Source organism: Vulpes lagopus, chromosome 9 (assembly GCF_018345385.1).
Source record: "Vulpes lagopus strain Blue_001 chromosome 9, ASM1834538v1, whole genome shotgun sequence".
Lineage (NCBI taxonomy): Eukaryota > Metazoa > Chordata > Mammalia > Carnivora > Canidae > Vulpes > Vulpes lagopus.
In genome coordinates this window covers 66,313,932-66,386,020 of record NC_054832.1, presented here as the reverse complement: position 1 = coordinate 66,386,020, position 72,089 = coordinate 66,313,932, and the positions used below count along the sequence as shown (strand labels likewise).

The following is a 72,089-nucleotide window of genomic DNA, read 5'->3' as shown; positions in this document are numbered from 1 at the left end:
TTGTTCTAAATCTTAAAGAGGGATGGGTAGAAACAAATTGAATGTTTGTATCAATTTAGTATTTGATGTGGCATTAAATAATAACTAACATTCATATGTATTCATTTAGTTGGAGTTTGTGTGTGTGGTGGTAGTGAATATCACATGAGTGTATCATTGAATTACAGAAGTTCAGAGCTTTTCCAATAGAACTAAAGCACTTTTTATTTCTTTCCAAAATATGATTATGACATATGAAAGAGGCAAATATTTCACTCATTGTGCAATCATCAAAATGAAGAAAAGTTCAGTTAGCTGATGAAGATTGTTCGCTCAATACTGATAGATCCCAGATGAGAATACAACCTTTTGGAATTCATCTCTTAAAGGGATGGCATCCAAAAATTTCAAATACTAATTAAAATTTTCCAGCCTTTGAGTTTCATATTTTATGCATTTTTATGTGGTTTATTTGTTTCTTAGCATAATACTTTTTTCTGGATATGTCAGAATACATACATATATATATATATATATATATACACACACACATCAGAATATATATATAAATATCAGAATATCAGAATATATATACACACAAACATACATACACACATGCTATTTTAAACATAAACACAATTGTTGATTGATATAATAAGACTCAAGAGCTAAAATGTTACAGGACTTTAGCCTCTTCCCCCCCCCCCCCCCAAAAAAAGAAAAAGAGAGATTCTAGACTAAAGGCACAAATAGAAAAAAAAAAAAAAAGGCTACTAAAAAGCACTCAGAAAATGAGCGTGAGGCCACTATATTTAACATTTCCCTTTGGAGTGGCAAAAATATTTGGTAGGGTTATTTCTTCATTTCCAATGGCATACAAGGGTTGGGGCACCCAATCTTTAATATGCAATAAAATGAAATGGGCGATTTTCCAAGACCTGTGAGACTGCTGCTAATTAGCACATTAATTTATATAAATAAAATTCTCTTTGCTGTTCCCCAGTGTTCTGTCTGAGAAATGCAACAAGATGAATGAACATGACAAATCAAAGTGAAATTTACAGGCTTAAAAAAAGGGGGGGATACAGAAATAATCCCTTGACCTTATTTCAACTTTTCTGACCCTCCTTCATCAGTGTCATTTTTTCCACAGAGCCCCTAAATGTACACTCCCCATGCTGCCAGACTTACCTCTAAAGACAAGTTCACAAAGAAGGTAAACCTATCTTCTTACTCCCTGAGTTGGGCTCCTGGCTAAAGAAGCCAAGATCAGAACTCAAGAGAATGGCTTTGATTTATTCTTAGGTTTATGTTTAGGTTTTTGTCATGTACATTTTCTTAGCAAAAATACCAACATTTTTTCCTGTTTTTTTATAATTATTTTCCTTACATACAAAATATTTTGTGTAACTGTTGCTTGAACTAATTTTATAGTTAATTCAATTTTTTTAAAAAATGAATATTATCTCAAAGCTAAGTCAATATTTCAAAATAAATTTCTAGTTGAATAAAAAAGCAAGATCCTATTTTGCAGGAAAGACTTTACTAAATCTATATTTTCTTATAACTCTGTTATTCTGAAAATAAATTTAATATAATAAGTACTTTCAAATATGTGCCTATGTTGCACTCTTACTTTTATATAGATACAAACATATATACATAGATCTGGCTATAACCTCTTTGGCAGGATGCTGCCTACAAAGCCATAAGAAGTAACCCTGATTGTAATCCATAACTGAGAAGTAAAATCAATTTTATGAGAAATAGAACAGAACAGAAAATAGAGAATGCATTTCATATAGTAAAGATAAGTACTGTTTTGTGAAACACACTTATCAGTTTTGTGTATGTCTCTGAGTGTCTATATTGTGATGTATTACATATTTCTTACAGGGAATCATGTTCATAAAGTTGGGAAGATCTTCCAATAAAACAGCATATAAAAAGTATAGAAAAAGTAGAACCTAGACTTGGAATGCATCCTTAATTTATATGTTTGATAAATATTTATCACTAGTGCAACAAGACAAAGTCTGTGGAATCATGGAACTTATGTTATAGTGAAAAGTCAGCAAATAAACAAGTAACGTAAACAAAATGTATACATTGTGTAATCTCTAGTGATAAGTTGCTATGAAGAAAAAAAAAAAGGAAGATAAGAGGATTAGAGAATGAGACCACAGATAGGATGGGACCTATAGCAATACACTGATCTGGAACCTGAATGATATGAAGAAGAGCATTTCAGCCAAGGGCACAACAAATGCAAAGTCCCTGAGGTAAGATCAAGATCAGCATGTACTGAGGAACTTCAAAAAATCACTACAATTGGACGGGAATGATTGAGGTCTGGAGTGGCTGAAATGACCAGAGATGGAGAGGAGAGGCAATTGCTAATTACATAGGACCTTGTCAGCTTTACAGAGAACTATGGATTTCATCTGAAATATGGTGGTAAAACTGCTTGGATAACTACGGAATGATTTCCATTTCTAAAAACACTATATCCAGATATTATGTAAAGAATAGATAGACTATGGTGAAAATATTCGAGTTTGGGAAAAAAAGAGAGAGAGAGACAGGGAGATTAGTATGAAGCCAAGACTAGTTGACAATAGCTTGGTGTAGGCTGGAATGACAGAAGGATGAGAAATAGAATCATGCTACATTTTTCCCAACATGACCTGCTGATGGAGTAAGTTATGAGTATGGAAGACAGAGATATATCAAGGATGATTTTTTTTATTTTTGGCCCTAACAATTCTGAAAATAGTGACAGGTTGTCTTATTGATGTGTCAAAGGCTTGAGTAGAGAGGGTAGGGGGTAGATGATTAGGTAATTAGGCACTTTCACTTTTTTTCGGATTAATATATTACCATTATTATAGCATTCCAATAAATATTGAGTAAGAAATACCTAGGATCCAGGCTCTTTGCTAAATGCTGAGAATATAAAGTCAAAACAAAACTATTGCATATGGAAAAAAACAAAACAAAACTAGAAATTGTAGTATGGTACAATTGATACTAGGATAAGTGTATGAAAAGGATATTTGAGCAGCAGAGAGTAAAGAATCTATATTATTTTCAGGGATTATAAACTGTTTCTAATAAAGATGAACCTGGAGCTGTGTTTCAAAAGGGGAGTGCAAATTAACAAGAATAACAACGGCATGAGAGATGGAGGGAGGGTCGAAGCATTTAGTAGCGTATGGGTAAATGCTTAGAGAAACTAAACACATTTATTTGGGAAACTAGAAACTCACTGGATGAAGGGTTGACGTAGGGTATTGGCAAATGATGTTGCTAACATGGTAGGCAGGGACAAGATCATGAAGAGTCTTGTGTAGCAAGCTAGGAGTTTGATTTTTACTAAAATCTATAAAAAGACACTACAGGATTTAAATCAGAGAAAATACTATGATTAGATCAATTAGATGGAGACCGGGCCACTGCTGAAAAATGCAATAAGGATGCTGTTGCAATAATTAAAAATAGAAATAGTGAGATCCTAAAACAAGGCACTGAAAGCAAGGATTGGGAAAAGAGAGATGAAGTTTCCACTCAGTTAAGAAAAGTAAGCAATGCAAGGTGAGTGCTCTATAAGAGAAGTAGATGATATCAATCAGTGGGTATTGAGAGTGCAAGCAGATTACACTTAAGATCCATTTTATGCCTGACCCAGCAATCTTAAAAGAAGTCCATTCATTACACTTAATCAGATACTGTGCCTAGCCCTAGATTTCCTAACTTGGATTCTTCTTGAGTTGCTGACCTCTTACACTCTGGGATCTTAGACTCGGTTGTGATTTTTGCCATAATAAACTCCCTGATCTTTATTTTTAATTTGAATTATTTTAAGTGTACACTTCCAATTGCTTCATTACAAGTAGCATGTGGTAGAGTCAAGGGCAGAGGCAGAGGAAAGAACAGTGGTGTAGACCCCACAACTGATGCAGGATCAGCCACCAACCAGCTATGTGACCTTCAACAAGTTTCAACCTTTCCAGTATATAAGAGTTTTCATGACAGGGCTATTTGTCATTGTGAGAAATCTGAAACATTCAGAATGCCCAAACACTCAGAATGCCCAATATGTGATTGATTAAATATAAATTCTTTTTTTTTATAAATTCTTTAAAAAATCATAAAATATAATACTGCATTAAAAATCATGCTTTTAGAATATTTAATAATACAGAAAATGTGCATAATATAGTCCTACATAAATAGAAAGTAGTTTATAAAATTTCATGTTTTGTTTTAAACTATGAATAAATACATTTTACTGAAAAAAGTTGAAATGGTATATAACAAAATGGCATTAATGCTTAATATCTATGAGTAGTGACTATGGTTAATTTTTATTTTCCTCTTTGTGATTTTTCAGTATTTTTTGTATCCTCTATAACAAAAATAGGTTAATTTTATAATCAGGAAAAAAGTAATTAAAATGATTTTCTCATCCTGAAGAACAATTTCAAATATAGTATAGATCTGATTAGGATAAATTAGGCAGCAAGTACCAGAAAACTCAATTAAAAGTGCTTAAAGAGACTTCCACTTCCACTGAGGTTAGAGACAGAGGATAATGTCCTTCCATCCTAACAATGAGAATAACCCAGATAACCTGTACAGCCATAGATGCATATGGATTTTTTTAATCATCACAGACCTGATGATGCAAAGAAACTTAAATAACTGAAATCTAGAGAGTGACAAGCTCTTCCCACAACCACGTTCATTCTTGAAGGAACCGTGAGGGAAGGACGAAGGTAAAGAGAAGTCACTGTGATATTCAGAAACTTTTAGGGCCAATATGGACAGGCATGACAGGTTAGATAGAATTCAGGGGGCAGCAGCCATATGCAGAATCTGCACCTACCCACCAACTGTTTCCCTTGGGCCTTTCCTGGATACTCACATAGAAGACTGGGTAGAGCCAAGAGCCTGATGGAGGTTGAGGGCAGGGAAAACAATCCCATCCCCCACAAGTGGGAATAAGTGACTGTCCAAGGCTGGGGGAGAGCAGAAGAGCTGAAGAGGGACCATTTGGATGATCAGGTAGGCAGGGCCAGCCAAAGCTGGGGGTAGAGCCAAAGAACTGAGGAAAATTCCTGAAGGGTAATTTAGGCCTTCCCCAAATCTGCCCCTCTAGCTTTCCAAACCTGGGTACATGGCAGCAGCAGGGGATGAGGGGACAGTGTCCTAAAGCACAAAAACCTCAACACTGGAGAGTTGAGCATACAAACAAGAACTCAACCAAGTGGCAGCCTGCTGAGAGCATGATATGTCCCATGGCTTAAAAGCTGGTGGTGGATTATAAAGCACAAAAGATATCAAAAGTCTCCTTGTACTTAGATCTCCAGTCCTGCTGAAGGGAACATCTTGATTTCAATCTCTAATCATTTGAAGCCAATGGTGATTTGGATTAAACTATGGTAAGAACAGTCTCAGCTCACCTATAGATTGATTAAATTGATTCAACTCCTCACTCTAGAAGGCCTAAGAGAAAAATGAGCCTGTTCTCTTCTGAGTTTTATTATTATTTACTTATTATTTTTACTGTTTTTTTTAGATACAATTCCCTGCACACAATAAAAAGATGACACATATATAGAAGCAAGGAAATGTGCCCATCAATAGAAGCAGATCCAGAAATGGAATCGATTTTGGAATTATCGGACAAGGACTTTTAAATAATTATGATGAATATGTTAAAGGAAAATGGAAAAGTGGACAATATAAGTAAACAGAAAGGAAATTTTATCAGAGCCATGGAAATCATTTTTAAAGAGAGCCAAATGGAAAAAGTAGAAATAAAATCAACGATATCAGATAACAGAAGTTGGGGTTCATTTGGTTTTGTCAGTAGATGGAACAGAGAATAGAAAGAATAAGTGAAATTGAAGACAATTTCAGCAGAAATAATCCAAACTGAAACACAGAGAGGGAAAAAAAAAGTAAAACAGAGCATTTGAGGTCTGTGAGACAACAGCAATTAATGTAACATATGCATAATTGGAGTTGCAGAAGAGAAGAAAGAAAACCAGCTAGAAAGAGTATATGAAGAGATAATAGACAAGAATTTGCCGAAGTTGATAAAACACATCCACCATAATCTGCAAAAAATATATCCATATATCCACCTAGAAATCCCAACCAAGTTGGATAAATACCAGGAAAACCACACTGATGCACTTTATAATGGAACTACTACAAGGTAACAATAAAAAAAAAAAAAAAGTAACATATGCAGAAAAGAAAATGTATTACCACACATAAAATGTCTGGAAATGAAATAGTACGAGAATTGACCAGTTCAGCAACTAACCCAAGACAAAAACTCATACATATTCTTTCCACCTTTCCTTTTTTTTTGTCTTTTTTAGCAAAGAGTCTGTTCCTCTTGTGATCAAAGATGCTTACAGAAGGGCCAGGAAGCACAGTACTGCACACATCCAAATGCCAAAAGAGAGAGAAGGTTTGGTTTCTTTCTTATATATCCTCTTAAGAAACACTTCCCAGAAACTTCCTGGAAAACTAATTCTTCCAGCTAAAATGGTACCACATGCACATTCCTAAACTAATGACCAGCAAAGAAGAAATAATTGATCGGCTTAGATTAGTTAGTATTGACTCCTGACACCTCTCCAAAACTATGTAGTCCTTCACATCTTTCCCAAAAACAGACTTTTTTTTTTTTTTTAGCAAAGAAGTAAAGGCAAGGTATAATTGTTGGATAGAAAATCAGAAGTGGCATTTAATAAAATGAAACTACAGATGCAAGAGGAAACCAAGGATGAACATAATCTTAAATCTTACAATTTTATTACTAACGATTTCACTACATCTTTGAATTGTTTCTGTCACAATTTGATTATTGTTATATTCTTACATTTCACTCTACAATCTCTACTGGATGTGGGAGATATTGAAGAGGTATTGTTTCTATTCTCAGAGTTTGCTTTGTAGTATGAAAAGATCGACCTAAAACAAATGAATGTCATTGGAATACATGATAGCAGAGCAACTTCACGTACTTACCAAATTACCTTGAATAAACTACCAAACTCTCTAAGCCTTAGGATCTGCATCAGTGAGGGGAGCTAATATGTATCATTCTCATATAATTATGGTGAATTTTAAATTGATAATCCATAAAGTGATTAGCAAAAGTGTCCAATATACATTAGCTATCCTTATTATTTATCAATGTGATTATAAAGTTCAGTAGGTGTGCATAAAAACAATGGTTGAGTAAGTCAACACTGAAATGGCAAAGCATGAATATATTTGGATACATGAGCTGTTCACCTATTTAGGTGTGCATAAAAACAATGATTGAGAAAGTCAACACCAAAATGGTAAAATTTGAATATATACGGATACATGAGCTGGTTACCTATTTGTAGAAAAGACTAGGAGACTAATCCAAGGCATTTCTAGAAGAATAACCAGTTTGGAAAAAAAGATACAGAAGCATGAAAAGTGAAAGATTAGGGATCCGGGAAAAGCCAATAACCCCCCGAGTAAGCTCTGTGAATGGACTCTAGAGCTAGGAGATGAAGCTGTGAAAGAACACTTGGGTGAGGCATGGAACCTCAGGTATGACATGATTCTGGTTTCAGATTATTCTCTAAGCAATAGAAAATTTAAGAATTTTCTTAAGTTATTCTCTAAGCAATAGAAAATTTAAGAATTTTCTTAAAGGTGGCAATAATGGCTGCCATTTGCAAATATTATAATGGCAACAGTGTATTCAGATGAACACTGAGAGAGACCAGTGAGATAACAGTGTCTGTGCCAGAAGAACAATGACATAGAGAAGTCCTGCAGTAATCTGCTTGAGAAATCATGTGGCCTAAACTAAGACCATTAGGAAAAGTTGGAAGAAAAGGAAAGGGTATGAGACTTGTTACAGAAAAGCTTGATTCTCAGGTAACAGGTCAATTTGAACGCTAGAAAGCTTGAAGTTTATGATTAAAAACTGAAAGGCAGTTGAATGACTTTCAGTTACAGAGAGTAACATAAAAATAATAGTAGATAAAGAATTGAGAAGTAGACATTCTACAAAATATTTGGAATTGTTAGAATGAACATTTGAAAAAATATTTGTAGCCGGTAGATACAATTAAGCTACTTAAATCCAGCCTGAATGTTTAAGATAAATATTTCTTTTTAGAGGAACAGAACAATTTTGTTTATTAACTTAATTAGGAAGTCTTTTCTTTAAAAAAAAAAAAAGGGACAAGTGTTACATTAAAGCTCAATCCATTCCTGGTTGAGCTGTTACAAATGATAAATTAGCAGATTGTAAAGTAATGGGATTTAAAAATATCTAGTTGTAATCTCTATTGCTTAAATTTAACTTTCTTTCATATTTGTTTCTCTTAGGAGATAAAACTTGCTTTAACTTTATATTTAGGATGTGGTTCTAATGGGGAGCACACATTAAATGTCTTCTGGATTTACCACTCAAATTATAAATAAATTAACATTACCTCTTGGACACAATCTCTTTCCCCATTAATCCTAGTGTTTTGACAATACCCTGAATCCCTCTTTCAAGTCTTTTCCAATCATTTTGGAGCAGTCTGTCAGGGTTATTCATTAATCCTCATTCTATATAAAGCAAAGCAGTCATAGGCTTTATTCCCATTTCACAGATAATTTATTTATTTAGGCAAAATTCTCTAACACATAATGCCATTCAGAAGTAATTTTTATACAAAACATATTACATGCATTCTTGGCTGTCAGTTATAAAAGTGGAAAACTTTTCTGCTTTCTATGCTTTTCTTCAACTCAGTTAAAAACACTTGAGGCTATAACCTGAAATTTAGTATATTGTTGGTGATTTAGTTACATTTATCAAGAGTAGAGCAGCCTCTTATTACAATTTCTATGATATTGTAATAGTCCAGTCTGCTATGTTGAATGATTATATTCAAGTGACCATTTAGGCTTTAAGAATCTAAGGAGTATAAAGGAGAATGTGGGCCAGTTAGGAGGACATTTAAATCAGTAGCAGGGCTCTACTCTCCACGCTGCCACTGGTTGTACTGCTTTGGGCAGTTCATTGAGAGCTGCCTGCACCCATCTGCACATCTCTAAATTGGAGATCATGGTCCCTGGATCTACTTCATTCAAAGGAAGCTGTATGAATGTGTGCAATTATTTGTCTTCAGAAAATGAATGAAAGAAAACCACCTCCTATTTTATAATCATGATGCAGAGGATTTCTTCTACTGTAGATACTCCACGGGTTTTTAATAAGTGATTTCTGAATCTCTACTTTTTACAATAACTTACATCTCTAATTCATTGGATGAACCAGTTTCTGATTCTTGCAAAATGCTTAGGTAGCCACAGAAGCTTCTTTCATTCAGCTGCTGCAACTTCCCCTTTGTGTTCATATACAGCAAAAGTAATGCTGTCCATTAGAGGTAAAGTAATTAACTGTGTTGCTACATACTCTGATCTAAGGCACAAATAAGCTCCAAGTGACTTCCCTCTGCCAATTGCAATCTTTTATAGTGTTTCTTCAACTCCACCAGAAAGACTTCTCTCCTATACAAAAACAACTACAGAAAATACCAAAATAAATGATTTGGAGGTGGGATTACTTGCATTAAACACCATTAAAACAACCAAATCAAAATAAAACCAAACCACAAGTAGCATATACACATTTACATAGCCTACAAATAATGAATTAACCTTGGAACCTTGGTAGGAGCTCTTAGATATTTCAAGATTCTGCTACTTACATTCTGATCTGAGAATGCGCCTATACTGTCCATACTTTCAAGCTTCCACCCGGGCCACAACATGAGCCCTGTAGTTGTCTACTAGAACTTATATTGAAAGTTTAAAATTCTGGTTATTACCAGCGCTACAAACCCAAGGATATCTTTATTTGAAGAACACTTACAGCTTATTAATTTACAGTCTGCTCTTCTTTCATCTGTGAACACTGCATCTTCTTTCATTCAGGCTGGACCCCAGGAGCCTGGCACATTATTCACATGAGAGAGTAAATTCCCATTTGGCCATGCAGAACTGCCCTTGGAATCCACATCTCTGGCCACGGTTGTGTTTATCCTTCGTACCTAGTTTCAGTTACCTTTTTTTGTGCCATTTTTGGACTGTGGTCTGTTTGTTGTATTTTCTAAGGTTTCCATTATGGGATGGTGAGCGGGGCCACGAGAAGGTGGCATAATGTGGTAAGGCTCAGCACTTCTAGCCCTATGGCACTTAATTACTACTGTTTGCTTGCCAACTATTTCTTGGCATCTCATTTAATTTGGGGACTTGCCTAAGCATTTAATTGAACTTGGAGAACTCCTTTCAAATATTTATACCCACTTTCTCTTTCTTCTCCTGCCGTATCATCTATAATTCTGCACCACATTTCAGATCAGTCTCACTTTCATTTTTTCCAAAATGCTTGCCATTCCTCTTTTTCTATTAAATATATTGCTAATACCCCGAATCCAAATAAGGCTTCATTTTTTAAAAATAGTTTGTTCTCTTTTTCTCCTAAACCTTGCCTGCCTCATTACAGCAGAAGCATTCTGTACTTTCTCTGTCCATAAGGCTTTTATTCTCTCATTTTATCCAGCTCATATCTCACCTCTCTGATAAATTTCTTGTATAGAAACAGGCAGCACAAAGGAAAGAGCAATGGATTCCTTATGCTGGTCACAGTCACATAAGCTTCAACATTGTTGTCTCTGACTACAACTTTACCCACTCAGCTCTGTTACACTAAGTTACATTTCACATGTTCTTGCATTTCATTGACATCTACAATATCATGACGATTCCTACTTCATTTCTCAGTCTATCAGTGTTCTCCTGGTTTTATGTCCTTCTGCAACCAGCATCAGCCTCCTAGATCATCACTTTACTTAGCCTTTTGTTGGTGCCTTTGAGCCCATATTGGTGCTGGAACAATCCAATCATATCCCTTCTTCACTCTGATACAAACACACACTGCTATATGGGAGAGTATGAGTCAGTACTTCCATATACATACAATTCCCTTTGGAATGGCAATGCTATTCATCTATATTTTCCCTCACTCCCTCATCTTTTATTTCTCTTATTGCTCCCACCAATCTTTTCTAGACTTTATTCAAAGTTCTGAAATCACAGAAGCAACACTTCAAATCCTACTTTTATTTTATTTTTTTAAGATTTTATTTATTTATCCATGTGAGACACAGAGAGAGAGAGAGACAGAGAGAGACAGAGACAGAAACACAGGCAGAGGGAGAAGTAGGCTCCATACAGGGAGCCCAACGTGGGACTTGATCCTGGGTCTCCAGGATCACACCCTGGGCCGAAGGTGGTGCTAAACCGCTGAGCCACCCAGGCTGTCCCAAATCCCACTTTTAGCTGGGAATTTTCCCTACTAAATCTTTATGTTAATAATTGATAAATAATGATTTTTTTTCACAATACCCGTAGTATTTTGAAAAGCATCGAGACAGTGCAAACATTAGCAAACCAAATGAATATAATAGACAATCCAGAAATAAGTGCAATAATATATAAGAAAATACTCAAATTAATGAGGAAATAGATTATTTGGCAATAATATTGGAACACCTGGCTAGCCATTTGGAACAACTGGCTAGTCATTTGGAAAATAAATAAATAAATAGGATTTCTTCCTCATTTCTTCCACCAAACAATAATAGGAATATAAATAGTAATAATTCATCTTGCATCAATGAAATCACCAATTTGCTCACAGAAAGTGACTAAAATATTTATAAATTGGCTTTAGGAAAAGCCTTCTAACCATATCATAAAAACTGCAAACAAAAATTAAAATGTGGACAAGTTTGATTACATTAAAATTCTGTTTTGAAAAAGAAAAGACAAACATAAAACAAACAAAACACAAAACCAAGATGGTGCAATTATGTTATTGCAGAATTATTTGTAATAATGAAGAACTAAGAATAGTCTATATATTCCCCCATATGGGACTAATTAATTAAATTACAGTATATACCTATTATGAAATACTACACTAAAATTAAAATGGAATTGTAATATATATGATATTGAAAGATAGCCACAACGTATTATTGTCAATGAAAGAAAAGGAGGGTACAGTACAGTATTATAATATTAAATCAGTATGTATGTGTGTATGTATAGGTATATATAAAGATATATGTGAATTCCTACAATAGGAAGATTGAAAGAACCTGGATTATTGAGTTCATATACCATCTCACCCTCTACCTTTTTTTTTTTTTTTATTAATTTTTTTTTTAATTTTTATTTATTTATGATAGTCACAGAGAGAGAGAGAGAGAGAGAGGCAGAGACACAGGCAGAGGGAGAAGCAGGCTCCATGCACCGGAAGCCCGACGTGGGATTCGATCCCGGATCTCCAGGATCGCGCCCTGGGCCAAAGGCAGGCGCCAAACTGCTGCGCCACCCAGGGATCCCTCACCCTCTACCTTTAACATATTTTATGTGACAGGCAGTATTCTGGGCAATTAAAAAATACTATTTTAACCCAATTTATAGGCTGGGAACAGTCTCAGAAAATGTGAGCAACTTGCTTTTAAATAAGAAGGTAAGGCAGTGATAACATCAGAACCCAGGAACTTTATCCTAAGTCCAGTGTTAGATCCACCACATGATAGCTAATCCTAAAGAGAAGATAATCATATCAATCCAACCAATTTCTGTCTCTCTCTACTGAAGTGAAGAAAGAAAATAACTGGGATTGATCTACTAGTGTAGATACTATAAAAATTATTTCTTTCTTCCTTTTTTTTCCTGGTATAAAAACTAATAGTAAAGTACTAAAATAGGTACTAAATGAAGTACCTTCTACTGATTTATCTGCAGCCTTGCCTAGGAGTTAACGCTGCTAGTGTGCTTCCCGACGCTGACATCTGTTGGTTTAATATAGGTGTATAAGATGGATGGAGCATAGCTTAGGACGCATGAAACAGGCAACATCTACCTCAGCTCTTTGAGACAGCTACTACTGAAAAGATGTTTCTTTCCCAGTTTGTGATTTAATTCCATGAATCTCACCTCTGCCTCCTGCCCCTCTTCCCCAAAGATAAGCTTGGTTCATACAGAGGATCTAGGTATAGTGGGAGAAACATGCCGGAGGCAGGGGGTGCTGCTTATATCCAAAATGGCAAAGAAAAGCAGGATCACTCATTAGCTTCTATCCAGATGACTCTTCTTATTTAAGAAAGGGATAGCTTACAAAGAGGTTTAGTTCAGTTAGAAGCTTCATTAAAAGAAAAGGGGAATCTGCACAATCTAGAACTGTTGAATTAAATCCAAATATTACAGGTGTCACAATTACAAGATTCAAAATAAATCTAAAATGGTGAAGGGGGAAAGAACTTACTATTTTTTAAAAACTCACTGTGTTGTATGCAACTAGGTCCTTTGTATACATGATTTGACATTTTAATCCTCACAAGAGTTTATATGACCTGAAACCTGTGTAGGTAAGAAGACAGCTTGAAATATCTGAGAACAAAAATTACCAAACACAAAACTATCTACCTTTATTTCATTAGTTATTTCTCAGGTGATTATATAGAAAATCTCTGGAAAAGATATGGTATCCAGGCCAATCTTCTCGTCATCATGATATTTCATTCTGTTAAGTAACGACACTGATTCTATTTCTGATAAAAGTCTTTATTTGTGTGTACCACCTTTCTTCTTCTACTAAAGTGGTGTACAACTTCAAATTAAAGCTGATAAATGGCACTTTCATATGACAGCTCAGGTAAACAGTGAAAGTCAGAAGGTAAATGCAGCAGTTCCATTGGGCATGGATTCTCCTAGCACGTAAGCCGGCTGTGTTATTTTGCAGACTGTGATGACTTCAGTGCAGCTCAGCTAGTCAGGGCTGCTGTGCAGAAAGTCTCTCTGGAACACATTTTATATTATTGGAGTTGGTCTATTAAAGCAACATGCTTACTTTTTAGTGGATGATGTTTGGAATAAAAGTACATGATAGGTGACATAGTCAGGAGTCCAGTTTAAAGTCACCTTTGCAGATGCTTAAATCAATTATTTTAAGAAATTGATTATCAGTTGTTAAAAAAATACATATGCAGGTATCTCCAGAGCCTGGTCTTTCTTCAGATTTGACAGCTGGTTTTAATGTATGTGTTTAAAAACTATTGAAACTATTGTACTGATTATGAATACTTGAATGAATAGATTTAAATCTTTTAGATTAAACATCAAGTGGGTACTATCACAGTATTGTAAATATAAATATTCAACATATGTTTTGATCATCTAAGCTGGAATTATCCTCAGAAGAAATAGAACATGAAGGACCTTACGTCCTTATTCATAAGGCTAAATTCCTAAAATTGTAGTATATATATAACATATATATACACACACACACCAACACACACACATATACACACACACATATATGCACACAAGATAATATATATATGTGTGTATATATATATATATATGTTGTTGTCCAACTATCTCTTTGACAGTTCTCTAAATTCCTATTTCTATCTTTTTTCTTCTAGTTAGTGTGGGATCGTCTATAGCTCACACTAACTGTGTATAATGAAATTTGAAGACATTTCTTACTGCACTGTTAACTTGGGTCATTTCTTTTAAGAAGTGAGGGACAACATATGCTTGTCTAAGCATGTTATGCAAATTATTGGCATAAAAGGATTTTTAACATGTAGGTAGTGTAAAACATGTCATAGTGACAATTCTTACATTCAGTATTCATTTATCCCGACAATTACCATGGTTTTAATGCCTTTCTACCTGTAGCCATTTTATATGCATGTTGAAAGCAAGGCATACACATGTACCTGCAAGATATTGGAATTATATCCTCTGCACTTTATCTTCAAGTTGGGGCTTGGACTCTATAATTTTCCTCTGTTTATAAAATTGCATACATGAGATACTCCAGCAAGGTGAGTTTGTCTATGTCTATTCAGAATGTTTGAAGCGGAAATATGTTAACATGGAAGGAATTTTCCCTGGGCTCATTTTTTAGACTGAGTCACGTGGTCAGAGGCTGGAATTTATACCAGACATTCTCAGAAATCTTCTAGTAGCCATATTATTGCTTTCTTCAAAAGACAACTGTACATTGCCTATTTTCTAGCTGCCTTTGTAACATTGTTTGGCTCACGACACATAATTCCCATTTTTAAAATGTACTTTACTAAACAAGTTTTATGTTATAGAGCAGAACACTGTGAATACCACCTATGCAATCTGCTATTCTGTGTTGTCAGATATGTCTTTTAAAGGAAAACTCTATAGCAATCAATCACGTGACATAGTAAGGTCTCTCTCTCTCTCTCTCTTTATCTCTCTTTTTAAGAAAAGAATACCATATTTCATCTATGAAGGAGGCAATATAAAATGCTGCTAAAATATTAGTATGATTTTTTTTAGTCAGTCGCAAATGCACAATTTCCCACATTCGCTGAAATAAGGTCTCAGAATAAATGCTTGTCAGTTTGAACAATTGTGTGGGGATGGGACAGATGGGCAGCTGTTTCTTTTTTTAATCCCAGATTTTGTTCTTTTACTTTAAATAATGTTGAAAATGTTTTTTTTTTAATTGTGAAAAAATAAACGTAGGCTGCTTTTTAAAAAGAAAAAGTGGTAGATATTGAACTATAATGAAAGAAAGCTAGTTCTCATCATATGGATTAAAAATCTCTAGCTCTTTTAACTGAAAACAATAGATTTCATTGGCTGTACTGTGCTGATACTGATCATTATTTATACTACAATTGATATGATCAACTGTCTTTTTAGTTTTATAGGAACAGACAAAAGTTCTGATTAAGTCAAATTTGCATGATCAACTGGGCATCATAATTTCACTGTTAGTGCTTTTGAATTTTTCTCATTTTAAGACCAAATGTGAACTCCTTTCTTAGCTGTATCCTGCAATATGAATTAATCTAAACTAAAACTATTTTTAAAACCCTTTTGTTCATATTAAAAACACATAAGAATGCCTCTATTTTTAAATCAGCATTTCTTTCTTCTATCATAATTACTTCCTCATATTATGAAAGAATAAAGATTTAACTAATGCCCTAAATAAATTGGCCAAAGATTATAAATAATGACTTTTCACTAGGTACAAATCTTCTGTAATTAGAAAGGGAGGCAAATAATCTGTAATGAATGAACTGTATTTAATGTGTAAGTACTGAATATTGAACACAGATGCCTCTATACTAGTGCTCAAGTGAAAAATCAAAACAAAACAAAACAAAAAACTATATTTATCTCCTCTCCTGGGCAGATATTCCATGTTCTAGGAAGGTAAAGCACTCAACTCAGAAAAGTACCACCACCACCCACCACCCTACCCCACCCCTGCCAAAGAAAGGAGGAATTTTAACTAGCTGAAAATCAAAATGCCTTTAATAGAAAGATTTTTACTAGCAAAATGGTCATTATCTCATTATGCTACTTGAGATTATTCCAGGTACTATAGCTGACCAGAAACTATTTCTGTAGCCTCCTCAAAAATCTGAATTTTTTGACCTTCAATTAAGTAAAAGTCATCTCATTGGTCAGTTCCATACCATACAGTAATGCTGATGTGGGATAATTTTATGTAGGAAATATAGTTCTATTGAATGCTTTTAATGGATTGAATCTGTTAATATAACAGTGGTTGATTAAAAAACCTATTTTAATATCTTAACTTTAAACAGACTACAATGCTTTAGAACTGTAAATTGTTATAACCCATTTTTAATTTCTTTAAAACTGATAAGCCTCCCTGCCCTTCCCTAATTTCAAATTTAATTAAATCCACAACACAACCACACTGAAGAGAAAGGCCAGTTTTATTTACATAACATAACAATTGTAATAACAATGAATGAGTTGCACTAAACCAACATCAGTCTTAACCACAAAATATTACTCCTGACCCCTTCAAAGAGCATCCTTTTTTCCTACCCAGCCAGGAATAACATTCAATTTTGTATTAAAATAACTACTGCGACAGAACTCACAAATGAACAAATATATTTTTGGAAGTAAATCAGCACATTCAACATCACAATCATCACCGCTATTTTTTTCTTCATAAACTGAGTAATCTTCCATCTTAACCCACAACATCAGCAGTGCTTAAAGTTCATGTTTCTTAGATATTATAAAAATTGCATATTAAGCTCTTAGGATGGGCAATGAGGAAATTAAGGTACAGATTACAAAAACCTAGGGCATTGATAGGTTAAGGGGGCAAGATCAGAGAATGAAAAGTGGTGGAATCAGGGATTTCAAGCAGTTCCTCTCCACCCAGGTTATGTTCAGACCGGAGGCCTGCCTCGGGCAGAGTCAAAGGAGGAGATTGCCTGGAGCAGCTGGTCTGGAGGGAGAGTCCCATACTTTATTAACCAACCACTGATTGTGGTTGCCTCAGACTAACATCTACTCACAGCCTGAGAACTTTCAAAGTCTTTGGATTATGGTGTGTACCGAACACAAAATCATTCTCCATGCTTGCACAGTTAAGCACCTCTATAGGTTATTTCAGGGTCAGTTACTGTATTTTTGAGAGGCCTCCACCAAAGTTGAAAGGTAATCCACAATATCAGTTTAATATTAGATACTTAAAACTATGTTCCTCTAATAGTGAAATTTTTTTTTGGCTATTGGTTCACTATTTTCACTTTCACGCAGCAGTTCTCTTCCTGTAATGCCCCTTCGCGCGCGCACACACACACACACACACACACACACAAAATGTTCTCAAGTTAAAACCTGACCTTCTTTGTTTTGGATGAGATCCATCCTTCCAAAGAGATCACCATTCCTATACTAGTGCTCACTCTTTATACTTTAATTTTTTTTTCTTTAACTCTATTTCTCCTTGAAATATGTTTGAATTTCCAAAACCTTGAAAATTATTCCTCTTTGAAACCGCTGCTCCACTTTAATCACTGTCCTATTCTTTGACATGATTTTATAGCATTAAGATCCTCAAACAAGCAGCCTACCTCCAGACCCCACTACTTTCACTGCCAACCCTTACTTCCTTAATCTCCTCCCATATGATTTATGGATCCATCAATATCCTGAAACTGCTCAATTAAATCATTTTTCTAATGGAATTAAATTTCTTTATTCTGACCCTCTTCAAATTCTCCACTACACTTTACACAGCTTATCTCATTTTTTAGTTTCCATGATGCTGTGATTTCTTTTTTCTGTATCTCTGACCAACTGGGCTTTTTCTTCTTTCTACTCCTCAATTTAGAGATTCTCTTTTTTTTCTATCTGCTGACTTTCCTCTACACTTGCACATTTTTTTACATTCAAGTGTTTTAATTATCTCCTCTATACTAACATTTTACCTCCTGGTCATCTCATATTTTATCTTCCACTTTCCTTCTTGTCCCAATTACCAAAATTTATTATAGGCCTTTAGTTAGTTATTAAAAAAAGGGGGGGGGGGCTCTTCATGCTTCTACCTATATGTCAGGCATTTTTATAGACATCAAAAATAGAGTAGTAAAAAAAAATAAATAAAAAGTACCTGAACTCATGCAATGTACATGCTGTGGAGGGAGAAGGATAATAAACATGATAACAGTAAAATATTTACATCATGGAGATGAATGTTAAAGAGAAAACATAAAGCAAAGAAGGAATATGTGAAATATCAGGGGTGGATTTAAAATTTTAAATGGGCTGTCAAGTATAGACTACAGGGACAACAAATGCAGAAGCTAAGATATTACTTAAAAAGTACTGCAATAATCCAGGAGAGAGATGATAGTAACATGGACCATATATAAGAAGAAGGAACCAAGATTAACACTAAAGTTTTTGACCCAAGTAACTGGAAGAATGTAGCCTCATTAACCAATATAGGATAGCAAACAGAAGGTGAACACCAGCATCATAGTTTGAAGCAGTTTAAGTGGGAGTTGTCTGAGAGATAAATCTGTGTTGAATGGGCAGTTGGGTATACAGATCTGAAGTTAAGAGGAGGATCCTACCTGCACAATACAAATTTTGTTGTCATCAACATAAAAATGGTGCTTAAAACCATGAAAGGAAAACTACATGACCTTGGAAGTGAATATAGGTAAAAAAGAAGAAACATCTAAGGATTAGAATTCAGGGAAATAAGGAGGAAGCAGCAAAAGTAACTGAGAAGGAGGGGTCAGAGATGTCAGAGAAATGATGGCCATTAAGGGAAAAAAGCAATTCTAGAAGAGTATCAATTGGGTTCAATGCAACAGATAGTGCACGTATGAGAACTGGTAATTAAAATTATGAATATGAATGTCTTTGGTGACCTTGACAAAAGCAATTCCAATGGACCACGGAAGAAAAACCTGACTGCAGTAAATACAAGAGAGAATGGTAAGAAATTGGTAACAGTAGACAGAGAACTTCCTCAAGGAGTTTTGCTACAAAGGATAGAAAAACTTGGGAACACAGCTGTAGAACAAAGTGATATCAAGAGAGAGTTTTTGTGATGAGTGAATTAATAGCATGCTTATATGGAAATGAGATAGAAAAAATATGATGCTACTGAATGTATGGAGAAATGGAAAACAGGCAAAAATGGATGGGATTTATGCTACAGATGGGGACACTGCCTGGCTAGAGACATGAATGAACACAATAACAGGAGAGATTGTAGAATATAAGAGTATAGATACTCTTTGGCGGGTGATAGATTACTAGGAATTTAAAGAAGTTCTCTTTTAAATGCTTCAATCTTTTCAGTGAAAGAGGAAACTGAGACATCAACTGAGATTAAGGATCAAGGATGAGATACTGGGGGTTTGAAGAAATAGAAGAAATCATGAAAAATCATCCAGGAGGTTGGAAGGGAAAATAGATAAAGAAAATATACTATGCTTGCATTGAGACTCCCTTGATGCGATTGATAATGAATTTAAAGTAAGACCAGCACTGGGTATTATACTATATGTTGGCAAATTGAACTTAAATAAAAACAAATGTAAAATAAATACAGTAAGACCAGTTATCATAGCTGTGTATTTTCCTTTGTTTTGTTTTGTTTTGTTTTTTCAATTACATTGAACTGTATAGGTGCAGTTTTTTTAAATTTATTTTTTATTGGTGTTCAATTTGTCAATATACAGAATAACACCCAGTGCTCATCCCGTCAAGTGCCCACCTCAGTGCCCGCCACCCAGTCACCCCCACCCCCCGCCCACCTCCACTTCCACCACCCCTAGTTCGTTTCCCAGAGTTAGGAGTCTTTCATGTTCTGTCTCCCTTTCTGATATTTCCCACTCATTTTTTCTCCTTTCCCCTTTATTCCCTTTCACTGTTTTTTTTATATTCCCCAAATGAATGAGTGCATTGCAGAAAGAAAGTTTTACTTTACTTGAGTTATAGTCTCATCAGAGGCATGGGAGTTGATGATATATGTAAGGGAGTGATTATAGTGATTGAACACAAAATTTAAGTTGGGTATGGAGGAAATAAAAGACTATTAGAAGTTGAGGAGAAGTATAGAGCTGGTAGGATTGATGCTAAGTAGATCTGAGTGGAATTGAGGAATGTTGTAGTTGGAGTAGTAAAGGTAGCAACTCAAAAGATAGGCATTGAGAATCAGACTGTTGGATATTTGAAATTCAGTTTGAGGGCAGGGTCATTGCAATTGGGGGAAAAAAGCCAAAGAAATGAGGATGGAAGTAAGACTCAATTAGGGAGGGAAACACTGTCATATGGTGGAAAAAAAGGTCAAGGAACTGAGTAGCCATACTGTGCGAAAGTTTATGACAATTAGGAAGGAAGGAAGGAAAGTAAGCCATAAGCAGGAGTGATTAACAAGGAAGACACCTATTCCTTTGCAAATGTGTATTCATTCAGTTGCTCAACCACATTTTTGAGGTTTGTGGAGTGTGGCAGGCACTATGCTAAATGTTTACATTCTGTGTCTAACTTTGATGCATGTAATAACATTATGATGTAGGGATTATTATTGTCTGTATTTTTATAGTTGAGCAAACTGAGGTTAAATAATTTACTCAAGGTTATGCAGCTATTGTTTACTCTCTCTTATACTGTGTTTCTTTCATTCCAAAGTAATACCAGTGCAAGTTTCTTAACACAGAGGGATGAGCACTTTGGCCATGGAGGTGAGAGAAGCTCCGCAGACTCGCTCCCTAGGGAAACAACCGATGAAAATTATACACATACAAAAAAAGCTTTAAATATCTGGAAGTTGTTCCAGGGCTTACAACAAATTAAGAAACATTTCTTCTTTGAGAAAATTTCCTGAAACAGTATATTTGTAGATTTGGAAAACAAAAGACAAAAACAAAAAAATACTGAGAATCTGTAGCCATTGAGCCATGACCTGACCCCTTTCTGTCTCCTCCACCTCCCAGCTAAGCATGACAGAAGATCCACCCTGTGCAGGTATGTCTAAAAAGATAGGACTCCCACTCCCTCATGCTCCTAGTCAAGAGTTATGATTTCTCCAGTCCATTAGCATTTCCTATTTCTCCCAGGTCCATGTTGCAGAGACTAAATTCTAGATGGCTGCATCTAAGAGTTCAAGGACTCCCTTTCTCCACCAGCCCCTACCTGTAGTTCAGATGCTTTGCCACAGATACAGCAGACCAAGAATAATGTCCTTGTAACACTTCAGGTTGCTTATAGGGAGGAGATTCCACATGGGGAGAGGTGAGTGGGAAAGACAAGAGGCAACTTCCCCTCCTTAGTACCCGATTCATGAAGCAAAGATGTCATTCTGAAGATGTAGGCTACTGTGTCCATCCCCAGCTCTAGAGCAGTGGCTCAGAGATTTTTCCCAAGGGAAGAGGTAGGTTATGATGGAGACTCCAAGGACGTCTCTGAAAGGAACACAGTTCAAGTCTAAGGTTGCTCTCAAAAAAAAATGGAGATTTTGGTTGTAAGCAGTAAAAAGAGGCTCAGAAGTCCATGAGATCAACAAGCAAGATCTAACACCAGCTAGTTTACAAAAGAGAAGCAGGATACGAAAAAACTAAGAACTCTCTGAGATGAGAATAAACCTCAATGCCTGGTCTCAAAACTCTCCCTGTAAAGGGGATCGAATTAAGTTGGCCTGTGGGGGCACTATGTTCCAGAGTAAAAAACAGTAGTACAATTAGCTGGCAATTAGTAGCCTAGCAATGGATGACCAGAGAAAAGAAAGTCTAAGAGTGCCTGATAAAACCACTGTCATCTCAGGGTGACTGTGAACATCCCCAACTTTGTACCCATGAAGAGTGACTTCACACTGTGGGGAAACAAACTTCACTAAAGTAGTCCAGGGAGGTCAACAAACAAATAAGCAAGCAAACAACAATAGTAAAAAGCTCTTAAGAGGTGGGAGAGATAGTATCTGGAGCTGCTACAGAATATTACTGAAAATTATGAGACATGCAAAGAATTAGGGAAGTGTGACCCACACATGGAAACAAAAGCAGGCAATAGAAACTAATTGTGAGAGGGTCTAGTTATCAGACTTAACAAAGACTTCAAAGTAGTCATCATAAATATGTTCAAAGAACTTAAAAGAAATCACTCTTAAAGAAGTAAATGAAGACATAATTACAATGTCTCATCAAATGGAGAATATCAACAAAGAGAACGAAACTTAAAAAGAACTAAATGAAAATTCTGGAATAGACAAGATCATGGAAACAAAAAATTCTCAAAAGAGTCCAATGGTAGATTTAAACAGACAATCAATTAGCTTGAAGATGCTACCTCAAAGGGCATTATGCTAAGTGAAAGAAGTTAGACACACAAAAACAAATACTGTGTGATCTAACTTAAATGTGGAATCTGGAGAAAAAAGTTAAAATCTCATAGTTATAGAGATTAGTTCCTGGTTTCCAGAGGTGGGGTTTGGGAGTGGGGAAAAAAAAGGGAATGTGGTCAAAAGGTACAAAGTTTCAGTTACAAAATAAGTAAGTCCTGGGGACATATTGCATAGCATGGTAACTACAACTAATACTGTATTATGTATTTGAAAGTTGCTAAGAGAGTAGATCTTAAAGGTTCTCATCATCATAAGAAAAAGATTTTTTGCCTATGTATAGTGATGGACATTAACTAGACTTATTGTGGTGATTATTTCATAATATATACATATATAGAATCATTGATATACGCTTAATATATGTCAATTATATTTCCATTAAAAAATAGCATGGCTGGGACTGAATGTTGGTAACTGGTAAAAAAGTAATTTAAGGGATATTTCATTGCTGGTGTATAGAATTTGTCATCTGATAGGAATAGAAATATTAACTATAGGTATCCAATTATAGCATACAGAGGCCTTTTCACAATAAAAATAATTATAAAAGAAAGATCTCAAACCAGTAAGCTAACTGTCCACCTTAAAACACTAGAAAAAGAACAAATTAAACCTAAAGCAAGCAGAAGGGAAAAATAATAAAGATTAGAGTATAAATTAATGAAATGGAGAATAGACGTATAATAGAGAAATCAATGAAATAAAAAAGCGGCTCTTTGAAAAGATCAACAAAATTGACAAACCTTTAATTGGACTGAGCAGAGGCATCAAGGAGAAGAACATTTCCACTGACCTTCTAGAAATAAAGGGATTATAAAGGAATACTATGAATAATTACATGCCAACAAACTAGTTAACGCTGATGAAATTTAAAAAGATTATTGAAAAGAAACAAAGTTTTGAAATTTACTCAAGAAGAAATAGGAAATCTGAAAAGGACTTTAGTAGGTAAATAAATTGAATTAATATATTTGGGATCCCCAATGCCACCTGAGGATAAGTGACTCACTAGGGGGACTTACAGGACTTAGCATTTAGTTGTATTCATGGCTAGGAGGACACCATGGCTAGTGAGAGGATGCCAAACATAATCAGTGAAGGTAAAAGGTTCATGCGGCAAAGCCCAAGGAAAACAAGGCATAAGTTTCCAAAGGTCATCCTCACTGAAGTCATGGAGTGCACACTTAATTCCCCAACAAAAAGTTATGACAACACATATGAAATGTTGATTAATGAGAGTTCATGAGAGACTCAGCATCCTGAAGCTGGTCATATACACAGCATCTGCATAGTACATAACAACATTATAGACCCCCAGAAGGAAAGCAAGTGTTCACCATAAACCACATTGTGCCAATAGGTAAGACAGTGAGTCACTCTTCTCTGGGAATGATGGAAACCCTACCAAAATTCAAGTGCCCAGATACTAGTCAACTGTAAGTTAACTTTATTTTGACAATTAGAAAATTTCTAATTTCTGCACAATTAAAACATGTAAAACTTTTCACAAAGCAAAGCCAAGATCCATTTTCCCCCCACTGGTAAATTCTACCAAGCATTAAAAACAAACAAACAAACAAACAAAGCATTGATATCAAATTTTCACAAATCCTTCCCAAAATAAGAGGAAAGAACATGTTCCAACTCATTATATAAGGCCAGTATTACTCTGATACCAAAGTCAAAAAACACATCACAAGAATAGAAAATCACCAACTAATTCTCTAGTGAATACATATGCAAAAATTAAAAGGCCCTTGTGGTTGAGTCTTATTATTTGCAGAAGATATGTTCTAAAGACTCACTCAGAACTCTGAATTAGTGAATACTGAGCCATTGCTCAAAAGAGAAATACAGGGTTAGGTTCTCAAAAGCCTCTGGTCATAACATTTTCATCAACTGATCAATAATAGCTTTGTTTTATGTGTGTTTCTATTTAAAGGCACTTAATTTAATATATATTGCTGACTCATTAACATTGAACTCATGGCCAACAGCACTATAACTCATGCCTGAATACAGCTTATCTAACAAGCATTTTGTATGTAAGGCACAACACAGCCTTCTTGCACTTAGAAGCATTAGACAGCACTTGAGAACTAATGTTGGAAGCCATTTTTTTTTTAAGATTTTATTTATTTATTTATGAGACAGAGAGAGAAAGGGACAGAGGCAGAGATACAGGAGAGGGAGAAGCAGGCTCCATGCAGGGAGCCCGATGTGGGACTCGATCCTGGGACTCCAGGATCAGGCCCCAGGCTGAAGGCGGCGCTAAACCGCTGAGCCACCGGGGCTGCCCTGGAAGCCATTTTAAACACCAAATCATCAACAAATGGCACAAATTCACGGAAAATATGACGCTAAATAGGCCACAAAAAGGATACTTGCTTAAAGTGTGAAAGATGAAATAAGAAAGCAGAATATTGTCTTTTTCAATTTCAGCTTGAGATGTGTACTTTGAGTAACAAATTTTTCACTGTTCTGTGCACATTCACAAATGACCACAAAAGTGCCACAAATATTGATTTGGGGATTACAAGTAGATTTTAGTGAGTAAGTGAATTCTCAAATATGGAAACTGCAAATAATGAGGATTGATTGTAATGGCAATTAGATTCTAGCAACATATAAAAAGGATTATACAACATGAGTAAGTGGGATTTATCTCAGGAATGCAAGTTGGTTTAACATCTGAAAATCAATTAATATAATACACTATATCAATGGAAAATAGGACAAAAGCCAGATAAACATCTCAATATTTTTAGAAAAATCATTTGACAAAACCCAATACCCATCCATGATAGAAACATTCAACACACTGAAAATGGGAAGGAGTTTCTTTAGCCTAATAAAAACATCTATGAAAAGCTACCATTATACTTAATGATGAAATACTAAATAATTCTCCCCAAGATTAGCAACAAGAAAAGTATGTCCTCTCTTATTACATTCATTCAACATTGTACTGAAATTTCTAGTCAGATCAATTAGGCAGGAAAATGAAATAAAAGGCATCCAGATTGGAAAAGAAAAATAAGATTAACTATTTTTACAGGTGACATGATCTTATACATAGAAACTCGTAAGGAATCAGTTAAAATATCATTAGAACTAATAAATGAATTCCATATATCTGCAGAGTTCACTACATATATGAAAATCAATACACTAGAAATGAATTATCTAAAAATGAAATTAAGAAAAACAATTCCATTTATTATGTCATCAAAATGAGTGAAATACTTAGAATAAAATTCTAAAATGCAGAACATATACTCTGAATGTACAAAACACTGTTGACAGAAATTAAAGAAGATGTAAAGATATTCAAAGATATTCTGAGTTCCTGGATCAGAAAACCTAATATTGGTAAGATGGTGATATTCCTCAAATTGTTTTAAAGATTCAATGTACTACCAAAAAGTCCTAGCATGATTCTTTTTAGAAACTGACAATCTATCTTAAAATTCATAAAAAAACAAAAATTCCTGGTACCTGAAATAGCCAAAAGTCTTGAAATCGAAGAACAAAGTTGGAAGATACACTTCACAATTTCAACACTTACAACAAAGCTATAGTTATTGAGAGGGTGTGGTACTGGAATAAGGGCAGATGTAAAAATCAATGCCATAGAATTGAAAGTCCAAAAATAAGCCCTCACATAAACAGTTAGTTTTGGACAAAGCTACCAAGGCAATTCAATTGTGAAAGAATAATCATTTTTGGCAAATGGTGTTGGGATAACTGAATATTCACATGTGAGATACTAAAGCTGGGCCACTGCCTCACAACATACAAATGGATCATAAACCTCAGTATAGGAGTTAAAAGTATACAATTCTTAGAAGAAACGATAGGAGTAATCTTCATGAACATGGGCTAGCCAAAGTCTTTTTACATACGACATTAAAGCCAATGTGAGAAGAGAAAAAACCTAAACTAGACTTCATCAAAATTAAAACAGTTCGTGTTTCAAAGGATATATCATCAAAAAATAAAAGGCAGCTCACAGAACAAGAGAATATATATATATAAAATATCATTAGAACTAATAAATGAAAAAAAAAAAAAAAAAGAACTAATAAATGAATTCCATACTTCTGCAGAGTTCACTTCATATACGAAAATCAATACACTAGAAATGAATTATCTAAAAATGAAATTAATTATATATATATGTATATATATATATATATACACACACACACACACACACAATTGATAGGGGATTTGTATCCAGAGTATGTAAAGAAATTTACAACTCAGTAGTAAAAAGATAACACAATTTCAAAATGAGCAAAAGATCTGAATAGTTATTTCTCCAAAAAAGGGATATGAATGATCAATAAACACAATGAATGATAGTTATTCAACACCATTAATCATTAGAAAAATACAGATCAAGGCCACAATATGATACCACCTCACATACACTGGTATGGCTAAAATAAAAAGACATAAAGACATATTTTAACAAATTTGGCAAGGGAATGAAAAATTGGAACCCTTGTACACTGCTGGTTGGATTGTATCGTGTTGGGAATTAGTTTGGAGATTCTTCAAAATGTTCTTCTAAACATAGTTACCATATGACCTAGCATTTCAACTCCCAGGTATATACCAAAAGAAATGAAAACATATGTCCATGCAAAAACTTGTACATGAACATTCCTAAAAGCAGTACTCACTTGAGAAAAAAAAAAAAAGGAAAAAACCCAAATGTCTATCAACTGATGACTGGATAAATAAATATGTCATCTCCATGCAATGGAATATTATTTCGCAATAAATGAATGAAATACAGATCCATGCTGCACAATGGATGAACATTGAAAGCATGCTAAAATGAAGGAAATTAGTCACAAAAGACCACATATTTTATGATTTACGTAAAATGCCCAGAATACACAAATCTATAGGGATAGAGAGGTCAGCAGTTGTCTCTAGCAGAGGTATTGGAGAGAAATAAGAAGTTCCTGCTAACGAGAACAGGTGTTTATTTAGGGGTGGTTAAATGGTTTACAGTTGGTTTTGATGATGGTTGTAAAACTCTGAATATAAAACCATTGGATCATATCCCTTAAATGTGCTAGGTGTATGAGGTGTGAATTATGTCTCAAAAAAGCTGTTAAGTATATATTTTTAAAATCAGATACTTTTTTTATATCCATCCATGTCAAAGTCTGACAAGACCTAGTGCTAGCAGGGATCTCAATGCCATTGCCTCGTGCACACTCTAATCACTCTTACATAGATTACTATGAGTAATCTACTACACAAACTGTTTCCAGTTTTGATGAGCCATCTGTTGCAGTATTAATTTTATTAAAATACTATTTTCATTAAATCACTCCCTTGCTCAAAATCAATAAATCTCTAATCTCTGCAGTCTGCCATTTAAGACCTATAATCAACTGGCCGGTGTTACCCATTGTTTTAGGCAGAATAACAGCCTCTCAAAGATGTCTATATCCTAATTCCCAAAACCTTTAAATATGTTACTTTACATGGCAAAAGAGACTGCACAGACATGATTAAATCAAAGTTATTGAGATGGAGAGATTATCCAGGATTATCTAGTCTGGCCCCACATAATCACAAGCGTCCTTCTAAGTGAAAGAGGGAAGCAAGAGAGTCAGAGAAAAAATGTCACAAAGGGAGCAGAGGTCAGAGAGATGTGCACCACCACCTAAGGAATGTGGGCAGCCTCCGGAAGCAAAAGAGGCAAGGAAACAGTTCTCCTTTGGAACCTCCAGAAAGAATGAGACCCTGCTGACCCATTTCTTTTTCACTCTGACATTCAGAACAGTAAGATAATAAATTTGTATCATTTTAAGCCACTACATGTGGCAATATGTTGTAACTGTGACAGGAAATGAATAACCCCACTGCAGCCATCTTACTTGATGCTTTCAGCTCTTTCCACATCTCCCAATTTGAATTACCCTTCTCCACTTATCTGGAAACTCCTTTCTTTTCCTTACTGCTGCACAGCAAGGCCTGCCTAAATACAAATACCCTTAAGAAGTTTCTTGCTCCTAACTCAACCTCCATGTAACTTTAATTCTAACTAGAGATTTCTTCAGAATGGATTTACGTCATCTACTAATAACTAACACATGCTTTACCTAGGGAATGTCATTGATTTTAAGTTAGACCCAGAAGGCTCTTGGCACATCGTATGGAAACAATGTAGTGTAGTGTTAGTGTGCTGATGATGAACCAACTTTTTCCCAAAAAGCCCTGACTTATTGTTTACTGTTTAAATACTCCCAAGAAGACTGATTTCAATCATCATGTCACATACCTTAAACTTACACAATGTTATATGTCAACTATATATATCAATAAAGCTGGAAAAAAAATAAAAGACTGATTTCAAGCTACCAATGGTTTGACCACCTGGTCACAAAATCCTTGAATATTGAATAATGTCTTTAGTGAGCTAGTTTATGTCTCTGTCTCAAATCCATCAGATCCTTCCCTTAGTTCTTTCTTTCCAGCTTATGGTTATAAATGCGTTCTCAAGTACAGAAATATGCCTATTTTTTTAATTAAATGCCTAATGGGATTTAATAACTATTTCTGAGTCTTTGAATTCAATCATTTACTAGGTGAGGACTCATCGGTGGGCAGGTCTTTTCCCCACCATTAACTTACCTTGGAATTCACGATAATACTTTACACTATTGGAGAAGGGATTTCTTCTTATGTCCCACTCCCTATCATATCTTTTACACAGTAGTAGAAATGTTTTTAGTCAAGAAAAAAACATTTAACAATCAGTAAGTGTAACTGTTAAAAAATAAAAAAAGGGTAAAAGTCTCAAATTCCCAATGCTTAGCTACGTGAATAGAACCTGGTCATTTATCATCAGAGGAGAGGAAATCAGGTGTTCCATAGCAGTGCAGAGCCTGGGTTCCAACCACCGCAGGCCACAGTTCTTTCCTAGTGTGTGCCTTCTTTATTATGTCCCCCACTGATCTGAGTCACATTCATTAGCTGGACGAATACTTGTGGATTCTCAGGAATGCTCAAAACAGGAAGCAGAGATATTATGCATGGACACCTGGATCTCGTTCTGCTTTTCCACTCCTGCTCCTCACCTCCACTCTATTAGTTTGCTAGTGCTTCACAATAACCACAAAATTAGTAACTTAATACAACACTCATTTGTCACTGTACAATCCTGTTGGTTGGAAGTCTAGCGCTTTCCCTTATGATATCACAAGGCTAAAATTAAGGTGTTGGATAACCTGAGTTCTCATGGAAGAGGCCTGAAGAAAAATCCAATTCCAAGATCATTCCTGTTATTAGCAGAATTTAGTTCTTGGAGTTATAGGGGTGAGTTTCTGTCTCCTCGATGGCTCCCAGCTGGCTGGGACTGTTCTAAGATCCTAGACATCATCAAAATTCCTTGCAACATGCCTTCTTCATCTTTAAGTCAGTAATGGTGTGTCAAATCTTATGCATCAAATCTCTGACTTCCTCTTCTGCAACCAGATGGAGACAACTCTCAGCTTTTAAAGGACTTGTGATTAACTAAATCTCACACAGATAATCTCTTTAAGGTCAACTGTGCCATTTAACACAAGCTCATTGCAGAAGTAAAATTCATCATATTCACAGTCTGGGGATTATTCAGGGTTCATATACAGAAGAAAGAAAATTTTGAAGGTAATCCCCACCATAGTCTTTGTGGTGCTGACTTTGGTTTAAAGAACAAGAGAAATTGATGTGGTAAATATAAAGAAAGACATGTAGATTATTAGTGTAAATTCTTAGGGAATGGAGCTTCCCAAATCCAAGATCCTGCTCTTGGTCAAAAGTGTTACCAGAAATGATGTGCTGCTTTAATGTCTCTGTGAGCCATGGGAAGGTACATTGGTAAGTGATATATACACAATACAGCCACATAGATTTTTATAAAATTTCATTTATATAGATAATTAAATCAGAATCTTAATTTACTTCAGGGTAAGAAGGGGTTTCTGGTCTAGAACACCAGAATAGTGATGTCAAAAGTGAGATGAGACAACCTGTAAAGACAGAAATAGATGCTTCTTGTTTTCATGAGGCTTACAGTCTAGTATGAAATATACATAAGGAAATAGCTGATAAGGAGAAAGTGTGTTGAATATGTCCTAGGCAAAGGGAGCAATTTATGCAAGTGCCCAAAGAAGAAAAAGGGTATAGTGCATTGGAGCACCTGCAAGTATCCTGATATAATTGGAATGTGAAAGAGGAATGAAAGCACCTGCTAAGAGGTGAGGCTGGAGAAGCAGGTAAGTGAAAGCTCATGGAGAGTCACATATACCGCCTAAAGGTAATTGATCCTAAAAGTAATTTGGAGTCCATCAATTGGATGAATAGGAATTTCTTCTAAGGAGATAAATCAATAAAGATTCATGAACAAGGATATTTACTACAGCATAATATAAAATCCATCCATGTTCCCTCTCCCACAAAAACAAACTCAGTGCTCATGAAAAGGGGATTGATAAAAATAATTGATGGTTGGCCACCTTAAAAATGATGATCCTCATTCCATTTCACTGACATGGAATAGCACTGTGTTAAGAATAAGAATATGAAGGAGGAGTAAGAGAAGTAGCATAGTATTCATTATGCAGCAAGCGTGAGATCAACTCTTATCAAGTATTATTACATCTGAATTTCTCAACAATGCAATGAGGTAAAAACTGCAATTGTCCATATTTTACAAAAGAGGAGACTAAAGCACAAATGGGTAGACAACCTCCCTTGGTCCACACATTTATTTAGAAGCAGAGACAGGATTAAAACCCATGCAGAGGCAGTATAAACCAATCTGTTTCTAACCTGAATTCTGAAAAGCAATAAAATACAAGGGGAAACGGGAGGCAAGGAGTAGAAGAAGACAAGGAAAAGGAGTGAGAGAAACAAGGAGGGAGAAAGAGAGACAGAAACAGGGAATGAATAATGATGACCAAAAAATCTGAAGAGTAGTTATCTCTGAGTTGTAAGATTTTGAGTAATTTTTTCCTTCTTTCTATTTTTCTGAGTTTGTATTTTTACGGAGAGCAATTTGATGTTTTTTTTTTTTTTTAATTAATAGACTTTTTCAAAAGATCAGTTTTCAGTTTACAGATAAACTAAGCAAAAACTACAGAATTCCAATATACCTCTCTCCTCCCTCACACATTTTTCTCTATTATGAAAACCTTGCGCTAGTATGGTACATTTCTTATAATTGATGAGCCAATATTGACACACTATTATTAACTAAATTCTAGAGTTTACATTAGTGTTCACTCTTTGCGTTGTACATTCTGTGGGTTTTGACAAATGAATAATGTCATGTATCATCATTACATTATCACACAGAATAATTTCACTGCCCTAAAAATTCAAAATAAATTCTGAAAGGCAAATAATCATCACATATATAAAGGATTTACGGTAAGTGTAAGAGACAAGTTTAGTCCAATTTCCCCGAGTCTAGTCATTTCTCTCCTACAGGGATAATGCTCTCATTTTGCAGAGAAAGTTCTTATGTAAGTTCTTGATTTCTCTGCTTTATTCTTTAGACTCAAACTCTGGCTTTACTTCTATAGTATCGTTTGTCTTCCTTCTGAGTTGCATGGTAGTGTCTGTCTGTGGAAAACTGGTTAACTGTGATTATAGGGAGTTGTATTCCGTTATTGTGGGCAAAACAAACACAGGAAGAGCAAAGCCCTACAATGCCCCAAATCCTCTTGATATTGAGGCCTATACAAATTAATAGACTTCCTATAGGTCTTTGGGAAGAATTAAAAACTCAAAGAAAGTGTCATCTTTCACCACAGCTTTAAGTTTCTGTACTTTTTGTTCAGTTTATCCATAAGCCTAATACTGCTCTTTTACTTAAAAATATAGAACTGGAATAACATTTTGATTCGTGGCCAAAAGAAGCAACACATGTAGGAAACACTGAAATGTTTCCTTCTTTGTCTGATTTATTAGATAGTTTTAGAGAAGGAAGAAATACAGTTTTCTCTACTTATAGTTATACATCTTACATTTTTGGTTCCTTGTATCTGGATACTATTTTTATAATGTTATTATTTATTAAATGTTGTTTTTGTGCAAAACATTAGAATATGTATCAGAATTTTCCTTATCTTTAGAAAATGTTGATTTTTTTTTTTTGCTCTTCATTGAATACCAGTGAGATTTAAATTTTTTCTACATCCTTAGAACAATTGACTACAGTTTTAGCTTCTATGAACTAGAATTTGATACATAATTACCTATTTTTTTAAGTCACTTTTGGCTTAATCCCATGGAATGTTTTTCTTTTTTTTTTTTTTTTTTTATTTATTTTTTTTGTTTTGTTTTTCTTTTTTTTACATTGTGTATGATTTGGCACTTCCAAAGAAAGTAATTGTGGAAATGGGTCAAATAGAGACTACTACATGATAGTGAACATTAAAGGAAGGAACAAAGAATTAATATATAGTAACAATAAACACATGAAAAATTCAGGCAGATTATCCAAGAAAAAAAATCACATGACTTTGAAGTAAATTTCTCACTTTAGTGAAAAATTGAAGGCTTTAGTGTATTGAAGGTAAGGTTAGTTTTGTAAAATTAGTACACCTTCGATATATACTGCAACTCAAATGGAAAACATAATCATAGGATGGGTGCCTAAAAAATTAAACAAGAACAAAAACATACTATCATGTATAAAAGTTATGATAATATCACAAGAGTTTTTTTTTTTAACCCAATACCTGTAAACTTCATTGATGCATCATATAGTAACAGTCATATATTTGCCAGTGGAGAATGTGTGTAAAAGGAAAAGTGAATAAATTCACGGAGGCTTTTATAAAAAGAAAAAGAAAAAGAAAAAATCAGGAGCAGAGAAAAGGTGCACAGGATTTACCTATAAGTCTGACCCAGAACAAACTTGTCTTGAATACAGATTTTTGAACAAACACTGGCCACCTTTTGCCTCTATTCAGGTGACTCCCAGTGATTCCCAGAGCAATAATTAAGTTCATAATGATCTCCTGAACGAGAGGCATCTCTACCCAATTGCCTAGGGTCCAACATTTCTACTCAGATCCCTAATGGGATTTCAGACTCAACAGGATCCAAACCAACCTTATTATCGCTTCTCTGCCCTACTTTGATTCAGATTGTCTCCTAGTTCTGCACTCTTTCTTGGACTGCTAAGACAGCATTTTCCTATTTGCACAAGTTGGAAACATAGAGGTCATCTTGCATTCCTCCTTTTCCTCTCTATCTACCTCATCACGAAATTATTACTGCTTTTATTACATTTCACCAGTCTCCCCTGCCTTCATATCATGTCATCTGCTTCCCTCTAGCCCAACTATCTGCTTTCCTCTGTTCTCCTTTGTTCTTTTTCCCCACAGATAATCTTTCATGCATCTTTTCAAAAACCGTTTAATGATTCCTTATAGGTTGATAAAGACTACATCCCTTTGAACAGAAAGCTACTTGTAATTTTTTTTTTAGATTTTATTTATTTATTCATGAGAGACACACAAAGAGAGGCAGAGACGTAGGCAGAGGGAAAAGCAGGCTCTTTGCAGGGAGCCCAATGCAGGACTTGATCCCAGGACCCTGGGATCACACCCTGAGCCAAAGGTAGATGCTCAATCACTGAGCCACCCAGGTGACCAGAGAGCTACTTGTAATTACATCTGACATCCTACCTGTCCAAGACTCCTGAAACTGTATACACCAGTGTAGGGAACTATTTGCCTTTTGTGGGGCATATTACGTTTGGTAATGACTTTGAGACTTTGTGTAAGTCATTTTCCTTTTCCAGAAGATCTTTTCACTTTTGCATCTGATTAACTAGCCATTAAACAAGTCTTAGACACTACTGCAATTTGAACTAATCTTTACACATGTGTAAAGATAAAGCACTGACCACACTACATTGTAATTGCTTTTTCGCTATGTGCTACTTGAGGACAAAGACCAGTATTTTTTCCCATTCCCAGGAACCCCTGCTACCACAAAGTTTCTACAATGAGGAAGGATTTAGTAATTATTTATTGAGAGAATAAAATGTTTGTGACAGCCAGATTCTGAAGGTCTTTGAATATCACAAAAAGGAATTTTATTCTATAGACATAGCTCTGAAGTATAGGAGGGATATAATCAAATCTATATGTTAGAGAGAAAACTTTGGTAGAGTAATGGATGGGCTAAAGATGGGAAATATTGTAGGATTGGCAGAAATGTCTGGAGACACTATTATGGATTTATTGGGATATTAGGTTGAAGAATGGGAATATGATTCATGCAATGTTCTATGTCAGGGCTGAATTACATTCTGAATATAAAGTAAGAAAAAAAATAAGAAATTTTAATCTGCTTCATATCCATGACATATCCTACCCAGTACTGCAATTCTGATAACAGATACTAGGCAGGAAAGCATGATTACCATACTTTACAATAATTAAACAAATGTAGGACTTACACATTTATTCCAGAAATACCTTTAACTTCTTATAATACCTTATTGTGGCTGGATCAATCATAAATTCCTAGAAATTTATATTTATATTTACATAAGCATATAGAAATTACCAAGTTGTACTTGTTTACATTAAAAATCTTAGAGCAGTACTTTCCACATTTGACACATGTTATTCTAGGATTTGGTGAAACTGTCCATGAAAATAAAGAATAAATATTAAAAAATATAATTATTTTCTAAAATAGTAAAAGAAGATCCATTAATTTTCAACAACGAATTATAATATTAATGCCAGGAATTTCTGCCAGAATTTTTTAAATTTAATCTCAAGTTTTCTTAGATATGAGTTGTAAGATTAAATCTAAAGTATTCTGTAAAGATTTAATCTAAACAAATTTCAGATAATCTCATGATGTTTCTAACATTTTATAACACAATCAAATTAAAAGATAATCCTCTGCTATTTTATAGAATTCAAACTTCCAAAATAGTAAGGCTCAGGTAGGGCACAGACTTCCATTAGGAAATGGATGGAAATAAAGTAAAAGTTCAGCAGAGTCAATAAAAATTTTCCTGCTTCATAATATCCAAGTTATTTGTCAGAACATCTTTAAAATCTGTAAGATTTTTTTCTGCAAAGCAAGTATAATTTTATATACTTGATCTATTTTATACATTTAATATAAAAGAATGAAAGACTCATAAAATTCTAAACTTTAATATGGAGTCACTATTATCACCATTATCCTCATTTATGAGAAAAAATAGATTGTGGTGAGGAAAGAAAGGTTAAGATAACACATTAAAAGTAAAAAAGAAATCATTCTCCTAAATTACATAACCTGTAAGTAAATATACTAGGAATAGGGTAACTGCATTTCAAGGGGTCAGCACTGAATCTATTTTATTCCATGAAGGGTTGTTTATGACAATCAATATTGCCACTCATTTTTGATGATCTTTTGTGTCCTCTGTGCCTCACATTAAATGCATCAACATGTTTGATTTTTAATTTAGCCTTGTTAAAGTAATTTAGTTCAACCTTCACTGAGGAAATGCTGTTATTTGCAATGACAGTGAATGCTATTTGGCCTGTAAGGGCAAATGGGACTGTCAGCCACATTGTCAAGTTTTGAGTTGACACAGTAAAGAAGCTAGTGAAGAGGGAGAACAGTGGGGTCCAGCTTTTAACAACATTGGGTAGTGGGACACCAGGATACACGTTGCTTTTCAGTTAGTTTCTGTTGTTCATTTTCTAAATTCATCATCTATTTTTGATCCTGTGAAAGTATCCATTCCTCTCTTTATCATGTAGAGTCAAAACTTCAGTCACTTTTGATTCTTCTGTCTTCCATAGCACCCATCCCAAATCATGTCATTCCACATTTCACATCTAATCCAAATGTCCTGGTGCTAATTCAAACATTTGTCACTTCCCAATTGTGTAGTTTTCCATGGCATCATAATTAGTCTCACCTGTACTTTCTGTGTGAGCCACATCACCAAATAGATTAACACTATGTTCATCTTTAAAAAAAATAAAAGAAAAGATTTTATTTATTTATTTGAGAGAGAGAGAGAGCACAAGCCAGGGAAAGGAGTGGAGAGAGCAACAGACTCCTCATTGAGCAGAGAGCCCTATGCAGGACTCGATCATGACCTGAGCCCGAGGCAGATGCTTAACCAACTGAGCCATCCAGGTGCCCAGCACTACCTTAATCTTTTAAAAAGTCTCATTTCCAATCATGTCTCCCCCAGAACTTTAATGTCTTACGTGATCTACAAACTAATGTCCACAATTATTTGCCTACTCTTTTCCAATTATTGTGGCATGAGGCACCATGAGCAGCAAAGTCTCCCATGACACCTTCCAAGAGGTGTGCAGGATATTTTGCAGACAGTGTTGCTGCAGATCAGCTTGCAGAATTCTGACTCTCAGACAGACAGACGCTTCTCAGGCATCATCAGGCTTAAGTTCACTCCTCGCCTGAAGTTCTCCATATGTGTTTTAGGTGACCAGCAGCATTGTGATGAGGCCAAGGCTGTAGCTATTCCCCGCATGAACACTGAGACACTGAAGAAACTCAACAAGAATAAAAAATTATTCAAGAAGCTGGCCAAGAAGTTTGATGCCTTTTTGGCTTTGGAATCTCTGGTCCCACAAATCCTGGGCCCAGACCTGAATAAGGCTGGCAAGTTCCCTTCCTCAAAGACCCATGTTAAGAACATCGTGGCCAAAATGGATGATGTGAAGTTTACGATCAAATTACAGACAAAGAAGGTGCTGTGTCTGCCAGTGGCTGTTGGCCATGTGAAGATGACAGATGATGAACTTGTGTACAACATTCACTTAGCTGTCAATTTCCTGGTGTCATTGCTCAAGAAAGGGCACCATAGGTTACCCCCAGAGCTTATACTAAAGCATAACTTAATAAACCCTAGTTCTACCAAAAAAAATTTGCCTAATACCTATGCTTTTTCATAATTTTCCCAAGCATTTTAGTCTTCCTTTGCCTATGTTTCTTTAGGCACATGAGACTCACTGATTATATCTACCATTAACTTCCATTGGCTATTGATAAAATAGGATACCTAGAAAAAAATAGTTCCCTCTGCTAGAAAAACCAATCCATATTTTTAGTGACTAAAAGAACAGGTGTGTGTGTGTGTGTGTGTGTGTGTGTGTGTGTGTGAGTGAGTGTGTGTCTGTATGCACTGTTCTATAAAGGTAATGTAGAACTTCAAACAATTTCAGGAACCTCTAAATATTGTTAAGCTTAACGAAAGTTGGACATTATTTATTTACTTGTTTATTGTCTATCTACTGCTCCTCATTCCACTAATGTATAAACTCTACAAGAGCAAACATCTTGGCTCTCTTGTTTACCACTATAACCTTAATCTCTAGAATAGAGCTCAGAGTCTAGTAAACATTCAATAAATATCTGTTGAATAAATGAATGTATTCCCAGTACTTAGCAGAGTGCATGATGTTTAGTAGGCAATCAAGAAATATTGATTATATGGAAAAAATACTGAATGACAAACATTAAGGAATAGCATAGTAAGGTAAATATTAGGAATATGTGTGAATATTTTCAATATCATTTTAATGACCCCTTAGCACTATTACTATAAATTTTGTAGTTAACATTTGACTCATGACAATGTTTCTTAGGGAGCAAATACTCAAGCTCCAGTAGGGTATGTGAAGTTAAAGGACAATGTGGCTGTCCATGACCCTCAGCAAACCAACTCTCTGGTTAGAGTTCACAGTGACTGGTTAGGCTGAAAGAGAGAACAGGATGGGAAGGTGAATATAATCTTTGGTATCCAATGCAGAAGATTCAGAGAACAAACCAACAAGCAGGGCCTATAATTTTAACTGAACAAAAAATTAAAATGCAAGGTCCCTTTTTCAAAAAGAAAAGGATAAGAGTCATTAAAGGTAATAAAATAAAACTCATTCCTTTCTCTGTGGTTTCTTTCTTGACCTGTCATATCACTTCTATTTGCTATTTAATGACACCCTCACCTGCCATGGAAATACTCAGAAAGTGCAGATCCTTGTAGGAGCCCAGGGACTCCATCTGCACCCTAGTAGACATGAGGCCACCACTGCCAAGACACCTACCTGAAGCCCCCTGACAGATCCACAGACCTGGGTGCAGGGGGATGTCAACCTCCCCTTCCCACTACTGATGCCCAGTACATTGTGGACCTGACAGCATGCCTCCTTAAAGATTGGAGTTCCTGTAACTGGACATGCTGCCCTCCTGGACCCCAAAGGATGAGTGACAGGATCAACACCATGTAATTTCCTACTGAGAGAGAGATACTGCTGCCATTTCCTGCCCTGAAACACCACTGGGCATGTGTCCTTGACCTCTATCCATCCCAAGTCCTTGCCTAGGGCCCACAGAGGTCAAAGGGGGATGGAAAGATGAGAGTCTCATATGGGTGGCCACACCAGGCAGAGGGCATCAGCAATCATGGAGCAGGAGAGTGAGGAGGGTGCAGGGCATGAGGGAACAGGGAGTTGGGAGCTGGCCGGAGAAACCATCTTGAGGAGGAGGAGAGTGTGTGAACCAGGCTCCAAGTCCTGGCCACATGCTCCATTGTCCCATATCACTTCACTCACAAGATGTAAATTTACAGATAAAATTCTTATGAATTTCAAGACTGGAGAGTCAAGCATTATACTTCAACAGTGAAACTTTTCTTAATATGTGTGACCACTCTGGTAACAGGTCCATGAAGATGGCCTGGGAACAGACTTCCAAAGGGAAACAAAGCCAGGAGCTAGACCTTCTGGCTCCTGACAGGACTGTGAGAGGTAGAGTTGAGGGATGGATCACAGGAGCTCTTTCTACTGGCTGGCCCACATCACTACAACACTTCTAACTGCACTGTCTAATCTCTGTACAGACTTGTCATGTGCTTTGGTTTCTGATTTCTACTGCAGATGAACTTGCTGTAGTTGCTATAAGCCAATGACTGTAAAAGAAAAGGAAAAGAAGCTGGAAAGATAGCAAAGCATTTGGTTCAGTCACTTAACATAAAAATAATGAAGGAGAGAGAAAAAGAGAAGAACAAAGACAATCTTCCTGGGAAAGGTAATACTTATTTGAATCATGGCTTTCTGGCTTTTCAAAAGATGACATATTATATCCATTTAACTACCACAACTTGCTAGTGTAATGGGAAGCTACTTACAAGATGGGAAATGTCTCAAGGAGAAGGCATCCTTAATATTTGTTGAGTGCAGTCTGTGTGCTAGGCTCTTTGTAAACATTATATTTGGTTTTCACACACACACACCCACACACACAATCTAAAGCAGACATTATCCTCATTTCTCAGTTAAAGACATGGAATCTAACAGTTATTCTAGGTCAATTATTATTCTGGTCAAAAACAAGTAGCTAGTCAATATAATGGCAGGAGATGAGGCAGGACAGAAAAAAATGTATTTTGTACGTAGATATCCCTCAATAAGCACATAAAAATTGCAAAGTCCAAAACATGTAAAGAAAAGTTAGAATGAATAATAATCATCTGTTTGTATTGGGAAGTTAGGTTTATGAAGACACAAAGCAGGTAATACTCAAATTCACTCAACTGCTGTTATATTATTCATTATTCTTTTTTTCCCTTCACAAATCACTAAAGAGAATATTTTTAAAAGAAAATAAATCCCTTTTAAACCAATATATTTTACTTATGTAGTTATATATTCAGAATAAATGTAGTGCCCATAGCACGAAGTAAAGGTAGAGCTGATTATTATATTTTTCTTTGCAAATGTGTTCCACATATATATTTTACCAAACATTCTAAAAAGCTCATAATAAAAAATTCTGAAAGTGCTTTAATTTATGATTTGCCTATATGTGTACTTTCTCCAGGGAATTTGTCCCATTTTAAAATATTTAATTAGCATCCTTAACTCCTGAGTTTTTCTACCTTAAAATTATGTAGAGATCTTTAGAATGTGCATGTGCATGTGTGTATGTAATATTCAGAAACATTTATTTTAATAATCCTTGTAAAATTGAGACTATTTTAATTCTCTCCGTTTTTTTTTAAAGAAAACAAGTCCATTTTGAAAAGCTCTTCTTCATTTATAATTCTGAAGAGATGGCATATTGGTTCAATTTAAGCAAAATTGGTTGAAGAAATATAAATATACATATACCAAATATATAATATTTGAGCTGAAATCTCAAGTCATACAAATCTATTGAAGAGGTTTTATTAATTTCAAAATACTTAAAAACCTAAGTTGGCTTAAAATTCCTAATGGAGGATTTTGAAGAAGAGAGAATTTTTACAAATAAAATCTCAATATATTTTCAAAAATTCTGAAAATACACATTTGTCTTAAAAATATGTTAAGACTTTGGGGGCAAATTGTCAAAACACATGTAACTCATACTAAAAAAAAAATCCTAATTCTAAAGTGAAAAATCAAACCTCTATAATCTACTGATTGCCAAATTTTAATCAATATATTTCTATTATCAATCCCAGGAAATTCAATTATTCTTCATTTTAGTGAGAAAAAGCAAACCACCATCAATACACTAGTATTCATCTATAACATCCGTGATTCACTAAATCTGGGGTTGTTTGCCACCATTGTTCCCATCTTCTAGAGTAAGTTAAAGTGGTGCTATCTAGTTTCAATATCAATTCTAAAAGCCCTAATTTGATTCATTTCTGATGCATAATAATAAAAAAGACATATAAGAAGTTGGAATTGTGTTCATTTAACAGCTATTAATTACAACCCTGTAATTTGATATCTAAGCAATATTGAATGATAGTTCTAAACCAACTATCTGTTGTCTCTTACTCAAAGCATATCATCAGGGTTCCTGAATAAATAGTCATGATAGAAAGGGAATCCCTGTGGCAGAAATTAAGAAATAAAGTACAGGAAGGATTAACCTCCAGCCTCCCGTGCTTTTATCTCTAGCATGCCTCAAAACCAAAGAGAGAATGCCTAACCATTAAAAAAGATTAAAGGTGTTAATTAGACTAAGAGATAGAAACCTATCACCCTTATGTCAGGGAGACCAGACTAAATCTTCTAATGGATTAACACACACACACACACACACACACACAGGAAGTATTTTATCCACTGAAATTCTGTTGATGATAATCTCATGTACATTTGGAAACAATTTTTGTTGTTCTGATTACCAATTTTGAGCAATATTTTTATAGGCACAGTCATTTCCATCATTCCTATCAAAATTGTTTATAACATTTGATAGTCAAATATAACTAAATGGGGCTTAGAAGAGTAACCAAACTTCATAACAATGAAATTCAGAATTGCTAATTCTCACATGTCCTTTAATTGAGACCATTATGAAGTTAGTATAAGATGATGTGGAGCTTCTTCTATTTTTCTTTCAGGAGAAACACAGAACTTGTTAGTCACATATATTACCTATGTGACATCTCAAGATGGATTTGAAATCTCTTACCATTCGGTGTTAGAAGAAGGGGAAAGTATTGTCCAAGATAATAATTACCTTTTAAGTAAGTCATTTTGTCTTTTTATGTTTTGTTGTTTTAAAATTTATACATTTCTATTGTTACAATATAAGGAAAAACAAGCACATGTATTTTACATAGCGTAAAGTGTGCCTATTATGGTAATGTGTTTACACACATATATATGTATACATATGTATGTATAAATATATACACATATATGTATTTATACATATCATATATGTATATACATCCACGTGTATATGTCTGTATGTATGTGTGTCTGTATACACACACACACACACACACACGTATTTTAGGTTCTTTTTTTTTTAAATTTATTTATTCAAGAGACACAGAGAGAGGCAGAGACATAGGCAGAGGGAGAAGCAGGCCCAATGTGGGACTCAGTCCCAGGACCCGGGGATCATGACCTAAGCCAAAGGCAGATGCTTAACTACTAAGCCACCCGGGTACCCCTCTATTTTGGGTTCTATAACAGAAGATGAGATGTTCTCTATTTTCTCTCTCTCTTTCCAATGTTAAATATTTTCATTTCACTATACTTTAAAGGTAATGTGAAAGACGATGAGGGTAGAAATCAAAATGTTATGTGAACTAACAACATTTAAACATTTTTTAGACAATTATTTAAAAAAAACACTAAGAACATTACTTTAAAGGAACACTTTGAGCACACCATAGGAGCCAATAAAACCCAAACTAACAATTTTATATAAAGATGCCATCTATATGTCATATGTGTATCTATATGTCATATTTCTGTGTGTGTGTGTGTGTGTGTGTGTGTGTGTGTGTATGCTGCTCTCTCAGAAGGAAGTGATCACATTAGATGATCTCATGGCCCACCTTGGAGAGATTACCTCCTGTCCATCGGTCCCCCGAAATCGGAGGGACTTCAGCTTCATTTTCAGCAGAATGTGCATGATGCAATGATAACGCTGCCTAAACCGGCTGTAAGTCTTAATATCAATGTGCAATTCATAGGTGTCTCAGATTCTAAGTGTGCATCTGAGTGCAGGATCTTTGGCCCGCTAAGCATAACTCTATACTATGGCTGGCTTGTTGATCCCCAGATTTATGAGGCTGGGAGTGCAGTTGGGAAACTGAGTTATAACCAGCTGGTGGAGAAGATTTTCACCTGCAAACACTCCAGGAACACCAACCTCATAACAGAACAGGCCCCAATTGCAGAGCAGTTCCTGGAGACCATTAAGAGAGCTAGGATTTACCATGGTCTGTGTGAGCTAATGGCAGCTGCCATGAAAAGTGAACTTAGTGTCTTCTTCTAAAATAAGCATTTTAGTACTATGACTAAGCATCAAAGCCCCTTGTACCTAATGGTCAGCACCAGGACCTTCTCCAGAAGGAGCAAATAGTATGGGAAAACTACACATTGTGGATGGAGACAGGGGCCCTTGTGACTCTGACTTGTACTTCAGTCATTCCCTGGGTAGGTTGGCAAAAGGTGGGAGTAGCAACAAGGTACGTTGGGCTTTAGCATCTTGGAGCTAGCCCAGCAACTTGACCGAGAGAAGTATATAAAGCAACAAGCAGTCCAGCCTGCACCAGTGTGAGCCTTGTCACGGCAGGAGAGAGGAGCCACATCTGGACACATAGCTAGGGAGAGTTGTCAAGGCAGACTGTGCTCTCCTATGGTCCCTGCCAGTGCTAAGCTGCCCTGCTCCTTCTTTCAGAGGCTATGGCTATGTTGCTTGCTCCCCTAGCTCAGCCTGTGAAATATGCAAGGTAATTTATTTATGAATTGTTAGGGATCAGAGCATGCAATAAATATCAAATTCAGACCCAGTAATACTTACTGAATGCTTATTATAGCAATATTTGAGTTATCTCATTTAATCTTCACATCTCAAGGCAAGAAGTACCATTCCTGCCATCTCTTTATAGATGAGGATACTGAGACACAGAAGAAAGCAATAGCTCACTCAAGATTACCCAGCTAGTTAATAGTAGATCTGAAATTCTAAACAGGCTTGTCTGATTCTAGATCCCAAGCTCTCAACTCCTATACTACAGCTTCATCCCATATTACTTGGGGAAAAAAACTGCTAGCTAAATAAAGACAGTAAATGCAATTATAATGATGTGTATTAGAAGATGTTGCTAAATAAAAAGGATAATAAAATATGATTTAGATGCGAATTCAACTAATTATATTGAAAATCATTTTTAAAATATTTTAGATCCCTTCCCTTATTTGAACTCAAATGATCAAATAATTTTTACCCAATTATCTTATCAGTGCATAGCTGTCACAGCATGGTATGGCCCACTCAACAAGGTGACCAATGAACTAGAATTGCTATAAGCTGAAAAAATAATTATCATGGGTTTGACAAATTTCTTAGCTATTGACTTACAGATTTATAGCATCAGGTCAACGTTGGATGCAAAATTTAGTCCACTGTCTCACTAACAAAGATTAAAGACTTATGATCAGAATCTTTGTGCTGTGTAAATTTAGTATGCAATATCTGCACACTAAGCTAACGGTGGGCTCTGCAGAAATACACTGGCACCCAGATTCTACTGACCTTTATCTTGGACAGCTGCCCTAACTTCCCATGGCTCTGATCACTAGAATCAATGGAACAGGGAGATTTCATCACACTCAAACTCACTTTCTTACACTGTGCCTTTTGACTGTTTCAAGGGCTAATGCTCAGCTAGTCAGGCTTTCAAGCCAGAGATTTGACATTTTGAAATAATAATTAAAAGAGAGCAGGCACTTTCATTTTAATAAGCTTACTTCCATCCTTCAGGGAGAAACTCAGCTGATCCAAATCCAAGAGAATATGCTTGGGTTTCTCTTCTTTTTATCTGTCTCTGACTCTTATACCCAATCTTGACATTACACATGAAAATAAAAGCCAAATTGTATTCCAAGTAATTGTAAACATCCTGATTTTCCTAGCAAGGAAAGGAAAACAAAATATACGAAGCCTAATAAATCTCAGACCTATGTTTGGTGGTTTAATTCTAGTTTGGCAATAATACATAGTTGGTAGAATTTAGCTCTATGTACATGAAAAAATATGGCTCTTTCGAGCAAGATAGATTTTTTTTTTTTTGCGAGTATTGTTCGGTGGTATCTGCCCTCCACTTAGCAGCCATCTATTTAAGAGAGTAGCTTTCATTCACTGATTTCACTTCCTCACTTCCTATTTCTCAACCGATGATATTTTGGCTTTTACATTCCCCTTAAGATTGTTCTCAAAAGCTCATCTTTGTTGGGCACATTCTGACAGCTGTCAACAAATTCAATGTTTCATTTTCATTCTTCCTTAATTAGGATTTGACACCTCTGTCATTTGTGTATATGTGTATAACATCCATACCTATATACATATCCTAGGTCTTACAATATTAAGCCCGCATATCTAACTACTAAGTGAGCGAACTATGGATTTTCCATATTCAACTACAATGCAACATATTTCAAACTGAACTCCTCTTCTTTCCTTCCAAAAACTCTTCTATCGCTCACTGTAAATTGTTCTACCATTTACATAAAAACAGAAGTTAAAACTACCGAATTACATAAAACATAAATGAGGGCATCATTTTTTACTCCTTGCTTTCCCCCAGTCATTCACGTGTTAATTCTGATGAATTGTTTAATGCTCCACTCCTTTCTATTAGTTACATTTACTGAGGTCACCAATATCTTTACCTACAATTTCTCAGTGGTATCCAACTTTCTAACTATTTTATACTGCAGCCAGAGTGATGTTTCTAAATTTCAAAATAATGCATGTCATTCTTCTGCTTAAAATTCTGTACTACTTTCACATTGCTCTTGGGATCAAAATCCTTAGCTTTCTATACTCTAAACCTGTTGTTTCTTCCTCTTAGGTCCCAAAGTAACTTTTTACACCCATCTTCATTTTCCCAAATATCTTTGCATTGCTCACATTATGTTCTACTCATCTTTATGTTTAAATTTAGACATGCATAGGATCGATAAATCTTCCATAACAACTAAGCCTCAGTGAGGAGCTAGAGTGCCCCATATTGTCCCCATGATAACATTTATCACATCAAATCCTAGTTCCTTTTTCAGTTGACCAGATCTTTTTAGAAAAATCTAAATTCAATTAGCCAACATGATACATCATTAGTTTCAGATGTAGAGTTCAGTAATGCATCAGTTGCATATCACATCATGTGCCCTCCTTAATGCCCATCACCTAGTTACTCCATCCCCCCCAACTACCTCCCCTCCAGCAATCCTCAGTTTGTTTCCTATAGTTAAGAGTCTCTCATGGTTTGTCTCCCTCTCTGGTTTCTTCCCAGTTTTCCCTCCCTTCACCTATGATCCTCTGTGCTATGTCTTATATTCCACAAATGAGCGAAATCATATGATAATTGTCTTTCTCTGGTTGACTTATTTTGCTCAGCATTATTCCCTCCACTTCCATCCATGTCAATGTAAATGGTAAGCATTCATCCTTTTTGATGTCTGAGTAATATTCTATTGTGTATATACACACATCTTCCTCACCAATTCATCAGTTGATGGACATCCACACTGGCTATTGTGGACATTACTGCTATGAACACTGGGATGCAGGTGCTCGTCAGATCACTACATTTGTATATTTGGGGTAAATCCTTAGTAGTGAAATTGCTGGGTCATAGGGTAGCTCTATTTTTAACTTCTTGAGGAACCTCCACACAGTTTTCCAGAGTGGCTGTACCAGCTTGCATTCCCATCAACAGTGTAAGAGGGTTCCTCTTTCTCTGCATACTTGCAAACATTTGTTTTTTCCTGGCTAAAAGTAATTAATTAATTAAGTCAGATTACAGCTGACTGATGTGAGGAGGTATCTCATTGTGGTTTTAATTTGTATTTCCATGATGACAAGTGATGTGAAGCATTTTTTCATGTGTCTGTAGGTCATTAGCATGTCTTCTTTGGAGAAATGTCTGTCTTCTGACCATTTCTTGACTAGATTGTTGTTTTTTGGGTGTGGAGTTTGATAAATTATTTATATATCTTGGATACTAGCCCTCTATCTGATATGTTATTTGCAAATATCTTCTCCCATTCTGTAGGTTGCCTTTTAGTTAGCTGAGTGTTTCCCTTGCTATGCAAAAGCTTTTTATCTTGATGAACTCCCAATAGTTCATTTTTGCTTTTGTTTCCTTTGCCTTTGGAGATGTATCTAGCAAGAATTTACCGTGGCCACGGTCAAAGAAGTGGCTGCCTGTGTTCTCCTCCAAGACTTTGATGGATTCCTGTCTCAAATTTAGGTCTTTCATACATTTTGAGTTTATCTCTGTGTATCATGTAAGAAAATGGTCCAATTTCTTTCTCCTACATGTGGCTGCCCAATTTTCCCAACACCATTTATTGAAGAGACTTTTTTTCCATTAGATATTCTTTTCTGCTTTGTCAAAGATTAGTTGACCATAGAGTTGAGGGTCCATTTCTGCATTCTCTATTCTGTTCCATTGATCTATGTGTTTATTTTTGTGCCAGCTCCATACTGTCTTGATGATTACAGCTTTGTAATAGAGCTTGAAGTCCAGAATTGTGAAGCCACCAGGGTTTTTTGTTTGTTTATTTGTTTGGTTTTTTTGTTTTGTTTTGTTTTGTTTTGTTTTGTTTTTTTTACATTACTCTAGCTATTTAGGGTCTTTTCTGGTTCCACCAAATTTTAGGATTATTTGTTCCAGCTCTATGAAAAACATTGATGGCATTTTGATAGAGATTGCACTGAATGTATACATTGCTCTGGGTAGCATAGACATTTAAACAATATTTGCTCTTCCAATCCATGAGCATGGAATGTTTTTCCATTTCCTTGTGTCTTTCTCAATATCTTTCAAAAGTGTTCTATAGTTTTTTTTAGTACAGATCCTTTACCTCTTTGGTTAGGTTTATTCCTAGGTATCTTATGATTTTGGGTGCAATTGTAAATGAGATTGATTCCTTAATTTCTCTTTCTTCTCATTGTTAGTGTATAGCAATGCAATTAATTTCTGTGCATTGATTTTATATCCTGCCACTTTGTTGAATTCCTGTATAAGTTCTAGCAATTTTAGGGTAGAGTCTTTTGGATTTTCCACATAAAGTAGCACGCCATCTGCAAAGAGAGAGAGTTTGACTTCTTCTTTGCCAATTTGAATGCCTTTTCTTTTTGTAGATCACAGCTTTTTAAGATAAAGACTATATACTATACTTCAAAACCTAGCATATAGTAAGCACTCAATAAATTTTTAATGACTGGCTGTCCAATGATAACTGGGGGCGGGGGGCAATAGTTTGTTTCATACATGGATGGCAGGTAAAACTGTTCATTCAGAAAAAATTTCCTTTCTGCAGAGCTCTTTTCATTGAATATTTGAATTTAAATGTTGGAACAACCTGCCAAATGACAGAAACTTGGCAAAGATATAAGCTGGCTCAATTGAGACATATTATTTAGTATGAGCACCAACATTTAGAAAATTGAAATCTCCTTCTGAAATCTTTTAATTAGGTAGTCTTTTGTTGTTGTTGTTTACATATGATATTGCATATCCTGTCACTAATAGAAATTAACTTGGACTCTCTTTGGAATGCACAGTGGTAATTATTCTCACTTCTCAAATAAACGCAGCATAGGATAGCGATGAAGTTTCACTTTAAAACTGAAGTTGGTGAAACTCCAAAAATCCTGAACATTCATTACATGCTAATAAACGACATCATTTCTAAAGATTGCAACCAGAATTTTGTGCCTTGTCAGCTATTTTTACTTCTAAGGCACCAACAAACTTTTTTTCAGTCATGGTAAGCTGTCAACTAACCTGCAATCTTACCTTATTCTAATCTAGGGCTTCTTAAGCATTCATGGATAAACCTTAAGTATTTTGTAAAGATCATAATTTTTTTTCTAAGCTTGTATAAGTATGTAACTATTTATCTGGGGCAGGGTCCAAAGCTTTTGTTGGGCTTCTCAAATAGATTTTCAACTCTGAAGAAATTAACAACCACTGGTATACATTTCATAAGTAAAAGAAAAATTATAATCTATTTAAATATTACCATATATAAAAAGATAGTCTTTGGGAAAGAAAAAGTTAGACATTTGTTGAATGTTTGTAAAATAGTTAAAATTAAATAAAACATTTGTATTTATCTCCCAGCAAAATTATAATCTAGAAATAATATAAATAAGGTAAATTACCCCTGGAATTTTAATTTTTGCATGCAAGTAAAGGCCACAGAAGTGATTCTTCCATATGGAATCTTATTTTCTTACTAGAACAAAAGCACTTCTAGAATACAAAACATATAAAAATGTTTCTACTGACCCCACAATGGTAATTTTCTAGTACCTTCTCCAGATAGTGCTTTAATCCATTCTTCATCTTTTCTGCTAATATGTGAATTTCTCATATCTTCTTAATCAGTCTCTCCATTCCTCTCTGTCTGTGCAGATTTAATATTCCATTTATTCTTATGGCCTAAGGCTCACTGATTAAACTAGAGTCTATTTAGGGTCTAGAATCAAATGAGCATGGAAGTGATTAAGCATGATAAAAAATTTTCCTGAAATATCAAAACACCTTACTTGAAAACAAAGATTAGCATTTGCTATAAAAATTTGTGCCTCAAATCTTAGAAAATTTCCTTAACTGAAGAGAAAATGACATAGATTAGTTAATATGTCCAGAATACCAAAATATTCTCAAAAGGGAAATATCAATTTAAAATATCTTTAACAATTCATTATTAGAATATTCCTTTTTCATTCCAAATAAATGCCTAGAAATGACTTTACAACAAAATTCTATTCTAGACATGATGTGTTTGGGGCGTTTTTAGTTAGTGAAGGGGTAGCACATTATTTTGGTTAGCATTCAAACAACAGCTTGGCTACACCTTAGCCAATATCAGAGAGTAATGAGTCTTAAGATAAAGATGAAAGTAAGTGTATACACCCTTCAGTTGGAGACAATTTCATTTTTGTTAATCCTATTCTGGATGCCTATCACAGAGCTCCAGTGCCAAACCATGAAAAATCATGGAATGCTTCCTTCAGACTACCTCACGCTTTTCACTAACCTTTATATAGACGACTTTGATCATATCCCTGAACTGCAATGAGATATTTTAGTCTACCCTTCAGAGTGCTATGGTATAACTTATTCTGAGTCTAAGAATGGAGAAAACACACACACACACACACACACACACACACAACACTGCTGAGAATATGGAAAGTTTTAAGAAGAACAGGGGATGGAGTGACAGAAACACACACGCACACATACACAGGATACTGTGATGGAGAACTGATCTTGAAGTTAAGTTAGGTTTCTAAGTTAGATCTCATAATGTCTGGTTATGGAAGACCCATGTTGTGCTATTTCCTTTTGCTTAACTAGGCAAGGAGATTCATATCAGCCGTGGCTTTGGGATGATTCTCTGTAACACTGATTATCTTTTTCTGCTGGAATCACTATGTTACTTTTGTGATGACTATGGGAAAAAGTACATATTACTTTGAACATAGAAATAAGATTAACCTAGTGCATAACAGAAACCAAGATTTTGAGGATGCTTAAATAAGGTTTTGGGGAAGCTTAAACAAAATATCACTTTGAATGATATTGCTGCTATTTAAAGTTCTAGAACTTCATGGAAACTCACTTCAAAAAGTGGGGAGGGGAAGGCATGAACTCTTCTAAAAGAAGGTTTTAAAGAAACATAACACTTTATTTACAATGTTCCAATAGACCGTTTTAACCAGCAATTCAGAATTAAATGAGTTGTTCTGAATATGGGAATTGTTCAGTCTAGAAATAAATGATTCTGCTTTAAGCTACATGTGTGATGATGGAGGCAAGGACTAGGAACTGATTATGCATCAGATTTCATAGGGACTCCTATACACTCAGAAAACAATCCCCTAGGTGTGTCATTTTTAAATATGTAGGGCAATGAGTAAGGTACAGACACTCAGGCATTCAAACACACGGACAGATTTGCTGGGTTGTCTGAGTGATCCAGAATCTGTTGACCTCCATTCAGTTCCAGGTCCTTCAAATATTGATTCAGTTCAGGCTTTCTTTACTGAAATGAAATATATACTCTGTGTTACACTGAGGTCTGGGCTGTGGATGCACTTCTGTAAATTGAAATAATAAATTAAATACATTTTCTTTTAGTTACAATTGGATAGAAAGGTGGCTACTTTCCAGTGGAAGAAGTTATTAGCTCTCTGTATAGCTTCACATTTCTTTCTTAAGCTGCAAAAAGCTGTAGGACATTTGAAAAATACCGACTACATTCTTCCATTCTTACGACCATTCATCTAGAGTTTGCTAACTCTGACATATAAATTATGGCCTATCATTATAGTTCATGATATTTGAAACCAGTCGGCCCATCAAAAGAATGAAGAGAAAATGAGGAAGCAGAAAAGTCCATTTCACTAACCAATTTGCACCAACATCTAAATAGAGCCTAACGCAAAGAGAAGAAATAGCCAGATATATTTTAGAGAGCTTTAAGCAAGTGAAGTCTATTTTTTAACCCTATCTTTCCCTTCCCAAGGTATAAGGATTAATATTTTGTTTAGCCATTTATACACAATGAAAGATGCTTTCATTCTCTAAAATAACTTTAAAATCTTTGATATAAAACTACTATTGAGGTGCCTGGGTGGCTCAGTAGGTTAAGTGTCTGCATTCAGCTCAAATAAATAAATAAAATCTTCCAAAAAAATAAAAAAAAAAATAAAGCTACCACCTATAGTTGTCCTTCGCCCTTACATTGTATTCGATTCAAATGAATCACACAATTAAGGCCAATGGCTCCCAAAATTAGTCCTTAGATCAGGGCCAATTCATGATGTTTTCATTGGCCCATGTCAAATGGAGAGAAATAAGAAGAATGCCCTGACTTTTTCTTAAAACTAAATTTATTCTTATTAACAAAATATCTCCTACTATGAGATTATGTTTATTCTACCTCAGTGTGAATATATAGTTACATTTATAACGTGGTAATGTTAGAATTCTGTACTTATTTTTATTTAGAGTACTAAAGGCATTGAAAAATTAAAATGTCCTTCTTATATACAACTAAATGTGCTTCTCTCTAACTATAGCTACTCATTTAATTCTTTCCTATGGAGCCACAAAAAATATATATATATACTCATGCTCCCTAAGATACTGAGAAAATCAAAACAGAAAATGCTCCCAAAAGCCTTCTCCAGGTTGAACTTTCTAGTTTTCTAAAATCTTTCTCCAACTATATTGTACACTAATGACCTTCCAAAATGCATTTTGAGAAATAGATTCATTACTCCAAATGTGGTCTTCCCAGAACAGTTATACCATTACCTTTCTTGCTATATATTGATTAATGCAGACTATAGTTACCCTAATAGTTTAAAGGATGCCCATGCCCCTCTTAAACTGCTACTAAAGTTGCATAACCTCCCCTCTGAGACACCATCTTAGTGGTATTTCTTGAGCATATGGACAGCACTCAGTTCAATTTAATAAAAATGACTTAATCCCCAAATCCCGTGCACAAGCATTAGTGACATCAAGCAGAGACTCAAGGCTCACAGAGATATGATTTTCAGCTCCTTTATTCTCAAATAGCACAAGGAGTTTATCTTGTTAATAAACTAGCTTAGAATAAAAAGGAGACAACGATGTGAAGAAATGAGTGAAGTCTATAATTGACTACTAACTGGATTTTGTTAAATGGCATGTAACCGATGATCATTTTAAACCATGACAAAAATATTCTTAGTTCATTATATCTTTCTCACACTGACAATCTCATACTATTTGCATATCTTTCTCACTTTGTCCAGAGAGCTTACAAGTTTGTAAAATGTAATTTATTTTTTTAAACAATTTTATTTATTTATTCTTGAGAGACATAGGCAGAGGGAGAAGCAGGCTCCTCGCAGGGATCCTGATGTGGGACTTGATCCCAGAACCCTGAGATGACACCATGAGCTGAAGGCAGATGCTCAACCACTGACCCACACAGGCATACCTGGAGAATAGAATTTAAAATAATCACAAACTCTACCTGTCTCTCACATGTGTATTTATTTGGCATTTATGGAGCTATCCATCTCTAGATATGCCTACTAATTTGTAGAGTGGCCCACACTTGCTTTGGTGGCTTTTGTTATAATCCCCTAGAAAAATAGGTCCACATACATGGAATTCTACCCCCCCAAAAAAATCATGAGGAGCTACAGAACACAGCTTGGGACTTTTGTCTTCAAAGTTGTCTTTGACCTTTATCACTTTGACTGAAGTTATTCTTACTCTGCTCATTTACCGCAGCTCAAAACAATTTCTATCTTGGATCAACCATTTTGAACTACTTCTGGCTTTTTGCCGCCTGTCATAATAAGAGTTTTCTTAACTTTTTCTCCTGAAATTTAAGAAAAGAGTAAACCAAAGATTTTCTTAGATGCAGTATATTTAAGTCCTGGCAGTAACTGCCACTTGAATTCATATGCAGCTTTTCTTCTGGGGACCTCAAAGTCTCTATGAATCTCTTTTGACTTCAGAATATCACTATCAGAAGATGGAGCTGGATGCCATTAGCCCTGTGGTCACTGTCATCCCAAACACTGAGAGCTTAAGTGATTTTCACAAGTGCCAACACCAGGACAAAAAATAAAATATTAAAGCAAAACTTGTATTAATTATAGCCACATTCAAATGAGGAATAATCTTTTTTCCCCTGCAGTTTATAGAAGGACCCTAGAATTCTTCTATTTGTTCTTATGGTGTTAATTCATTAATCTAAGTATTCATATTTTCTGTGCATTATCTGAAAATATGACAGAGTAGTATCTATTCTTTAAAAGTGTTGATCCCTATTAAAATCATAATAATAGCAATGAAGCATAGGAAAATTGAACCACTCAAATCATTAAAGAGATCTTGGTTTTCTTAAGGAATAATCTTAATTTACTCAGAATCTACCTCAAACAAAGGCAAATTTAGGAGTCTCCGGCCTTTAAAATATCTAGACAAAATTGTGAAAATCATGCTAGTCTTTCTTGGAGAGCAAATTCTAAAATAATAGAACACAAACCTTCTCTACAACCCTATCACCCCTCTCCTCAAAAAAAAAAAAAAATCATGTCAGCTACATTCAATTGCTAGTATCTTCTATTATAGATAATGTCTACTACTTTTATTTTATTCTATCATCTAAATATTTTTTAACAAATGATTTTGCTTTCTTCTGGGATATGTTGAAAAATACACTTGAAGTAATGTATATCCTGACTATGATCCCATTTATAGCAAAACAATAAAAGCAGTTGGTGCTATGATGGTGTTAATATATTCATGCAGTACATTGTTAGACATATGGGCATCCAGGTTTTTTCTGTGCTTGTGGAGTTTAAAAGGAACCTTCTAGACATGCATTTTAGGTACATAAAATATAGTGTTCAAATAGGGACAATGTATGAGAACACCAGGACTTGTCAGCTATGTGCTGTCAGCAAAGATGAGCTTTCAGTGGATGGTATTTTAGACTTCATTATATTGTTCCATGGAGCATTCCCAAAAAAAGTAGCAGGTAAAAAATCAGGAACATTCAAATGAAATGATACTCAAGGGGGTGAAGAGTGTTTTTTCCTCTTCAAATTGTCTCTATTGACAGAGTTGACTTCACTTTACCATTGAACTATGACAAGGTGATTATTTTTAAAAACCAAAATACGGTGCATAATACATTTTAGCCTGAAGCTAAAAGTTAAGTGTGAATATTCATTCGTTTTTTGCTCTCCTATGGAAAAAAAAAATGTGGCTGGAGTAGCAAATAAAGTGTTAAACTCTATCAATTGCATGGAGTTAATGAATGATGTTTATATGGAATCATTCTTAACAAAGGGGAATTCTTTTTATCTTGACTGAGATTTTGTTGAAGGGGAAGAAACTATATTTTTTATTCACAGTAACCTATCAACCTACCAGGAAAAAAATAAATAATGAATTTAAATATAGTAAAATACGTTGTATCCACAAACACAAAATGGATAAAGTTAAATGGATCCTGTCAGCAGATGTATAACTATGATGAAAAATGTGTGCTAAGTATTTTAAACTAATTTAAACTAATTTTAAGACTGGCTCTATAAAATTCTCCCTTAAATGGAAAATGTCCCTTTGTGTCAATTCTGCAAATGGCCAGAATTATAGTCAGTGGAATGACTTGGACAAGGTCAGGCAATAAGTCAGTGGACAGGCTTACCCCCTTCTGCCATACATTCAATGGAATGTGTAACTCATCGGGATGGGCTTCCAAGACTAAATAGAGTTTTAAAGACCTTTTACAAGAAGGACATTGATCTATTCAAACTTTTAGTGAATTAGGCCCACAGAGATCTAATGAACTTATTTGTCTGTAGTTTGTGCTTAGCCTAGTATCTCACGTTAAAAAAAAAAAAGTCTTTTTTTTTTAAATAACTTTTCCAATCAAGTCTATAAGCAAGAGCACACAAGTATAAAATACTATAAAATCTGGTCATTTGTTCTCTTCATTTTTATCTACCTAGGTCAAGTTGAGCAAAATCTATTTCTTTTTAAATATTGGCAGAGAAAAATGAAGTTTAGTGGACAACACGGGATTCTTTACCTCAATCCAGATTTTAAAAAATCACATTATCAGATATCACTTGTAAAACTCTTCCTTTAAGCATCAAGATACATCTTTCCTCCTGGCCACACCAAGTATCAATTCTACTTGTCTCATTCATTCTCAGTCACAGGACAGTGATTCTGCTTCTATGGTTAATCTTTCACTTCTGACTCTGGTCATAGAAATGTGCTTCCTGAAATCATTTTTTCTTTCACAAGGAGTAAAAGTTACAACAAAATTCTTACTTTTATATGAACAGGATGGAATAAACTATTGAGCAATTCTGTCCTGTTTTTCTTTTTTGTTAATATTGCTTATTTTGTAATATTTTTTAAATAGAATAGCAGAAAAATAAGCAAACATACAAAAATATACTTTGATTCCACATCAAAATTCAAATTTAATGATCATTTAAATGACTCCTTCATGGAATCCTTTATAAAATTTTTCTTTTGAAGAATTTGTTTATCTTTTCATAATACCACGAAAACCAAATTGGCTTGGCTATATGTAGTTTAATATATACCAGAGTGAAAAAAAAAAAATAAACATTTGGAATGCTAGCTATGTTTAACAAATATGTTTTAAGATTTTATTTATTTCATCTTCATTAAATTCAATTTTATTTAATAAAATCAGAATTGGGTTAAAGTTTCCATTTACATTCCTTTTGCAAACTATCTTTAAGACTGAATTAAATTGGAGGGAAATTTCAACTGACTTAAGGAGTCATACTGATTTTTAAGAACTTCTATGGCATACATTAACAAGCATTTAAAATCCTAACTATATGCAGTTAATGTCATAATATGATTTGAAATTAAGGCAAGAGCAGTTTATCCCATATTCTTTTTCTTCATAGTTTTTTTTTATAATAAATTTATTTTTTATTGGTGTTCAATTTGCCAACATACAGCATAACACCCAGTGCTCATCCCCTCAAGTGCCCCCCTCAGTGCCCGTCACCCATTCATCCCCACCCCCCGCCCTCCTCTCCTTCCACCACCCCTAGTTCATTTCCCAGAGTTAGGAGTCTCTATGTTCTGTCTCCCTTTCTGATATTTCCCACACATTTCTTCTCCCTTCCCTTATATTCCCTTTCACTATTATTTATATTCCCCAAATGAATGAGAACATATAATGTTTGTCCTTCTCCGATTGACTTATTTCACTCAGCATAATACCCTCCAGTTCCATCCACGTTGAAGCAAATGGTGGGTATTTGTCATTTCTAATGGCTGAGTAATATTCCATTGTATACATAAACCACATCTTCTTTATCCATTCATCTTTCGATGGACACCGAGGCTCCTTCCACAGTTTGGCTATTGTGGACATTGGTGCTAGAAACTAGACCACTCCCTTTCACCATACACAAAGATAAACTCAAAATGGATGAAAGATCTAAATGTGAGACAAGAGTCCATCAAAATCCCAGAGGAGAACACAGGCAACACCCTTTTTGAACTCAGCCACAGTAACTTCTTGCAAGATACATCCACAAAGGCAAAAGAAACAAAAGCAAAAATGAACTATTGGGACTTCATCAAGATAAGAAGCTTTTGCACAGCAAAGGATACAGTCAACAAAACTAAAAGACAACCTACAGAATGGGAGAAGATATTTGCAAATGATGTATCAGATAAAGGGCTAGTTTCCAAGATCTATAAAGAACTTACTAACTCAACACCAAAGAAACAAACAATCCAATCATGAAATGGGCAAAAGACATGAAGAGAAATCTCACAGAGGAAGACATGGACATGGCCAACACGCACATGAGAAAATGCTCTGCATCACTTGCCATCAGGGAAACACAAATCCAAACCACAATGAGATCCCACCTCACACCAGTGAGAATGGGGAAAATTAACAAGGCAGGAAACCACAAATGTTGGAGAGGATGCGGAGAAAAGGGAACCCTCTTACACTGTTGGTGGGAATGTGAAATGCTGCAGCCACTCTGGAAAACTGTGCGGAGGTTCCTCAAAGAGTTAAAAATAGACCTGCCCTACGACCCAGCAATTGCACTTTTGGGGATTTACCCCAAAGATTCAGATGCAGTGAAACGCCGGGACACCTGCACCCCAATGTTTATAGCAGTTTATCCCATATTCTAAAGTGTGCCTAATGGACAGAAAAGCACAGTCTTCCTATAAAGGAAAATGTTGATTAAATTTGACCTTGTAAAAATCAACAATCTGTGCAGGGGTGGGAGAATTCTAAACAATGTAAAAAAAGACAACTTTGGAAAATTTTGTAATTCATGTCATAGAAAAAGAATCAATTTCCCTAATATATAATTTTCTCCTTGCAAAATAATAAGAAAAATTAACCACTGAATAGAAAAATGGGCAAATGGTTTAATAGGAGAAAAGATGTTCAGTTTTACCCAAAATTAGAGGAATATGAAGTCAAACTATCCTGAAATGACATTTTTTTACCTACCAAGTTAACAAAGATTAAAAATTTGGTAACAACTTCATTGGTAAGAGTACAGGAAACACAGATGCTTTTTTACTTGGATGGTGCAAATTCTACTTGTTGGAATCCATACAGAATGCAATTTGGTAATAGCCATCAAAATTAAAAGCTCATCATGTTTTGACCTGGTAATGCTGCTATTAGGAATTTATCCTACAGATAAATTTGATCACATTCAAATAAATGCAAGTATATTCATGACAGAATTTTTAAAAATATTTTATTTATTTGAGAGAGAGCGTGAATGAGGGGGTACAAGCAAGGCAGAGGGAGAAGCAGGATCCCTGCTGAGCAGGGAGCCCAATGTGGGGCTCAATCCCAGGACCCTGGGATCATGACCTGAGCCAAAAGCTGCCACTTAGCCAATCGTGCCACCCAGGTGCCCCAAAAGAATATTTTCTACTAGGAAAGGGGATGCAACTTAAGTGCTCATCCAAGGAGGACTGATTAGATAAATTACATCCAGAAGATGGAATATAATTCAACTATAAAAAAAAAAAAGAATAATTCTTTGTATACTAGTATGGCAAAAACTTGGAATTACATTAACAACTGGAAAAGTAAGGTCTAAAACTATGGTTATAACATGCCACTTTGTATGATTAAGAGGGGAGCCTATATGCTCACAGTTTCTTAGAAATACTTGTATATGCCTAAGGTATCTCAGGAGAGACACAAAATAAGAGTAGATCTCCCTGTGGAGGGGAACTGGATGACTTGAGGAGGAACAGGAAGGGAACTTTTCACTTTTTAATTTTGAACTAAGTAACTATGTTACTGTGCTATTGTGATTTGTAGTAAGGAATATATATTTGTTTTTTGTCTCTGTCACAGAACTCCTCTAAAATCCTTGAAATTTCCTAAGTGATAAGAGCCAAAAAGATACCTTTTGTTTTGCTAATAAGATGACTTCTGGAAAGCCCCTAGGTAACCTAAGGATGGAGACTGCTTGTCTAAGAGACCAACCATATGATTAGAGGGTTGGAACCTTCAGTCCTATCCGCCAGAGAGGGGAAGAAGGGCTAAAGATGGAGCTTAATTTCCAGTGGTCAATGATTTTATCAAGCATGCTGTGTAATAAAGCCTCCAAAAAACCCTAAAGGATGACTTTTGGAGAGCTTTCAGGGTTAGTGAACATGTAGAGATTTGGGGAGAATGGTGTGTTCAGAGAGCCCAGAAGCTCTGTGCCCCATCCCCATACCTTGCCCTACACATCTTTTCCAACTGGCTGCTTATGAGTTATATTATTTTATAATATAAACTGGTAATCTAATATGTAAAATGTTTCTCAGAGTTCTGTAAGCTGCTATAGCAAATTAATTGACCCCAAGGAGAGGGTTGCAGAAATCTCTGATTTACAGGCAGTTTGTCAGAAGCACTGAACTTGCAATTGGCATCTGAAGGGGGGGGGGGGACAGTCTTGTTGAACTGAAGTGAGTCCTTAACATGTGGGATCAGAGGCTATCTATAGGTAGATGGTGTTAGAATTGAACTGAATTATAGGACCTCGAGCTGGTGTCAAAGAACTGCTTGGTGGTGTTGGAAAACCCACACATTGGAATTGGTGTCAGAATTGGAGTTATCTACTGATAAAATTTTGAAAACTTCATTCAGGGTCTCTAGAGAAGACAGATTAACTCTGAACCCAACAGGTACCCTGTGAACTTGCTATTAGAACTATAACTTAGAAAAAAACAGTCAACCTGTACCCTAAAACAAATAAGACAATCATAGCATTTTAGAACCGAATACCACCTTAAAGCCACAGTGCCTGTCTCATAGTAACATGTAGGACAGTTGATCAATCCCTCCTTGAGGTTTTCTCCTTATTCTTGGCCTTCATGATATCACACCATTATCATTTCTCCTAATTCTCTGACCTCTCAATATCAGCCTCATTTAAGATTTTTTTCCTTCTCTTTCTGTATTGGAACACTGCAATTTCAGTTTTGAAATTTCTTTTCTTTTTTTTTTCTTTTTTAAAGATTTTACTTATTTATTGATGAGAGACACAGAGAGAGAAAGGCAGAGACACAGACAGAGAGAGAATCAGGATCCATGCAGGGAGCCCGACACAGGACTCAATCCCGGGACCTCAGGATCACGCCCTGGTCAAAGGTGGCGCTAAACTACTGAGCCACCTGGGCTACCCTCAGTTTTGTAATTTCTTATATTCCCAGTGAGCATGCATTCTATATTAGTTTGCTAGGGCTGCTAGAGTACCATATATTGAGTGGTTTTAAACAACAGAAATGTACTCTCTCATGAGTTCTGGAGGTCAGAAGTCCAAAATTAAGGTGGCCCTCATGAAGGAGAATTTATTTCATCCCTCTCTTCTCACTTCCAGTGGTTTGCTGGCAATCTTTGGCATTCTTTGGCTTGAGAAGCATCACCCCAACCTCTGGTTTCATCTTCACATCACATTCTCTCTTTGCATGTATTTGTGTTGAAATGTCCCCTTTTCGTAAAGACATCAGTCATATTGGATTAAATCCTAATAGCCTGTTTTAACGTGATGACCTCTATAGATCCCTGACTCCAAATAAGGCCACATTGTAGGATACTGAAAGCTAAGACTTCAACAATTCTTTTCTGGGGGCTGTGAGAGGTGAGGGGTTCGGAGATTTGTGAATCTGAGGGTTTGAAAATTCAACCCATAGCACATTCTATAGATTATTTCATTTACTCTTATACCTTGAAACACTCTCCATTTCCCAATAAATCCTCAGTGTATATAACTAGCTCAGATCTATTCTCAATGTTTAGTCCAACTGCCAATATGTTTCACAAGCTCTCAAATGTATCAAAAACAATCCTTGATCATCTATCATTGCCCAATTCCAGTTCTACATCTCAGTAAACAGCACCTCCACTCATGCTCTTACTTAGACAGAATCCTGGGGGATCATTCTTGATGCTGTGACATTCAGTCACTCACTAAGTCCTCTGTTTTCAGGCTCCAGCATGAATCCCATATTTACCCACTTCTTGGCATGCTACTGCTATCCAAAAATTTCTGTTTCCATGAAATATCAAAAACTCATATGTGGTATGTTAAAAATATTGAGAGAGGGTTATTTTCATTCAAGATTGTCAGAATCAAGGCTGTTAAGTGGTTTATTCTCTCCTTTTCTAAGCTTTTAACATTAGCCTTTAAACAAGGGCTATTTTAAAGCAGTCCCTCCCTCTTTCTTTTTTCCTGTTGTTTATAACAACTTAGTGTCTTAACTAAGCTATTTTCTTGTCTATTCTGTTTAAGAGCACAATGGTTTGTTACTATGGCATGGTGAGATTACTAAAAGTACTGCCACTCTTTTTAATTTGTTGAAATGAAGCCTGAAATGATCACAGAATACAAGGAGTACAATGTCAACCTAAGGGACATAAATTAGACATTCGCTACTTTCTAAAAAAGCATTTAGATACATATATTGGGAAATGTATAAATGAATAATGGATTTTCTGTGTTTTAAGTCCACTAACATACTGTAAAACTCAGGACCTGTGAGTTCTGAATGTAAATAGGTCATGACATTTCTCAAGAGACAAAGTTTTCACAAGAGTTTTTAAAAATAGAACACAGAGATGTTGCCAGCTGACTGGAGGGTCACCCAGATATGCTTCACATCACCAGGTGCCCACAAAATGATGTCACACAAGGAGGCAGACAGGTAACTAGATAAAATTAACATGTGAAGATTACATGACTCAGCATCAATCAAGCAAAGCACATTTACTATTTGAAATAAAGGTTATGGATTTCACTAATACATCCACATTTCCTTGTTAAGACATCTTCTATAAAAATGTCATACAATTTCAAAATGGCCACTGGGGTGCAATTTGGGATAAAAAAAAAAAACAAAGCAAAGCTACCTAGTTTATATGGAGAAACAAACTAATTAGATTGGCATCATTAGCACACCTCCAATGAAATGTGCTAATTTAACTCCAGATTACACAGGAAAAAGGAGTCATATTGACATTTTGTAGGACAAAATACAAATGAATATTCTGAAAATTAACAATAAAGATGAGAATTGTCTTATACACTTTTCAAAAATATTCTTTCAATTATTGATGTCTTTGCCAGAAACTAAATCATAATTACTATTATCACTAAAGTCAATTCATTATATTTTAATATATTTGAGTGACTAAACAATTATTTTCTCTTAGTGGTACCTCTCTTTACTTTAAGTATTATAGTCCTGAAATCTGGAAATCAAGTACACTCAAAACTTCAGTTAGCTAGGATTGAAGTACTAAATTCACTTGTATTTTGTGAGTCTTTTCTAATCTTCCTAGGCAGAAGTAATCCCTTATATTTCTAGTTAACTTTTCACGTGCACATCCCTTAATCTCCTCAATCAGATTGTATTCTACTTGAGGAAAAAGACTTACCTTCTATCCTTTCTTATTTTATATTGCAGGTAACGTAACACTTTACTCATAGTAGATTTTTAATAAATATGTGTAGGACATCAGAAACAGGCATATGGCAAGAAAACAGCTTAACATTAAAGAACAAAGTAAAAAGCAAAAATTTTCAAAATTAGAAATGAAAATTACCTTTTAAAATTCTATAGCTCAGAGCAAACTGTAGAACCCATTCAGTCAAAAACTGTGGGTGTGAGACCTAGGTATTTGTAGTTCTAAAGCCTTCTCAGTTAATTCCATTGTGCAACCAGGTTTGAGAACCAGGGCTATAAAGTAGTAGTTTCCAAGCAAAAGTGATCATCAGTAACATCTAAGTAGTTGTGAAGAAATATATAGATTCCAATGTACCAATCCCAGAGATTATGGCATAGTAAATCTTAAGTACAGTTGGGAAATCTGTACTAACAGACAATAAGAAAATCCTCACAGATGAGTCTGATGTGCAGCCAGATTTGAGAACCATTGCTTTAAGTCTAATGGTTCTAAATGTCTCCAAACCAGTACCAGCATCATTACTTGGGAACATGTTAGCAGTGAAAATTTGTGCTTCCCACTCCCCACCTACAGAATCAGAAACTCTACTGTGGGATTCAGTAATGTTTTATCAAACCCTCCAGGTAATTCTGATGCACACAAAGATGTGGGGACTACTGAACTACTCTACTATAATACACTCATGTGCTTTGTGCTGGAATCTAAAAAAAAAAGAGAAAAAAGAATGATGATATTCTATTTTAAATTGATAAATAAATTACATGATGAATAGGACTTTCTAGATTTTAAGTTCGGCTGACTTTAATTCTTATTTTAAGGTTTTCATACCCATTCCTGCTTACATGTTAGTGTCATTAACAGGGAACAAAACAAATGAAACATACTTTTAAAAATATTAATCATCACAAACTCCAAATATCTGGCCCTACTAAATTCAGAAACTTACTTTCTTAGTGGAAACATTGCTTTTGATTTTATATTGTACTTCAGTTTACAGATTTAATATTGTGCTCCAGATATTATATTGTGCTTCAGATTTTTATTTAAAAAATCATATTAATGTGTTAAAGAAATTTAAACTTTAAGTAACAAATCATTGTGTGCTAAGTCAAAATATGAATGGTAAAACTATCAGAATTTAATGCTGCTCAAAAAGGCTTATATATATGGACACTAATTAATGACTTTTATCACATGCCAGAAACTTTATGTTTTACGTATAGAACCTAAATTTATTCTCTTAATAGTTCTGTGGAGAAAACCTACAGAAAGCCCAAAGGGACTGAGGCTCAGAGAATTAAGAAGCCCAACTAAGAAGACAGAATTAGGATTCCATCAAAAGTTGTACTGGTTCCAAGAGTTTGAGGTTGTCCCATTCCCATGGCTTTGCTATGTTATCTCTGATCATTGTTGGTGACAATGAAATAACAATTATGGGGTTAAGCTTTGGACAGTGTAAACGGACAAGAGCACTGACACATACACACACCCCTCCAACTCAGGGCCAGCAGAGATTAGCAAGCTCCAGTGGGAAGAAGAATGACAAGAATTAGGTACTAAAGTTGCAGGATCCATTGGTCCAACTTATGTGAAAATCCCTCCTTCATTTGGAAACTTGAGAATTTCATTTGCTTTTATTAAGAGAACTTCCTGGATCCCTTAAAAAAATATTCTCAAGTGTCTTCTGTAGTTAAAACAATAAACAAGAAAATCTTCCTTTGCCACCTACTCCCCAAGTGGCTTCCATTTTACCCAGGTACTTCCCTCAAATAAGTTTCCCTGAGGAATACTATGATTCACTAGCCATCTCTCCTCTACCATAGCACCCTGTAAACCATAGCAATCTGATCTCTGCCCTCGGAGTTGAAATAATTTTAATTATCAGGTCATTCATTCATTCTACTGTTTATTGAGTGCCAACTACAAAATGCAGGCACTGTTATAATTCCAGCAGTGAACAAAACAAAGTTCTTTCCCTCATAAGCTTATGGTAGGAGTGATGAGAAATGGAAAAATAATCACATAAATATAGAGTATGAGGTTGTGGAACAAAATTAGTCTAAGGTAAGGAGACAGGCAGTATCTGGAGCTTGCAGAGGAGAAGGCTCTACTTTATATACTACAGTTGAAGAAGGCCTTACAAAAAAAAAAAAAAAGAAGAAGAAGAAGAAGAAGGCCTTACAGATAGTAAGCATCCGTGCTGTGTGAATATATGCAGAAGGTTTCAAGGAAAAAGCAGAGTAAGTCTCTAGGGTGTAAGAGTGTTTGGCATATTTAAATAAGAATAAGAATGCCAATGTATAGTGCTGAGTAAGTGAATGACAAGGGGTTAGTAGAGTAGCAAAGGCAAGACTATATGGGGCTAAATCTTTTAGTTCATTGAAAGACTTTAGATCTTATTAAGGGAACTCAGAAACTAGTAGAAGTTTCTGAGCAGAGGAGTGACACGTTCTGACCAAAGTTTTCTTTTTTTTTTTTTTTTAAGACTTTATTTATTTATTTTTGAGAAAGAGAGAGCACAAGAGAGAGAGGGAGAAGTAGGCTCTGGCACTGAGCAAGGACCCTAACATGGAGTTTGATCCCAGGACCCTGGGATCATGACCTGAGCCAAGGCAGACACTTAAACTAAGCTCACCGGGCACCTGGACCAAAGTTTTCTAAACCCAATGACAATGGACAATAGAACTATATTTAAAAACAAAAAGAAACAAACAAGAACACAAACATTTACAATAGCATTACAAGTATAAAATACCTAATGGCAAATTTGAGCACCAAAAATGCACTGAAAAATACAAAACAGTGTCATATAAAATTTAAAGAAAGCCTAAATAAATGGAGAGATATACCTTGCTTGTGGTTTGGAAGACTAACATTGATAAAGTGTTGATTCATCCCAAATTGATGTACAAATTCAGTGTAATTTCAATCAAAATGCCAGCAGTTTCTTTGTAGATATTAAAAGCTGATTCTAAAATATATACGCAGGTGATGACTCAGTCAGCTAAGCATCTGACACTCGATTTTAGCTCAGGTCATGATCTCAGGGTTGTGAGATCGCCCCAGATCAAGCTCTTACGCTTAATGGATAGTCTGCTGGAGATTCTCTCCCTTTCCCCTCTATCCCACCCCCTGCTCCCACAAGCAAGTGTGTGTGCACTCTCTTTCTCTAAAATATATAAATACAAATAAAATATATATGGAAATGTAAAAGTCTATGAATAGCTACAACAATTTTGAAAAAAGAAGGAACAATTTGAAGGACTTTCAATATTTAATATAAAACTAAAATTATCAAGACAATGTGGGCTTGGCATAAAAATAGACATATATATCAATAGAACACATGGAAAGTCAAACTAGACGCACATATATAAGGTCCATTGATTTTGAATAAAAAATTCAAGGCAATATAATGTGTAAGCAATTAATCTATTCAACAAATGGTTCTGAAACCACTGACATGAAATATCCAATAAGATCAAATCCTACCTCACATCATACAAAATTTAAATTCAAAATAGATCATAGAATAAAACATAAAACTAAAGAGTTAAAGTTTCTAAGAGGAAAACCAGAAAAAAAATCCTTGCAACCTTGAGATAAGCAAGAATTTCTTTAACAGGACATAATAAAACCACAAACCACAAAGGAAACTAAAGATAAACTGGAGACCTGTTCTTCAAAAGATACTATTGAAGAAATGTACTGTTGAAGAAAGATACTATTGAGAAAATGTAAAAGCAAAACACAAAAACTTTGCTCCAGAACACATGTAGAACTCAATAACTCAATAACAAAAAGAACTCAGTACAACTGAATTAGAAAATGGACAAAACAGACACATAGATCAATGGAACAGAATAGAGAACCCAGAAGTGGACCCTGAAATGTATGGTCATCTAATATTCGATAAAGGAGGAAAGACTATCCATTGGAAGAAAGACAGTCTCTTCAATAAATGGTGCTGGGAAAATTGGACATCCACATGCAGAAGAATGAAACTGGACCACTCTCTTTCACCATACACAAAGATAAACTCAAAATGGATGAGAGATCTAAATGTGAGACAAGAGTCCATCAAAATCATAGAAGAGAACACAGACAACACCCTTTTTGAACTTGGCCACAGTAACTTCTTGCAAGATACATCCACGAAGGCAAAAGAAACAAAAGCAAAAATGAACTATTGGGACTTCATCAAGATAAGAAGCTTTTGCACAGCAAAGGATACAGTCAACAAAACTAAAAGACAACCTACAGAATGGGAGAAGATATTTGCAAACGACATATCAAATAAAGGGCTAGTTTCCAAAATCTATAAAGAACTTATTAAACTCAACACCAAAGAAACAAACAATCCAATCATGAAATGGGCAAAAGACATGAACAGAAATCTCACAGAGGAAGACATGGACATGGCCAACACGCACATGAGAAAATGCTCTGCATCACTTGCCATCAGGGAAATACAAATCAAAACCACAATGAGATACCACCTCACACCAGTGAGAATGGGGAAAATTAACAAGGCAGGAAACCACAAATGTTGGAGAGGATGCGGAGAAAAGGGAACCGTCTTACACTGCTGGTGGGAATGTGAACTGGTGCAGCCACTCTGGAAAACTGTGTGGAGGTTCCTCAAAGAGTTAAAAATAGACCTGCCCTACGACCCAGGAATTGCACTGTTGGGGATTTACCCCAAAGATTCAGATGCAATGAAACGTCGGGACACCTGCACCCCGATGTTTCTATCAGCAATGGCCACAATAGCCAAACTGTGGAAGGAGCCTCGGTGTCCATCGAAAGATGAATGGATAAAGAAGATGTGGTTTATGTATACAATGGAATATTACTCAGCCATTAGAAACGACAAATACCCCCCATTTGCTTCAACGTGGATGGAACTGGAGGGTATTATGCTGAGTGAAATAAGTCAATTGGAGAAGGACAAACAGTGTATGTTCTCATTCATTTGGGGAATATAAATAATAGTGAAAGGGAATATAAAGGAAGGGAGAAGAAATGTTGGGAAATATCAGGAAGGGAGACAGAACATAAAGACTCCAAACTCGGGGAAACGAACTAGGGGTGGTGGAAGGGGGGAGGAGGGCGGGTGTTGGAGGGGAATGGGTGACGGGCACTGAGGTGGACACTTGACGGGATGAGCACTGGGTGTTTTTCTGTATGTTGGTAAATTGAACACCAATAAAAATTAATTAAAAAAAAAAAAGAAAATGGACAAAAGTGTAAAACAGATACTTCACAAAAGAGATAGAATTAACTGATAAGCTTATGAGAAAGGGCTCAACATCATTAAAAATCATTTAAAAAGGAAATAAATCTAAATCTAGAATGGCTAAATGTTTTTTAATTGATAGCACCAAGAGTTGGCAAGGAGCAGAATTCCCAGAATGCTCTGAGAAAATTTGCTCCTTAGATTTTATTATTTTTAAACCTCTTTAGAAAATAGTTTGACAGTGTCTTATCCAGTTAAATATACACTTGCTACAGGACTCAGCAAAATCACACATCTATGTATTTGTCCAAGAAAGGAAAACCTAACCACAAAAAGACTAGTACGTGAATATTCACAATTGTCACAAAGTGGAAACCAAATGTCCAAATTGTGATATATTCATACAATAAGATGCTAGTCAGCAATAGGAAGAAACAAGCTATGACACACAAACAATATGGATGAATTTTAAAAAATGCTGAGTGAAAGAAGCCAGGCCTAAAAGCATATACACTGTATGTTTCCATTTATATGAAGTTCTAAAAAAGCAATATAATTTATAGAGATAGAAATCAGATCAAAAGTGCCTAGGGAAGACTCTTGGAGGGACTGCCCAAGAAGGGGCACAGAGGGCATGAAAAAACTTTTTAAGATAATCATACGTACGATATCTTGATTAGAGTGGTGGTTATATGGGTATGTGAATGTATCAAAAGGCTCCAAACTTTTAACTTAAAAATGGGTGCCTTCAGTTTATTTTATATGAATTATAGTATAAGAACATCAATTTAAAGAATCCAATGAATGCTTTATTAATATTTTTATCATATAAAATCTTTGATAATGACTAGATAAAATGATACTCTGGTTTCTTTAGGACTGTCAAAAACCAAATGTACATATAGAAGAAAATGTAAATTAAATTTATACTATACAATGAGACATAAATTAGTGTGTTTACTTAGAAAATAATTATGTATATGTTAAAGGCCTTATATCTAGAGCAAAAACTTTTATTAAGTTTAAAAAAATAACAATTATGAATGGACCCCCTGGGGAATTTTTATATGTCAGTTTCATATTTCTTCATGTTAAATGAAGTGAAGCTACTGAGACTCTAGGCAGCTAACTGCATCATCAGAAAAGGGTTCCATTAGTAATTTCCTTTTTTTAACTAGACCATAAAAATACCACTCTGTCACCATAATTTCTAGCTTGTGATGAGGCAAGACTTTATGACAGATGCATTTAAAAGTGGGTAGGACAATTAAAAACTATATCCCATATTATGATATCTGAATTTTAACAAGTACAATCAAATTGAAGTTTCCATACCATTGGATTAATATGTAGCTAATCTTTATAGCCTAATATACTCCAAATATCTAAGTTAATTTAGACTATATATATATAGTGTGTGTGTGTGTGTTTACTAAGTCTAGCACCGTTCTAAGGCTAGTGGATGACATAAAAGAAGTTTATTGTATGACTTCTTATGAAAGGTAAAATTGGGTTCATCACAATATCAGCCTGATTCCTACAAGTATACACTCCTCAAAGGATTTTTAAATCCAATCTGAGATACATTATCTCTGATTATGACTATTAACAATCTTAATTATTTAGCAAGTTCAATTAAATTCAGGTACCTTGAAGCCCAAAGCTCCAATAAACACAACAGTTTACTACAATGATAGAGTGTAATCTTTACATTTTAAACATTACTTTTAGATCCATAATGATTAAATGTTTTCATCATAGGAAGCAAATAATCAAAAGACCTCAGATACCAACTCATTCTCATCCATTTTCACATGCCCTTTCCCCTTATTCAGTAGCCTGATGAACACGTGTGTTTATCAGCACCATGTCCTCAGATCTCTTCACTTTCCCTGTGGTACTTCACCAATCCCCTGGGTTTTGACAAGTCACAAGACTCCATTCTCTCTTAAGACTATTTCTCACGGGGCACCTGGGTGGCTCAGTCAGTTGAATGTCTGCTTTCAGGCCTGGGTCCTAATCCCAGGGTGCTAGGATTGAGTCCCACATCCGACTCCCTGCTCCATGAGGAGCCTGCCTCTCCCTCTGCCTCCCTCTCTCTGTCTCTCATGAGTAAATAAAATCTTTAAAAAAAAAACCTATTTCTCAAATCTTCCTCCCTCTCCCATGTAAGTGGTCACCAATGCCTGTAAATCCACCATCAAATATTTCTCAATTAAAATTTGTCTTCACTTCTATTTCTACATTTTTCAGCCTACATCAAAGATCACTCATACTACCATATTGATGACTGACAAATGTCTCTTTTGATTCAGTCCATCTCCTACAACCATCAAAATATCACCTGAAATACATTAATCTGATCACGTTGCCTCTGTTTACAACTTATAATGCGCCCTCAGTGCTTTATGATTGAGCCTACATTCCTTACATTGTGTTCAATGCCTCTAATGTTAGACTATCTTTTGAGACTTGACCTCCAACAGTCCCTCTCCATCATTTCTTCCTTGGCTATAGACTTTGCACCTGCTATTTATTTACTTATTCATTTATTATGAATTGGTAATACCTAAATTCTTAATTTGGTCACTGAGTTCATGAGTATTCATTTTATCATTATTCTTGGAAAAGTAAACCTGTATATATATATATATATATATCACAAATATGTGTAATATATTATTCTGCATTTATCAAATATTATATAATAAATTTATTTTATTTTATTTAAAGATTTTATTTATTTATTCATGAGAGACACAGAAAGAGACAGGCAGAGACACAGGCAGAGGGAGAAGCAGTCTCCATGCAGGGAGCCCAATGCGGGACTTTATTCCGGAACTCCAGGATCATGCCCTGGGCCAAAGGCAGTCGCTCAACCACTGAGCCACTCAGGAGTCCCTAATAAATTTATTTTAAAAAGATATTTTCAGGAGATCCCTGGGTGGCTCAGTGGTTTGGTGCCTGCCTTTGGCCCAGGGTGTGATCCTGGAGACCCGGGATCGAGTCCCTCGTCTGGCTTCCTGCATGGAGCCTGCTTCTCCCTCTGCCTGTGTCTCTGCCTCTCTCTCTCTGTCTATCATGAATAAATCAATAAATCTTTAAAAAAGATATTTTCAGATTCAACTAACATTCATTCTTATGTACAAAAAGATGAACCTAAAACATATCATCATAAGAAATTTCTGAGTAAGAGGATGAAAACAACACACTTGGCAATTACTAACCAAAAGAAAGCTCATATATAGTTATGTATACATAATAGACTTAAATGCCAAAGAAATTTATTAGGGATTAAAAGAGTCACTACTAACAAGAGTAATCCATCTGAAAGGCATAAAAATTATGAATGTGTAGGAACCTAAATAGTAAACAGATATTTTGGAAGATTTATTCCATATAACATTATAGAACCATTAAAATGACTTTTACAGCAAGCATATAAAAGTCATATTTTTAAATAATTCAGCCTAAGTATGAAATTTCATATTTTCTATGTATCATATTTTTCTTCTCTTGTCTAGATTTTAATCTTTGTATGTCATCAACTTATTAAAGTACTTTTTTTGGCTCTTAAATTTTGTATCTGTATTTCTCAAATAGCCACCAATTATCAAAATTCTTTATCAACTTCTAATCAACCATTTTGAGGAAGATGAAACAATACTCAAAAAAGCAAGCATTTCAGATGGACGCTTTTGTATCAAAAAATATCGCATAAGTATACAAAGAGTTTATTGACAATACATCTACATATCTTCCACAAGCAGCACTTTTTAAATATAGCTGATTGTTAGCTTCAAAAGGACCGCCTACCACTTATATTCCAACCAGCTGCTATGAAAGAACGAAGTATTAATGGACCTACCACACCTTCAGCCTCTTGTCTCCAGTCACTGTGCTTAGCTGCAGGATTCCCATTAACATT

At 35.3% G+C, this 72,089-nt stretch overlaps 1 protein-coding gene and 1 pseudogene across 1 annotated transcript; both read left to right on the top strand.

Moving 5' to 3' along the window:
- The first annotated feature begins 21,422 nt into the window (after positions 1-21,422).
- On the top strand, positions 21,423-37,797 carry LOC121498625 (60S ribosomal protein L10a-like). The gene is made up of 3 exons (XM_041768606.1): positions 21,423-21,447; positions 21,609-21,714; positions 37,188-37,797. The coding sequence occupies exons 1-3, from the start codon at positions 21,423-21,425 to the stop codon at positions 37,795-37,797; spliced, it is 741 nt and encodes a 246-aa protein (XP_041624540.1).
- Positions 37,798-43,142: 5,345 nt separating this feature from the next.
- LOC121498624 lies at positions 43,143-44,071 on the top strand (annotated as a pseudogene).
- Positions 44,072-72,089: the final 28,018 nt, after the last annotated feature.

What these genes read in the sequence shown, in the direction of transcription:
- LOC121498625 (XM_041768606.1), top strand. Translation starts at nt 21,423, where the DNA reads ATGACAGAAGATCCACCCTGTGCAG. An exon ending in AGAAGATCCACCCTGTGCAG is followed by an intron (nt 21,448 to 21,608) that starts GTATGTCTAAAA and finishes TTTCTCCACCAG; the next exon opens with CCCCTACCTGTAGTTCAGAT. An exon ending in GAGATTCCACATGGGGAGAG is followed by an intron (nt 21,715 to 37,187) that starts GTGAGTGGGAAA and finishes ACACCTTCCAAG; the next exon opens with AGGTGTGCAGGATATTTTGC.